Raw genomic sequence first — 72,089 nt, forward strand, 5'->3', positions numbered from 1 at the left:
GTCATACAAAGAATTTAAGTTATAATAGTGAACCTAGTCAAATGAAAATTATTTATTAAATTGAATTGAAATGGTATATTAATTTAAAGAGCAATGTTTATCTGTGATATTGTTATTTTGTATTCTATGTAAAGTCAGATTCTATCATCATCAGTATTATTATTTAAAACGTTTGAATTTCATGTGTAGAATAATTTTTGAACAGTATTACATTATTTAATAGTGAGAGTTTGATTGTGTAACGTAAATGGGGGTAACAGAGTGCTCGGTCGAAGGCTAGGGTTGATAAAGGGTCATGAGGATAGACTCCCATTAAATTCATAAATATTAAATATTAAATAAAAAATTATCAAATAATCGACTCAGCAGTCGATTGGCCCCGTTGCACTGATCAGCAAGGAGTGATGTAGATCACAAACCTACATAATAGTCCCTGTTTGATTAAATTGTAAACTGGCCAGTTTGATAATTACGAACATCTTTGGGGAGTCTGGTGATCCAAAACAAATAAATAAAATCATCAAGGCTAGGTTTTCCCGAGACTTTGCAGTTTTAAAAAAATGAACAAACCGCCAATTTGAACATTCAATCTTGCAATCAACTCTCTCACTCTCTTTTTCAAAATATTGTTAAATTGTGCACACAAAAGGTTATCACATTGTATAAATTTTATTAATTATTGTATCACAGCTCATTTGCAATTATCATCTCATTATACAGTATTTTTACAAATCACCATCTTTTCATTATCCTGTGTTTCAGCTGTTAGTATCATTAGTATAAAACTGGTAAAGCAAAGAGGTAAATGGCTTAACTGAAAGAGGTATACAAAGTATTCACAATGAGTGTTGATGATCACATTTTGTAAATATATTTTGACAGTGCAATTTTTACAAGCTCAGTTCATAATATTTAATATTAAATTGGTGAATTCATGAGCAATCGGCTTAACCGAATCCAGTGTATATAAACATCTTGAAGTCATACTTTTGATAAATATTTCCTGAACAAACAGTTTCACAAATATTTTCAATCAATATTTCAATATTATTGTTTGCAATTTTACAGTTTTACAGAGTATCAATTCATATCACAATCTTTCATCAGAACAGCACATTTTAATTCATGGAGTGTTCAAATAGACACATCTATTAGTTTTAAGAAGTGTTAGAATTAAGCTGAAGAAGGTGTGAAGGAGGACAACATATCAGACCTCTCACGGTCCATAAATCGGACTTCTGGGATATTTAATTACAGGGCCCACACTTAACATCTTTATTTCCACTGCGCAGCTCTGTGATTGTAATGTCCTCAGTAGTCTGATTAAATAAATTAAATTTCATTAAAACCCCACCAGGGGGCAACTTTTTGTTGTACTCACACCTGTATGAAATACCTAAATTGTATTACATATAGGTGTGAGGTGATTTTATTTGATGAAATGAAGTAACAAGTAAAGAGTCTTTTTTTTTATTTTTCTTTACAAATTTGTGAATCAATTCCGCCCTCAGACGAACCTCACTTCTTCCTACCTCATCATGGTGTTTTTAAAGGAGACAAGCTAAGAGTGGTTTTTAACAGTTCGGTCCCAACTTCTACTGGAATCTCGCTTAACAGCTTACAACACCAAGGCCCAAAACTGCATAACGATCCCACTGATATAATTTTTCGCTTTCGACAACATAAATATGTCTTCACATGTGACATAAAACAAATGTTTAGGCAGATATTAATTCATGAAGATGATAGAAAATTTCAATTGATTTACTGGAGAAAAGAGCCCTCTCATCCGATCAAAGTGTATCAGTTAACCACGGTTACATACGGCATGAGTTCAAGTCCATATTTAGCCAATCGTGTTATCCAACAGCTAATGGCCGATGAAGGTGATAACCATCCGCTAGCAGCCAAAGCTCTGCAAGATCAAATCTATGTTGATGACGCTTTGTTAGGTTGTGACACTTTAAATGAAGCCCTTGACTTACAGCAAGATGTTATCGATTTACTACTCAAAGGAGGATTTCAGCTACGAAAATGGTCTTCTAATAATGAAAAACTTCTTGAAAATGTTCCGCTGGATCATCGTGAAACTCCCCTCATGCTTCGAAGCACTGATCAACCTTGTCACAGTGTCCTTGGCTTAAAATGGATACCACAAACAGACAAATTTTCTTATGCTATACCCAAACCCTTAGGAGTACATACAAAGAGAGCACTTCTTTCTTTTATTGCTCAGATTTATGACCCCATGGGGCTAATTTGTCCGCTGGTTTTTTGGGCAAAGGCATTAATGCAGCACATTTGGTGTTTAGGGTTAGAATGGGATACTCAGCTTCCTGAGACACTTTCTGAGAAATGGTCTCAATTTATCAGTGAGCTCTCAGAAATTGACAATCTAAAAATACCTCGCTACCTTCCCATGGTAAACGCCAGTAATATACAATTACACGGCTTTTCAGACGCTAGTGAATCAGGCTATGCTTCATGTGTCTTTTTAAGGTTAGAAGATTCTGATCACAATGTTTCAACTCATTTGTTGATTGCAAAATCAAAGGTAGCTCCGCTTAAACGCACTACAATACCTAGGCTTACAATACCTACTATGCGGCGCTCATTTACTTGCCAAGTTGCTTCACTATTGCATCAATAAGTTTGATAAACAGTACCATATTACAGCTATCAATGCGTGGTCAGATTCTATGATTGCTCTGTCATGGATCCACACCCCATCTTACAAGCTAAAACTATTTGTAGCAAATAGAGTAGCTCAGATACAAGAGCTTACTCCTTCATGCATATGGAGACACGTTTCCTCAGCAGAGAACCCTGCTGATTGCGCCTCTCGTGGCCTAACACCATCCGCTTTAATGAATCATGAGCTCTGGTGGTCAGGACCTAAGTGGCTTAAATGGGACTCAATTACATGGCCACAAACTAAACTTTCCCCAGATCCTGAAGAATCTCTTAATGAACTGAAATCAGAGACATTCAAACTCATAACATCAACCGATGACTCTAAACTACATTTTTTAAGTAAATATTCCTCATGGTCTAAACTTGTAAACGTTATGGCTTATGTTCTTCGTTTTATTAAATGTCTAAAGCTAAAGGCAAAAATAACCACTCATTTAACCAAACAGGAATTTGAAAGTGCAACAAATCGCATATGTTGGTGTGTGCAAAAGGAATGCTTTGCAAATGAGATCAAATCGCTTCAAGCTAAGAAAACATGTTCTACCCAAATACAACGGCTTGCACCTTTCTTAGATGAAGAAGGAATCATACGAGTTGGTGGAAGACTGAAAAATTCACCACTTAAGTACAGTGCAAAACATCCCATTTTGCTTCCCAAGAACCATTTTGTAGTCCACCTGCTGATTGATTTCTTTCATAAAATATATCTACATGCAGGACCACAACTCCTTCAAGCAATGTTAATGCAAAACTACTGGATATTGTCTCAGAGAAGTGTTATACGCTCCAGAATATTTAAATGTATTCGATGTTTCAAAGCTAAGCCTAAAATGACAGCACCTTTAATGGGCGACTTACCTGCTGGACGTGTTACGGCTACTCGTTGTTTCAATGTTTCCGCTATGGATTATGCTGGACCTTTTACAGTAAAGGTTCACATCTTACGTCGACTGCAGCCAATTAAAGTCTATCTCTGTTTATTTATATGCTTTGCCACAAAGGCTGTACATTTGGAGATGGTCACAGATCTTTCAGCAGATGCATTCATTGCTTCCTTAACTAGGTTTACTGCCAGACGAGGCACTATATCAGATTTATATTCAGATTGTGCCACCAATTTCATTGGAACAGCCTCAACGCTTAAAAAATGCTTCCAAGACCTAATGATAAAACCTGAAACACAACGGTTTGCCCAGAACAACAAAATAACTTTCCATTTCATACCACCTCGAGCTCCACACCAAGGAGGCTTGTGGGAGCGGGCAATAAAAAGTGCCAAATACCACTTGAAGAGAGTCATAGGTACACAAATCCTTACCTATGAAGAGTTTCTAACACTGATTGCTCGTGTTGAGTCAATGTTAAATTCAAGGCCTATTACACCACTCTCTGCAGACCCATCTGACCTTGAAGCATTAACTCCAGGACACTTCCTGACAGGAGGACCTCTGACGTCTCTTATAGAACCTCATCTCACGGATATCTCTGTAAATCGCCTGAAACGGTGGAAACTTGTGCACGCATTTGCTCAACACATATGGAACAGATGGCATAGAGAGTATCTGCAGACCCTCCAAGAACGATCTAAGTGGATTACTCCAGAAGAAAACCTCAAGATCGGAGACTTAGTAATCATTCATGAAGACAATACTCCACCTCTTGCTTGGATGCTTGGTCGAATCATCTCAGCCTCTCCTGGTCAAGATGGCACTGTAAGAGTCGTTCAAATCAAGACATCTACAAAAACCTTAACACGACCTGTAGTTAAGGTTTCCCGCCTTCCTATAAACTAACCTAACATAACTCTGGCTACCAACCCCCTTCCTTATTTTTATTCCTCATATTTCAATCATGCATGGTTCTTGTTTTTCTGTTGAACCGGATCGGTTCAAGGGGGCCGGTATGTCAAATATATATACTGTTTTGTTCTAAGTATTCTTATATTAATTTTTAATTTTAATGCACTCTAATAATATGTAACTGATTTCACCACAATCTCCATTTAAATACCATTTCAAATAGTTAAATGTTTTCCTCATAGAGTGCATCAGTATCTTCAAACCCCAATGGTTTCAAGACTAGCTCTCTGATTGGTCACTGATATGTATCACATGACCAACTCCTTCCTTCAGTAGAGTAGTGGCACACTCTTGGGCAAGTCCTGTTGCTATGAGGACTTAACATGCCTTTTCTCCTACATTTTCAAACACCATAAACCTCTTTACCAACATAAATATTTACCGCTGGCTTATAACTTATTATAAAGACAATTGAAGTGTTTTTTAACATCATATAGTGTGAAAAAGTGAACTTATCAACATTATAGCATTTCAGGATTCATCAAAGGGGGCCCCCAGTCTACGCATCAGTTTAATAACAAAAGGTTAGTGTATCCAATTCAAAATTACTATAATACAGTCCACATTGCTTTCTAATTAACATAAATTCCCCACAATAGGGCTGTCTCGCAAGAAATACAAACACTAACATTTTCTGTCAAAGAGTAAGATCCATTGTCTTTGAAATATACTCTTCGACACCTATTAACTTACTCCATGATTGTGAACACTTGCGTTTAATTGTAATACCGTACATATTGAATTCCTGCCACATGCCACTTCACTAGGCTTACTGTGTTATGTGTGACAACTAATATCTCAATCCAATGTTTATTGAACAGAAACTGAAAATGTTAACAGGAAATTAAGTTTTCAAACAGCTAAATATTTTCCTGTAACTACTACTTTCTAAAGTAAAAATTCAAAACTAATCTCAGCACGTATTTTTGGCACTGTGTTCTCCATGGTCTTTTAAAATTTAAGACTGACTTTTTTTTAAGAGGTTGGCGGCCTCTTTTACCCTTGCATTTGCCCGTCCACATAGACTACCTGCCTGTGCGTGGAGCGTATCCAGCAAAGCAAGGGATGAGCCGGTACAGTACGGAGGTGAACTGTACTGAAAAAATGTTTACGCCACACTACATTATTTTGACGAACTTCCCACGCAAGTATTTAGTCCAGAAAACAGCTGTTTGCCGCCAGCTTATTCAAATGGGGTTTCATTGCGTACTACTGTGCTGCAATGAGTTTTACCGGACACCAATCAGCTGATTGTACTGTATTTAGTATGTAGGTGGCAATGAGGAGTTATAAACAAAAACATAACCTCTCAATGACTAGTGATTTTTAGTCCTTAGTTGGTGGAAATATTAGGATTTGTACAGATTTAGTAGTATGGCGTAAACTATCGTACGTCACTCGTCCAAAATGTGTGTACCGGACTCGTATGGTAATCCCGTACTCGACTTCGTCTCGCACGGGAACGACCACACTTGTCCGGTAAACACTTATTTTCAGGACTAGTAACGTAATATACTATTACGGCAGTAACCAGGATCCGAACTCAGGACATCGCTGCCTTGGGCCCGAAGTCTGTGACGCTACCAACTGAGCCACCGACTCACCAAACATTAAACATAGAACTGTTGATGTTTGATGGAGACAATGATCGGAGAATGACAAAGTTCTATGATCAAAACCTGTCATTCAAACTGGAAGAATTTTGTAGGACCTACGATTCAAGTTCTCATAACCGTGAGATAAATCTACAATATCACTCTCAACAATAGATGTCATGCTGCGTGGATTTACTATGCAAATGGTTGTAGACTGGTGATCTCTTCCTCGCTCTCTTCCGCAGTACTCAGCTTCTCAAAGCCTTGATGTTGTCCGAGGAGGTGACCAATCATGAATCCCTCAGCTGGACTACGACCCAGCATCCAGCGCCGACCGCTGCAGTGTCCGCAACCTAAGACATAATTGACATGTAACTGAGCACCTAGTAAATGTTTTTTGTTATACTGCAGCAAAAACAGCCATTATTAATACATTTGTAGCTGGTCTAAAGTATCTCTTGTACTCCATAGGGACTCTTTTAGTCAGCTCTTACACAGTCAGTTGTAAACTTCAATTATAAGCAAACGATAACAAATTTAGTTCATCATATGGGCCAAAAGTTTATTTTCAATCCTCACTCATTTTCTGACCTCGGCTTTGCCTCGTTCGTGAAACTTGAGCTCAGGTAGAAAAAAAGTCACTAACTTTACGCCCTAATGATGAAATATACTTTTTCACTCTGTTACAGCGAATTCCCCAAGTAGTTATTTCTTCAGTTAAAAATAATTTTGCAAAATCACTCAAAACTACAGCAACAAGGCTGTTCTATAAACAAAATAACACTTCCGTTTGGGAAAATTTACTTAGATATAAAATGAGATGGATTTTGACAGTAACTAATGTTATGCAAGTCATCTTTCATAATTTTTCTACCATAAAATAAAAAAATAAATAACAAATACTTACTCGTGTAACGGAAAAAAAGATGAATGAAGAAATAAGTGGAACTGAAATCAAACTCTAAAATCAAACAAAACATAACAGAATATTTTAAGAGAAAAAATAATTGTCTTTAGAGTGTGTTCGTTCTGGAACTCAATGTTAGGTTCTCTAAAATGCCAGTACAATTTGCAGTATCTATTTGTATAGGTAGGAAAACCTAACCACAATTTATGACAACTTTATATTTATAGGTTGTACCAACAATTTTCTTACTATTTACATTTTCTATGGATTATACAAATATACTTATCTACTTTTTGGAAATAGATATTGTTTTAAATTTCCCATAATAAATGGAAGGTTTTTTGTTTGTTTATAATCACCGGCTGTTTTGAATTTTTAAGTCAGCAGTCAAAGAAAACAAGAATTCAACTACGCCAACCCAACAACAAAGTACAGGCTTAGCAGGGTAGTCAAGATTCTTTAACTTCCCATCCATGCTTAAACAAGTCGATCTGTTGATTATGAGCTTGAATATATGTAAAATACTATGAATATATGTTGACTGATTTCACTACAAAAAGGACCCTGATCAGCCATAAATGACCGATCGGTAGTTCAAAGGTTAAGCAAAATTAAGAACTATATCAATGCGCTATTGTATTCTTCAAATTTGTATTACTGATACAGTACTTGCTTGAATAAGTTAATGAAACAGACATTTATTTTTTTAACTATTCAGTAAAACTATCCTTTTAAAACTTATAAACAAATAGTTATGACACATTTAGTACATTCTTGTATATACTTAATTAATAATGTGTAGCATTAGATATTGAGAATGCTTTAAATGTTCATTTCACAACTTTAGTATTATCACCATTTATACACAATTGAAAAAAAAAACAAATTTTACAAGTTTCAGTGTCTCCAAGTGTTTTTTTTTGTTTTATCTTTTAGTTTAGTTGTAGTAAAGTTATTTGTTTAACCTATAAAAAAATTAAAATTCAATAGCAAAACTCATTATGGAGAGTAAAAATGGTAGTGAAAACTGCATGCAGGGAAAAATCAAAACAATAAAAAATAGAATGAGTTTTTTTTATTACAAAATATATCTGCGCAAACAATTTCAAGTCCAAAATGTGAAAATAACACAATACATGTGAATGAGTTAACAAACGTAAAATGTGTGAGATCAAAATTATACAAACCCCTGATGTCTTTACTAAAATAAAAGTCTCATTAGCTAGATGAATTATAATAGTTACTTTAAATCTTGGCAAAAATACTCTCTGTTAGTTCTATAAGTTATAACTTAAGCTTTCCTGAATGGGTAAGAGACCATCATGGCATGGAAACGAAAACACTATAAACAATAATAATAATATTTTACTGCTGTTACTGTCATCATTTTCAAGCAAAGAAGGTTGGAGTTGAGATGAAAGAGGTATGTTTTATCTTTCTTCCTATATTAAACCTTCCTGGGTTGTCAGTGACAGTGAAATATTTAACAAACTGTGTAACTTATTGCATTTGTTTAGCCCCTGGATCACGTTATATACAAACAAAAAGGTTAAATATATCAGTTGTAGGCCTACTGTATAATAATATGTTTTTGTAAGGCAACTAAAATTTTAGCATTAAGGTTAGTTTTCAGTGTAACCAAGTAGTCATAAAAAACCTCTTCCAATTATTGGAGTTAGTAATAGTCGTCATTAACTCTAACTTACACGAACATCAAAACAGATACATTTAACAAAGACTCATCTAAAGGTCATTGGCTTCACAGATTTGCCCAATGACAAATTATTATCTTTCGAATCAAATTAAATTTATAATACAACAATAGTAGTACAGTAATGGATGGCGGTACCAGAGTGAGGAGACAACACAAGTGGGAGACAGCTGATACTTCCCGCTCCAGTAATGACACATGTTTAATCATGACTCACATGCTGTCGGCTACACCATGCGTCTTATTACAATTTATAAGTTGAACCTATTACAATTTGTCAAAATTTTTCTTAGATGTCCCCAAGCTTGTGTTCATGTAAGTGTTGATGAAAACTTTTCATAACTCCAGAGATGAAAATGTTTTTCCAACTACTTGGGTAGCGTAAAATGAACCTTCAGGTTTGATGCCTTTGTCACCAGAAAAAAACTGGATCATTCAACAGCTTAGCATTATGAAGAGATTCTTGGTTTCTAGCCTGAATGGGGCTCTTTCCCTTTCAGATAAGCCTAGTCTTAACAAAAATCGCTCAGACCTTGTCATTCGTTCGTTCATCAGACCATCATTCATTGTAACATGTTACTTAGTTTGAGGAAATATTATTTTAGAATGGATTATAAATTAAAGCTCAATATTTATCTAAGCCACAAAGATCTAGATGATCGGAGGTTTGCTGTAAAATATTGAACAAAACCAAAATATCAAACAGCCTAGTGAATAGTAAAGTATAATACAACTAACAATAAAATACATTTGTAACAGGCAAAACAAAAATAACCAACTAAAACAACAATAAAACATTGATACTATGAACTAAGTTTTGTTAGTGAGTATCTTTCTGATTTGAATAGAATACTTTTATTTTGTTACAACAAATGAAGATATCATTTTTGTTCTTGCTAAACCGGTATTGCAATTTGCAATGATCACAAGATGTATTCAGATTTATACAACTCCAAATCTGGATATAACTTCAATTCTAAAATTTACCAGATCTTCAAGTTTTGATTTTTAAATGTCTTAACCTAGACAACATTAGATCTGCTTAGTCTTTTCATCTGGCTTGTTTTGAACTTTTACTTTTGAGTCCTACCCTATGACCATTAGACCCGTATAATAATAATACAAAAAGTGATTTTCAAAATAGAAACGTACACTCTATTCAGATTAGTACCTTATTGGATTGAAAAAAGCTTACCATTGTGGTGTTTGATTACAATTATGAAAAGAAAATATAAAACAGTTAAATATACATTGCTGATTTAGAAAAATCAGAAATTTTAATTTACAAAATGGTTTCAGTCTTTGGTAATAACCTAGTGACTAATTAATTATATTAGCATAGGTAGTATTCCAGTTGGTTTTTCATACATGATTAATATTTTTTATAGTACCTTTAGCAAAACTAACTTTATGAACGGTATTAATCGAAGTAAATTAATACTGTTATTGACATTATGTTTATTGTAGTTAATTAATTACAGTACTTGAGTCTTGGTTAGAAATATTCTCCTTCACAATCTAGAGTTGACAAATTATGGTTTTCTACTTGAACCTATTTTTCTATAGACTAATATTTTATTTCGACGAGTAAAATAATTGTGATCAAAACAGTTAAGTACCAAGAAAATACTGCACAGAGCCTTATATTAAATTTATCTTATGTTATAGTTATGGAAAGATTAACAATATGATTTGATTTTTTTTTATGTTAACCCATTGGGGAAGGCATTAATGCGCTGCCTGCAGTGCCCTCTGTAGACAATTAATTTTACCGAATTTGTAGACTTTTACTCTAAGAATTGTTATACACAGAAAACCGTAGGTAATAAATTAATAATCCTTTGCCAGTTTGTTCGCAGTAAAATTGTCTGCAAAAAAGTGGTAATTAGATACACAAAATGAAAAAAAATATTAAGATTACAAAATTAAAATTTTTTAAACAATTATTTTTAAAGTAAACTTGATTTAAACATTTTTAGATTAATCCATACACCAAATGACACTACTGTTATTAAGTTCAATTGATTCCCTACATATAAAAATCACAAGTTGTTTACTTTTATAAGTAATACTAACAACATAGAAAAAAAATGTTTGTTGTACCTTAACGCAGCTGACTTAGGGGGAAAGCTGGATTCTATGGCAACACAAACTTGTTTGTTATTCGCAAAAATAAATGATTAACACAAAACAATAAGCAAGGTATTTATAAACATAGTAAAAGTAAAAAGAAACAAAAAGGGAGAAAAAAAAAACTAATGGCGCTGTGTAGCGGTGACACTAGCGGCGCTCGTAATTCACTTGCCTGGCCTGCAGTGGCCGTACGAGTAACGCTCGTAAGTCGGCGCCAATGGGTTAAGTACTATAATCTACTCTCATAAGACTGATATGTTCTACATGTGTTAACACCATATCCACTCAATAGGACCATAACTTAATAAATGCTCGTTATCACTGTAAAATGTGGGCAAGTAATGAAATCACAAAATATCTGGTTTACATGCCAGTAGTGCTGTAGTTGATTTGGTGTATCCATTAAAAATGGATGTATGGGGTTGTACTAAACTGTAATGTATTTAAGATTTTTATTTTATTTCCTTCTAGACATTCACAAGCTTGCAGCTACCTAATTCTGAAATAACTATACAAAATACTGAATAATAGAAACGAATCTATATCCTACAGTACTAATATTATACATGAGAAAGTTTAGATGTATGGATGTATGTATGTTTGTGACAAGTAAACACAAAAAATACTGGCCGGATTGGGCTGAAATTTGGTGTGATGATAGCTCACATTCCCAATTAACATATAGACATATTTTTTTCTCAAAAATCCTTTCGGACTCCGCCCCAGTGGCTCTAGAGTTTCCCATGTTAACCTTATGAGAATTCATATTTAAAGGGAATTTAGGAATTTGCCAGCTGTTCCTACTACACAAGTTTATTCCATGATATTCAATAGCATTAAAAGGTTATAAGGTTTACCAACAGGGTGCAGCACTATTAATTCTTTTTACATTTATGACAATAGCTAATTTGAACCAAGCAGCAACAAAGCTGTGAGAACTTAACTTTTTTCTTTTTTCTATTGTTTAGGTGCAGTGGTACAACATTATGGCTATGGGAGATGTGCTATATACTGTAATAGTTTACCGTGAATTATAGTAAACAAACTTTTCTTAAAACGAGTTCTCTCCCATTGCAAACGCAAAGCACGAGTATAACTGCAATAAGCATACTTATACGCCAACCCCGTTCGAAGGACGGGTACTCTGCTAGTAATATATAAAGCCAAAAGTACCCATGAACTTTTGAGAAAACTACAAGTCACACCCCCATAAACCATATACTTAAAATGTTTGTCATGACAAGAAACCTTGCGCAAAACTATCTATTATTTCATAAATTGCCCTTTAAGGTCATAATTCCTTCGTAAAGGGAACTTTCCATATACAGTACCTAATGTTAAAAATACCTCAGCTGTACTTATTTGTTTATATTACTGTACTAGCTGTACCCGCGGGCTTCGCCCCGTTTAACTTCATAAGTATTCGCATGGCTCATTCACGTCCTGGTTGAAGTTCGTTCGCTACGCTCACTCACCTTTAGGTTGGAGCTCGTTCGCTGCGCTCACTTGCCTTCAGGTTAGCTCGTTCGCTACGCTAACTCGCCTCCAGGTTGAAGTTCGTTCGCTACGCTCACTCACCTTTTGGTTGGAAATTAGCTGTTGTCATAAATAAAAAAAAAAAATAGTGCTGCACCCTGTTGGTAATTCTTGTAACTTTTATGCTATTGAACATCATAGAAAATAACCAACTTGTTTAATTGAAACAGCTGTTAAGATTCATTAATTCCTTTTAAATATGAAAAATCATAAGATTAACATGGGGAACTACAGAGCCACTGGGGCGGAGCCCGAGAGGGTTTTTGAGATAAGAATATGCTTTAATGTTAATCGGGAATGTGAGCTATCATCATGCCAAATTTCAGCCCAATCCGTCCAGTAGTTTATGCGTGATTGAGCAACACACACACAAACACACACACAAACATACACACAAACATACACACAAACTCACAAACTTTCAGATTTATAATATTAGTAAGATAAGATTCTGTTTTGTTTATTTCAGCTTAACTTAACCAATAAATAATTTTACTAATAGTTATGAAGTCAAACCGGGTAAAGCCCGTGGGTAACAGCTATACTGTTTAAATATACATCTAAATTGGAATGAGATAATCTTGTTAGCTTTCCATAGGAAATACCTACATATGACAACTCATATATCTAAACAACGGTTACAGCCTAGATACTAATTTGTACAAAATACATAGTAGACAAATCTAGTTGTTATCATATGGGAATTCAGTATAAATTGTGTTTCAGAACTTATCTGTTTGATATGGTGTGAAATAAAAACCAAACTGTCAATGGTTTGAAAACAAAAAAAATAATGTAGACTAAAAGAAACTACTTTTCTTAAAATTTGAATGTGCCATACAGATAAAAATGTAATAAATTAATATTTAACTAAATGGTTATGTCGGGTAAGGTGAGTCTAAAACTAAAAATAGCATGGAAACTATTGTAGATAAAACTATTTTACATACATACGTACATTTTACGTACATAAAACTATTTTGCTTTAAAATGATATTATCGAGAAGAACGTCAATGATTAGTATTTAATATTTAGCTATCATATCAGGTAAAATGTAAAATACGGTCTAAAACTTTTCATGTCAGCAACCTGAGTAGTTCTTGCAGTAAAGAATGGACAACGGTTGAGACAGAACAGAGCGTAACTTAAACATAATCAGCTTAACACATTGACCATGAGATGAGGCAAGCAGTCGTGATGGAATACACCAAGATTTGTAAGTATAAGGCCGACAAGTTGCAGCTATGTTTCTGAAATTTTGTTACCGTATACCGTTGAGTTGAATTTGCTTCCAGAATGGCAGCGCAATGCCACACAGAGTACAAGTAAAAAAAATTCTTAAATAAATTCTACACATTTCCGTTTCTTGTTGTCATTTATGTACTCAACGGACATGTGACCTCAGTCTTGCTCGAACCACCATGTTATGTAGAAGTGTCCATTGTGTTCATCTTAAACTTGTTATGGCTTCCTTTTAGGATTTTTCTTACTTATTTACTTATTTTAACAGTTCTCTGTACAGAGTTTCTTGTTGTTTTTCTTGTTTCAACTACCAGCTTTGACTGGGTTTGTGTAGGTACTAATTTTGTAACGTTTTAGGCGCTTTCTCACCTGAGAACTGGATCAGATTCCAGAAAACGTTGTGAAACTTGATTACAACTGTGATGGAAAATGTCCACAATAATCCCTCGCACGACTTAATACTTTCCTTGTAACAGTTTTACATGAAAAATAAAACCACACGACATACAACATCAGGCACAGAAACAAAGTTTTGGAAACATAGTCGCAGCTAACAAAGATCTAAAGTGTTCAGCGCTTTACGCGTCCTCTTCGTCGACCAGCCGGCTACTTTCGAGTCGAAAACTCTGTTCTGCCAAGGACATACCTCTCCTACGAGCCCGGGAGTAGACGAGTGCTGCCGTCACGATGGCCGCTCCAAACAAAATGGCAGCACATGTCACAAGAACAGCTGGCAACACTGTGCCTTGGGTGCTACGTAGACCTACGGAAAAAAAGATATTGCAACAAATTATTTACTTTTAAACTACCGTACTACATTCATTGTTACAATAGTTGAGAAAGAATACAATACAAGCTAACACATTCGCTAAGAGGTGGAAAGTTGAAGTAACAAAAGACATGAGAGTGTTGAGAGCTGATGAAGAAAGGAGAGCTGAAACAAGTGGGAGACAGTTCGCCTCAATGTTGTTGTTCTTGTGTATAAATCGCCATGGTAGTATGTAAGTTAGGAGTATGTTTTTGCATCGGCAATAACTATTCCCTGTTTTTAACATTATATAAAATATTTATGAAGCATGAAAATAATACTTTAGTAAGAGTCAACTCAAAGATGATGTAATCAATCACCCCAATAATCGAAAACAAACGCTCTTGTGTGTATCATGTGTTTACTATGAAAAGCTGTATTAAATACAAATTGTTCGTCTGTTTAAGTAAACAAAATCTTTTCTTTGTAAGAAATACATTAGGATTTTGATAGCCTGTGGGGCAAAGTCTGAGGCCTTTATTACAGGAATTGGTGAAAGGGGGCGTCTACACAAAAAATACTTTATTTTGACACATCCTTTGTAAATGTCCGTTCATTATTAACAGAGGAGTAGCTCTGTAACACAATGGGCACTGTCAAATTAGGATCGTTTAGAGTAATGCTTATGTTTTATTTATAAATAATTTGTGATTCGTGATATTGTGCGAATATTTGGTAATTTACTATTTTCTTTTGTTTAGGTGCAGTGTTTTGTTTAGGTGCAGTGAAGAACATTATTATGGCCACGGTAGATGTTTTATACTATAGCATACCGTAAATTAAAAGAACCAAATTTTCACAAACAGTGGCCTCACCCATTGCAAAAACAAAGCACGAGTACAACTGCAATACACATTTTATACTTATACGCCAATCTCGTACAAAGAACGGATACTCTGCTAGTTTAAAAAAAAAATACTTTTTTCGTTATAATTTAATGTATTATACTGTGTTCCCGACTGGATATAATCCACGAGATCGTATCAAACTTATAAAACCATGTACCTGATTGGGCACACAAGTACAATAGAGTCTCTTCTTTCTTGGCCAAAACTTAATAATAAGTGTTAAGTGCAGTCACACTCTATAAAACAATTAGTTTATCTAATTGTGTCCACACCATTCTTTGGTAATTTACTAGGTATATGCATTATGCAAAGTGATGCGTACACATGTTTTTTAAAAAGGCACTCATATACAGCGCAAAATGTCACAAATGTGTAAATCTTACTAATATTATAAATCTGAATGTTTGTGAGTTTGTGTGTTTGTTTGTTGCTCAATCACGTATAAACTACTGGACGGATTGGGCTGAAATTTGGCATGATGATAGCTTACATTCCCGATTAACATTTAGGCATATTCTTATCTCAAAAATCCTTTCGGGCTCCGCCCCAGTGACTCTGTAGTTGCCCATGTTATGAGTATTCTAAATGTCTAAAGAATCGCTATAAAAAGTTACCAGGTTGCTGAAATGATAGTTTTGAGAACTCTTTGTGGAAAAAAGTATTAAATACTAGCATTTCACTTACATTCTTAACACTAGCGAAATGCCTGTAGAGAAACATTCAAAAGAAGGACAGTAATATTGTTCTTACTTAACGATTGCGGCGAAACAGGAGCTATCATTTCTGGCTGGGGTTTGGGCATCTCTGTAGTTTTTGAGACGGGCTCAAGAGTTCCATCTGTAATCAAAATCAATGGTAACTACCATTTCATACAATTTTAATAAACTGTATCAGCAATCTGACACATACCTTCTCACATTAGCTTGTCAACAACTCTTTTCATGAACAAGCAGTGGGAGCAACTTTAGTATGTTATTGGTAAAATCACAAAAGTTGCAACAACTTTTGTTGACGACATATGGTACGTAAACCTATTTCATATGTGATGAATTAATTCTGGAGGCAATGCTGTATAAAACAGAATATTGTGGTTTGATAGAAAAAATTTGGACTGTGATATCACCGTAAATAAAGTGATGGAAGACTGACTTAAGCCAACTGATGGACAGTTGACTTAGGAATTGCGGATGCCAACTAAAACTGCAATTTTATATTTTGTGTTACCTTTGACCTTTACTGTATTGGCTTAGGCTTTGTGCATTCAGACCAGGCATTGATGATTGATTTAAATCCCTTTATAAGTATTTTTTGTATTCTGAATTACTCTGCAACAATTAGGTAGGGTTCCTTATCTGTTGGAACCTGGAATGGAGTGGCGCCCTTAAAACAAAATTGTATATATCGTTGCTGCTCAACTGGCTAGAGTAAAAAGTGGAACAATATTGATATCTCGTTTAACGTTTGAGAACCCAGTGGCATAACTAACACCAATGCAACCAATGCGGTGCATTGGGGCGCAGGACTTAGGGGGCAAAAAAAAAAAAAAAACGATTTTCTGGTATTATTTTAGCAAAAAATTATGTTGAAGCAAAACTCTGTAGCTTACCAAAAATAAACGTAAAAAATATTTGTGGTACTATTCAGTTACAGTCACAACAAAATGTTGGTGTCTCTTTTGTTTACTATTATCGTGATCGTGCCACGGTGCATATCTGCATTTATCGCGTTCTTATCACAAGAATTGACTGCTCTTGTTTATTTATCATTGTTAGCTACAATGATAGACGGATAAAATCTTCAGTATTATTTTAGCAACCACGACCACAAATCCCTTTCAGTCCTTTTTGTACGATCAATTGTGTTATTTCTTTTATAACAATACAAAACAAATTTTGTCGGTGTAACATTTTGTCAGTTGAAATTAGTGGACCGTTTATTTGTACGTTTTAGTGGATTTCATTATGATATACTGAACAAAATGGATGGAAATAAAAGACCTAGTTGTGCCGAGTTCCGAAAAAGGAAAAACAAGGAGATGAAACAATGAAATAAACTACCAAAGATTGACATATTTGTTTTTAACGGGATTTTGCTGAAACTTTTAAAAGTCTTCAACTTTTAAAAGAGCTGTAGGCAGCTCTTTGACTGTAAGAATGCATTATCTAGTAAAATGAATCAAATTTTGAGAAACGGAACATGAACATTATGTTGTAGATTGTGATATCATTTATACTGTATAGGACAATGAATAAATATCAAATGTAAGTAGTCTATGTTTTATCTAGTGATGGGCGGATCCAAGAAAATGTCGGTACCGGATCCGGATCTTGAAAAATTTGGATCCGGATCTTCGGATCTTCGGATCCGGATCCAGATACACACTGTCATAAGGGCGGGTTAAAAAAAACGTAATTAACAGAATGCCAATTTAAATCATACTTTTATTATTTTTTATCACGTAGCTTCGGGTGAGATTAAAATACTAACGGGATATTTTTGAGACAAAATTATAGGCCGTTAGCTTATCATCCAGGTACAAAACTAAAAACTAGAGGTGTGAAGATATCCGAAAAATCGGGTCGGATTCAGTTCGGAAAGATACATGCCATTGCCATATATGTTATTTATTTGTATCAAGAGACAAACACTGAAACATGGCCTTGCCATATAAGTTATTTGCACCAAGAGACAAACACTAAGACATGACCTTGCCTTATAAGTTATTTGAATTAAGAGACAAACACTGAGACATGGCCTTGCCATATAAGTTATTTGCATCAAAAGACAAACACTGAGTCATAACCTTGCCATACAAGTTATTTGCATCAAAAGACAAACACTGAGACATGGCCTTGCCATATAAGTTATTTGCATCAAGAGGCAAACACTGAGACATGGCCTTGCCATACAAGTTATTTGCATCTAGATACAAATATCGAGACATGGCCTTGCCATATAAGTTGTTTGCATCAAGAGACAAACACTCGGGGAAAAAACGGTCTTGTACATGGATACACACAGCTTTGTGTTAGTAAAAAAATCTGGAAAAATCGGGGTTGTATTAATAGTTGGTAAAAAATCGAGGTTGTAGAGTGATACATACAGCTGTGTGTTTAGTAATCAAATCGGTGTTGTACAGTGATACAGACAGCTTTGTGTTTAGTAAACAAATCGGGGTTGTACAGTGATACAGACAGCTTTGTGCTAGTTTTTTTTTTTTTTTTTTTTGTCCTAGGACGCTAGGCATGAGCCTGGGATTGTTTTTCACATTAGTTCAGGCTAGACCTAGGGGTCGCGGCATTATCACTTAGATAAAATCCATTGGTGACTTGGCGGGGATCGAACCCGGGACCTCATGGACCGAAGTCCCGCGCTCTAGCCACTACGCCAGCTCGCTCCCCACTAGTAAAAATATACGGGGTTGTAGAGTGATACAGACAGCTTTGTGCTAGTAAACAAATCGGGGTTGTACAGTGATACAGACAGCTTTGTGTTAGTAAAAAAATCGGTGTTGTACAGTGATACAGACAGCTTTTTGTGTTAGTAAAAAATCGGGGTTGTAGAGTGATATGGACAGCTTTGTGCTAGTAAACAAATCGGTGTTGTAGAGTGATACAGAGAGCTTTGTGTTTAGTAAACAAATCGGGGTTGTACAGTGATACAGACAGCTTTGTGCTAGTAAAAACATTCGGGGTTGTACAGTGATACAGACAGCTTGTGTTAGTAAACAAATCGGGGTTGTACAATGATACAGACAGCTTTGTGCTAGTAAAAACATTCGGGGTTGTGAATGATACAGACAGCCAGACAGCTTTTTGCGTTAGTAAAAAATCGGGGTTGTGCAGTGATACAGACAGCTTTGTGTTAGTAATCAAATCGGTGTTGTACAGTGATACAGACATCTTTTTGTCTTAGTAAAAAATCGGGGTTGTACAGTGATACAGACATCTTTGTGTTAGTTAAAAAAATCGGGTTTGTACAGTGATACAGACAGCTTTGTATTTAGTAAACAAATCGGGGTTGTACAGTGATACAGACAGCTTTGTGCTAGTAAAAACATTCGGGGTTGTAGAGTGATACAGACTGCTTTGTGTTAGTAAAAAAATCGGTGTTGTACAGTGATACAGACAGCTTTGTGTTTAGTAATCAAATCGGTGTTGTACAGTGATACAGACAGCTTTGTGTTGGTAAAAACTCGGGGTTGCACAGTGATACAGACATCTTTTTGTCTTAGTAAAAAATCGGGGTTGTACAGTGATACAGACAGCTTTGTGTTAGTTAAAAAAATCGGTGTTGTACACTGATACAGACAACTTTGTGTTGGTAAAAAATCGGGGTTGTACAGTGATACAGCCAGCTTTTTGTGTTAGTAAAAAATCGGGGTTGTACAGTGATACAGACAGCTTTGTGTTGGTAAAAACTCGGGGTTGCACAGTGATACAGACAGCTTTTTGTGTTAGTAAAAAATCGGGGTTGTACAGTGATACAGACAGCTTTGTGTTAGTAAAAAAATCGGGGTTGTACAGTGATACAGACAGCTTTGTGTTAGTAAAAAATCGGGGTTGTACAGTGATACAGACATCTTTGTGTTAGTTAAAAAAATCGGTGTTGTACACTGATACAGACAACTTTGTGTTGGTAAAAAATCGGGGTTGTACAGTGATACAGCCAGCTTTTTGTGTTAGTAAAAAATCGGGGTTGTACAGTGATACAGACAGCTTTGTGTTGGTAAAAACTGGGGTTGCACAGTGATACAGACAGCTTTTTGTCTTAGTAAAAAATCGGGGTTGTACAGTGATACAGACAGCTTTGTGTTAGTAAAAAAATCGGTGTTGTACAGTGATACAGACAGCTTTGTGCTAGGAAAAAATCGGGAAAAAATTTGAAAAAATCGGATCCATCAAAACCGGATCCAGCCCAAGATCCGGAATTTTTTGGATCCGATCCGGTGCCGGTTCTAGCTCGGATCCGGTGGATCCAGTAGTCCGATATCCGGATCTGACCATCACTAGTTTTATCGCCCAAAAAAGTACATTATTAATTACAAGTTTGTAATGTGATCCTTACTTCAGTTATGGTAATGGTGGTTGATAATGTTTAACTTTCAATTAACTTTTGGAATAATAATTTTGTTAATATTTAACTTTAAAATTACTGTGTACATAATAAATTATATTTCTTCATGTAATCTTTCTCGAATTGGATATAGATTGTACAATGTCGTATGTAGTGAAATAGTATCCAGGAAGTGTGGAAGTACGGAGAAATGTTGTTGGTTTTGTTGGAGGTTATTGGGGGGTAGAGGCGCACGGGGAATACTTGCACTTGGGCGCAGTCAGACTAGTTACACCACTGTGGCGACCCCGCCCATCTCTCTGAGTCATTGCAGGGGAGGCTGCAAACCGAGATTTGTTTTACTGTGGAAGCCTACCATCAAAATTATACTCACTGTGTGTATACTTGTGAACCAAGTTAGGGCCGATCTCTCCAACAAACACAGAGTTTCCGTCGGCCGACACAGCCATGTCGTGCGGCATCCTCAGGTCCTGACCTAGCTCAGCTATCAGTCGCAGGTTTGATGCAGACAGAACAAATCCCTTGGCAGGCACTCCGCCGTACTTCCTCTCTGCGCCGTTCACGATGAAAAACAACCCTCCTGGAAAAAGGCAGTTTTAGGTTGTTAGCTCAGTTAGAAGTAGTATGTGGCAGATGAGATAGCAGCGTTATCACAAGGATGAAGTTGAGATAGTAGCGTTATCACAAGGATGAAGTTGAGATAGTAGCGTTATCACAAGGATGAAGTTGAGATAGTAGCGTTATCACAAGGCTGAAGTTGAGATAGCAGCGTTATCACAAGGATGAAGTTGAGATAGCAGCGTTATCACAAGGATGAGGGCAAAGCCACCAATGTGGATTGTTAAGCATCACTTTGTTTGAGTTTTGTTTTTACCTTGTGATTATTTTAACCACGTTCATCTTGATCAAAGTTAGCCAAAGAATGGAACTAGTGTCTTAAATATTTCAATGTCATTTGTAAGACACTAGTTCAATATTAGTCCTAAGATTGAAATTGTAATGAAAGCTGGAATCTCTCAAACCAATAAAAGTTGTTTTTGCATAAATTTTTTAATAATGTGTTTGACTGAGTTATGTAGGTATATAATATGTAGGTGTATTAGTTTTAAGTTTTTTGAACCACAACCGTGTTTCTCCATTCATCCACTACTGCTGGATTGTTAAGATGTTTTATACAAAACAAAAATTTAAACTCATGTAATTATTTCTCCTATTGGCAGCACAACTATAATAGTCGCGGTAGGTGGTTTCTGTAGTGGCAGTGACTATAATAGCCGCGTTTTGTAAGGTTTTGGTTAAATCCAAATAAATCCTTAAAAACCATTGTAAAATGGAATTTTAAACCTGTAGAAAGATAAGATTCTAAACTTGCAATTTGTTACATAGATCAACTTTATCTCATAATCAGATCACTGTAATTAAGCTCTAATAAAGTGAACAAAAATTTCAGTTGCAAGTTAGTTGCACCATGTACGTGTCACAAAACTGCCAAACATGGTTTAAAAAAATATATATAACAAGGGATATTTTTTTTGTCTACAAAGAAACAAGTGGTACCATGCAATAAGTAAGAATTTTCCTATATTATGGTGCACAAATAATTTTGATATAATTACATATGATCTCACAACAACAAAAACAAATCAAGCAATTTTTACGTGTTCGTAAAGTGGCAGAGCGACTATAATAGTCAAAGTCGTAAAACACGTTTTATTCACTGAAATTTATCTCATTCTATAGTCAATGAAATTCTGTGCATTGTGGTATTTAATTTTTTTAGATTGCACCACTGGTGTTGAAGCTATCAGCTGTTATTTTTGAGAATATTTGTCTGACTAACTAACCTCAATCTCTGCTGACCAACAACTAAGTCGAGTTTTGGTGTGATTTTACTTTATCAGTTTAGACCGTGATTATAAGTTGTAAATGTGTAAATATTAATTTTGATATTATTTATTGTGCCTTGACTGAAATGTGACATTATTTTAGAAACTTAAGACACTACTTTTAGCCGGTTTTTGTGAACTTTATTGACTGTTTACCAACAACGAATATTGCGGGTGTGACCTTATCACTTTGAATCAAATTTATTAGTTGTAAATTAAATTTGTACATATTTAGTTCGTAAACTGTTTCTTGTGGACAGACTTACTAAATTTGAGGTTTGGGACACTACATTTAGCCAGTTTTTGAAACATTGGGCCATAATGAACAAACTATTTGATTGCCACATGAAAAAGGCACAGCAGCATTTTATATCAAACACTATACAATATTTATTTATTTATATTTGCCTTTATAACTATATATATATTCATGTGGGGGAATAAATTTACTTTCATTTTATATAGCCTAGTTGGTATGTGGATTTTATGTGTTTGAAAAATAATGAACACGTGTGAATAACAAAATGAATTTCTAGAAAAATATTCTTACTTCATTTGATCTCAAATTTATTGCCTTTACAAAAATGTGTACTTTTACAACATTTCTTGATAACACATTTATTTGGGTTTTGTTTGAAATTTGTAGTGCAAAATTGTGAAACTTGGCATTTTAATGTTTTTGGGTCATAGGTAACTTTGTGATAAATGGTAATTGAAACTTTTTACATTTCATTGTAAGGAAATAAATTCCAAACATTTTGTATAGCCTATGTTGAATTTTACATGCAAAATTTTTGGTTAATGCAGCAAAGTTTTACTTTAATATTTCATAATTCAAAAAACAATTTTTAAAACTTTTCTACCTAATGTCAATATTTACTGTTCTAAATATTCATTCTGTTGCCATTTTCAAATTCTTCATTTCATTACAAACAATTTAAGTATACTGATAGGTTTGCTCTGTTGTTTTACATGAATTTTCAAAAATATAACTGCAAAATTGCCAAAAATGCCTTGCCACTACCTACAGAGTTTGCAAATTGCCAGTAGGAGGCAGTGTAGGAGGCTCAACCAGGACGTGATTGAGCCATGCGAACGAGCATTTGAAATAAAACCACAGTAGGACAGGACGACGTCTGTCGGGCCAGCTAGTTATAAATAAAATGTTGTGTCTCTTGTGTCAGAATAGGCTCTTTCCCAATAAAATAAGACTACTACTATAAAAACGTCCTTTTACGGTTATTTTTTACTTTAAGTCAAAATTACCTTGAGCTGGAGTGTATGCAACACTATAGACAAGAGATCCAATCTGCGGAGAAGATATTTGATACATAAATGTGCCGTTGTTTGAACTAAAGCACAGAACTCGTCCATTTTCTCTGTCTGCGATACAGACAAGATTCTTGTCCGGAGCTAGCGTAAGAGCATGAGGGATCTGGAACTCGTATGGTCCTGGAGTGTTGTAGCCTGCAAGAGAAAACATACTTCATCCATGACAGTTTTTAATACAATAAATAACAAATTACAAGGTATCTTTTTGTTCTAGATGAACAGAAATTAGAATCAGAAATCATAAATCTTTATTCACCATTGATCATATTACATAAAAATAAAAATAGGCTTTGTCTTACAATATAGGTAGGCTAAATCTATCATAATACTGAGGAAAAGAAAATCTACATATATAACAATCATAAACCTATATAATACTACTGACATAACAACAACATTTCTTGGTCAATTCTATCTACAAATTAATCTAGGATCACAGGACAGTCTAAAAACTCAGTTAAACAATAAAACGGATTTTTTAATAGCCAATCGTGAATTTCCTCTTGAAAACATTGACTGGTGCAGTTCTAGCATATGAAGGAAGTTTATTAAAAATTGAATGCAGTTGATTTTGTGAGATGACCCAGTTTTGGCTAATCTGTGCATTGGGATATCAAGTCTCACCTTCCCTCTTGTGTTGTGGTTGTGTATGCTCTCTCTTGTGACAAATTATTGTAAGTTCATTTTGATGTGCATTAATGAGCAAAGAATGTACAAATTTACAACAGTGAGTATTTTAAGTTTAATAAATAATGGACGACAGTGCTCCACAAGGCTCGCCCTACCCATATTGCGAATTACTTTCTTTTGAATCAATAAAATATCATTTGTTTGTGAGGAATGGCCCCATAAGAGGAGACCGTAGGTTATGTGTGATTCCAGAAGACCAAAATACGCCATTCTAAGGTACTCACCAGAAACAAAATCACTTAGTTTCCAGATACGATAACAAACCCTGGATATTTTTTTACATACATGTTCTATATGGGATCCCCAGTTTAATTTTGAATCAATATATATCCCCAAAAGTTTTACGGTTTTATTTTCTAAATCTTTGTTTAAACTTAAAGTAATAGTTTGAGTTTTAGTTTCATTACAAAACAGTTTATTGGCTGAGAACCAGGCAACTGCATTACTAAGGGAAGACTCTGCCAGGGTGTTTAAAATTTAAATTTTTCTATGTCTACAGAGTATTGTTGTGTCATCTGCATAGCAAATAACAGAGTTTGACACAACATTTACTGACAGGTCATTAATTGCAATGATAAAGAAAAATGGTCCTAGAACTGAGCCTTGCGGAACACCTATCCCTACATCTCTCAAAACTGAATTAGCCTATTGTTTTTGACTGACACAAACTGCTTCCGATTGGTCAAGTAAGATTCAATTAATTTCAAAGGTTCACCATTAATTCCATAAAATTTTAGTTTCATTAGAAAAATTTCAAATGGAATGCAGTCAAATAATTTGCTTTAGATCACAAAGAGAGAGCATGACAGAATTTTTGATTTCGAAGGCGTCTAAGGTTTCATTTACAATTTTCAGAACTGCAGTTGTTGTATTTTTGCCCTGAATCCAAATTGGCTACTTGTAATAAGATCATGACTTTCAAAATATTGATTTAGTTGATCATAAATTAAGGATTCTAATATTTTGTAAAAAATTGGGACAATTGATATTGGACGATAATTTCGTGGCAAATGTTTTCACCATTTTTGAAAACTAGAATTACTTTTGAGATTTGTAGTGATTCAAGAAAATAACCAGATTCTAAGCATTTATTGTACATGAACGCAAGAGGTTTACATATAAGATGAATGGTTTTCTTGACAATGTAGTTGTCCAATAACCAATAACAGTCCATGCTTTTGAAGTTTGAAAATTTGGAAACCATGGCAACTATTTGTTCAGGTGTTATTTTACTCCATTGAAAAGTAGATTGGCACTTTGTTTGAGCACTTGTTGAACAACACAAAAACTAACAAACCAACTGGGCTGAAATGTTACCTAAAAATATTATGAACCTTACCAACACTAATATTTTTATGGTATTTTAAAATTCCAAATAACGTACTTCATTTTAATCAAAATCTTAAAAAACAAATGTTGGCAGGATAATTCTTAATTAACTATATACACTTAAAATAAGAAAATACTAGAAAAAATACCGAGGTTGATCACACAGTTTTTTTAATAGAAAAATCTAAACCTTTTTGATTGAAATACAATTAGTATCTATTGGGCTACATAACGCATTTCCCTTACCATATGACACGGTAGAATGCCCAATCTCCATAAGTTTCTCGCCGGCCTTGTTGAACTTGATTAGTCGAGAGTTGCAGTAACCGTCGGCCACAAAGAAATCCCCTGAGTCCAGCACAGCTGTGGACGTAGGCTTGCAGAACCTAACCGCACTGTTGCCGGGAATAAACGGCTTTCCCAAAGCCAACAGTGGAGACTTCTGGTTGAGAGTTAGCGGAGGAAATTTGAACACTTGGTGCAGAGCAACGTCTGTCAGCCACAGGTTATCTTCCTTGTCAACTGTGATACCGTGGGGAAGGTAAAACCTGAAAACGAGAGATTGAAAAGTAAAGTCTGATGTAACAGGTCTGTACCGGTGCAAAATTAATGTTGGGTAATATCCCTAGTAGCACAAATATATATTAAATACATATGAATAAATATATTTAAAATCTTTTTTATACATCTCAAGTGTGTATTACTGTCAATTTTATATAATATTTTAAATATATTAAATATATAAAAAATATGTTTTTGAATCTATTAAATATTTAAAAAATATGTTCCAATAATATATTTTAGTGAATAATATTTTAATAAAAAATGTATTTAATATCACTTCCAAACATCCCATGGGGCCTAAACATAAAAACACAAAATAATAAAGATTTAGTATGAAAAGCACAATTATCAGTTGAGTAAATTGATTAAATAGTTCACAAAAACAAATTTTGAAAAAATTACTGGATAAAATTTTTTTGGCCCAGATGGGTCTCGAACCTGGGTCCATCTCCTTATGAGCCTCTTACCTTACCTTTGAGCTATTTATGACTGTTGATAGAATAAGTTTTCAAATGATGAAAGAGTTAGTTGCAATGGTTGCAATACTTGAAATATTTTTGATACCGGTACTACAGTATAATATGATTCTGTTAATCTGTTTTGGCATCAAGTAGTTGAGTTAAATAGTGCTGCAGTGAATAGTGAGTAGTCTCCACAAATACAAATACAGTAAACTACAAAAACTAATTGAAATACTATGACAAATATTATGTAATTTATGGCATATGTAAATCAAATAATTATTTTTAGAACGTCATATACAACCGTAATTAGTTTCTTAAAAGGTCGCCAGTCACTAGCACCCTTTTCTAGCCAATCATTCGATATTTCTATGATCACATTCATTGTCACATATTGCAATTAAAAAAATCAAACCAATCAACACTTTTTTTTGGTTTGACCCACATGTAGCTGTTGAACATGTATACTGCCTCTTAACCATATGCGTAATTTTTTTCTTTACGTGCATGATAGAGTGACACCATTCAGAGTTTGTATTATTATTTACTTAATTTTAACGCTTTCACAATAGCAATTATCATACAAAAAATGCATGTATAAACTGATAGACACTAAAAAAAACAAAAAGATGCCCATTAATTATTTGCTAATTATAATAGATTATAGGCTATATATTCTACAAATATATTATTATTTTATTATTAAAAATATCTGACTTGTTTCAAAATATATTTATAAATACTTTAAATATATAATATAGTTTCAAAAATATTTTATATATATATATTTAAAATATTCTCAACACATAATTTTTTTTAATATTTAATAGGAAAAATATACATATAAAATATGTATATTATGGATTCAATACTTATTTTATCAATATATATTATGAATCTATTTTATATATTCAAAACTTATATTTAGTTTATATTTTGCATTACTTTTTGGTAATATTTAAAATATATATTTGAATATATCAAACTTTTATTAAAGATATATTATTTATATATTTTATTCGAGGTTCTGGCAAATACAACTTTAAATATATAAAATATTTATATAATACATATTTGTGCTACTAAGGATATTAACTGAATCAGAATCAAAATCCTTTATTTATATTGTATGTACGTAAATGAAAAGTGGAAAATGTCAATGTCAGACAACTATTTATTTTTACATTTTAATTTCACTTTACAGAAAAGTAGGAATTGCATACAGTTGTATTGTTTATTTTTTCCCAGCAGAGCACCTCAACATTTTTTAGTCTTTTTTACATTGAAAAAAACTCTTTAAATTAATAATAACTCTTTTGCAGCTGATGATTCTTAACTAGTTTTTAAAAATTATTTTGGTTTATTTTATTTTTGCATTTCCAACTAAGATGTTTAGTTCTGTTGTTTCTTTCCTTTGTAAGGGCACAAAAACGCTTCTTGGTTGGTTTTTTGACAGTTAAAAAAGTTTATATTTTAGTAAACAGGATTGAACTTTACTCAAATTTTCATTTCAGGCAAGTCCAATTTCTATTTGCAGAACACGTAATGAGCACTTGTAAGGCAGCTTATTCAGTATTAGGTGTCATTCATAGATCTTGCAGCTTTTTAAGAAATTTAAACTCAGTAAAATATTATTTTGTTCATTGGTGCACTCAAGATTAGAATATGCATCATTTGTATGGTATCCTCATCAGCTTTATCTTGTAGACATGATTGAGGCGATTCAAAAAAGATCTTTAAGATTTTAAAACATTTGGTCACTATACATTTAACATTTCATACCACCAGCTTTTGACCATGTTTGATATGACTAGTCTCAGTGACAGAAGGAAGTTGGCCGCCTTATCTTATCTCCATAAATTGGTGAGCGGAGTTCTGGACGATAATGACTTGCTGGGACAAATCAATTTCCACGCTCCATGACACAATTCACGCAGCACTCTTGTACCCCTTGTTACTCTCGTACCAATCTTGGATTCAATTCCCCACTAAATATAATGTCTCGCACTTGTAATGCCTATAGGCACAGAAAACATACTACTATAACCCAGAATGCCAACTGCATGGTAAAAACCATGCAGTTGGCATTCTGGGTTATAGTAGGCCTAGTATGTTTTCTGTGCTATCAGTTTGATATATTTTACTTATCACTAAAAATGTTAAATGTCTGTTTGTCAAATGAATTCAAAATTTCTTATCAACCTTAAGTAATAATTTGTCTAAATATCACCTATTTATTTGTTATATTATATTTATTGCATATTTATTACATTTGATTCATGACCATCAGTATTATTTTAGTTAGTATAAATTCTCTTGTTACTGTATATTTAAATTTTATATTGTCATTCCTATTTATATTTTATATTCTTATATTTATATTTTGAGTGAAACTGTTATATGACTGCCACCATAGAAGACGGAAATTTTTCCCTTGATGTATTTATTTCTATCTTGTAACACTCTTGTTAACGTTCTTTTTACATGATTAATAATGCTACAGAGTAATTGGCATGTGCTGTTTTGTAGCATTGGAAAATAAAATAAATAAATAAATAAAGTCCAAGATTTTGGTAATTTTTAACTTAATTAATTAGGTTTTAATCGTCTGCGTACAACAATAACTGCCATTTCTAGTACTATGCACGAAGCATAGTATTCTAGTAAATGCCTATTTTTCATAAATACCGGGGTATTTATGACTATATACAGCTACATAGAAGATTTAATTTAGCTTGTTTTCACTAAACAGTATTGGAATGTATTTACTATATATATTTTATATTAGTTTTTAAATCTATTATATCTATTGAGACATCCATATTTGAAACTAAAAGCCCATAGGCTATATCAATTGTAATAATGAGTATAAAACCATTTAGTATATTGTTGACAGTAATACTGTTCTTACATGGTCCAAGCATTAAAAACTAGTGCACCTGTTGCTCGAATTCGAGCAATTGCAAAATATTAAAGGCGTTTTTTTAACAAACAGTCACAATTTCCGTTGACTTAAAAGAGTCAACTCAAAGATAATGTAATCAATCACTCCACTCCAGTTGTCGAAACTGGAAACAAACTCACTCTGAAAATGAACGCTCACTCCACTCCATCTATCAAAACTGAAAACGAACTCACTCTGAAAACGAACACTCTTGTGTGTATCATGTGTTTACCATGAACAGCTGTAATTAGTAGGTACAATTTATTCGTCTGTTTAAATAAACAAACACTTTTCTTCATAAGAAATACAATGGGATTTTGATGGCCTGTGGGGCAAAGCCCGAAGACTTTTATTACAGGAATTTGTGAAAGGGGACGTCTACACAAAAAATACTTAATTTTGACACCTCGTTTGTAAAAATCTGACCATTATTAACGGAGGAGTAGTGTTTCGTAGAAATCGTCTTCACGTATTAGGATATTTCTGTATTAGACGTACAGTGACTATTCACTATCCTCTTTCATAATATTTAATCTTTGACTATTGATACAACTAGACATCCCCATGTTAAAATCCATGTCACCAGTTTTTTAATCAAAGTCATTGTAGTTGATGTGAGCCATTGACAGATCGCGTTGATGTAATTTACTGATTTCTGTGAAATAAGGTAGAAAATAAAATTTTAGACACTAGCTCATTCTTTGACTGACTCACACAACTATGTTCTTTTGATGGAATGTCTAGGCCTACTTAGTATCCAATAGTCAATGATTTAATCCAAGTACATTCACTTGCTACAAAATTATATCACGAGTGGATAAGTTAATAAAAAAAATGTAATGGGTATTTTATTTTGTATTTAAGATAGTATAGGATAGCCTATGTACTCATTTGTAAACAGGAACCAGCTGTCCCCGATCATTTTTCTTTAAATAAATTGTCCTGACTGATGAAACAGCTGATCTTTGTCTGTGACAAAACTGCACAGATCAACTCATACCAGTAATGCACTGCACTATGTCCAAGTGCAAGTGTCAAGACGTCGAAAATATAATTCTTGAGCTGTCTCATGATGTCCAATTTAAAATATCTGACTGTTGTTGGAGTAACTGCAAGAAACATAGTCTATCTACAAGCTCTGGACGTCATGAGATTGGTCGTCATGAAACAGCGCACTTTACACTCTTAAAAAAGTAGCAGTTGCACCAGTTCCAAAGCCGCTGCCAGTTGCACAACGTCCAATAGCTCAGCGCTGTCCCATGATGTCCAAAGCGCCAGAACTGTGAAAACTGTTTTACCGACTATAGTGCATACTAACCTAACCTAGTTCCGTATGCAGGAACTCTGGACGTTGTGGGATAGCGGTGAGCTATTAGACGTAGTGCAACTGGCAGCGGCTTTGGACGTGGTGCAACTGCTACGTATGTTGCATTACTATTGTTACAGCTCCAAGTAACTCACTCTTTTATACTGTGGTCATGTTGGGTCAAGCTACTATTGTCGACAGATTGGAAATTGCCTTAAAATTAGCAATGGGTCTGACATTTCTCTTAAAGTTAGTAGAAAAAGAAAAAATAGACCTAGTTTTGACAAAAACATAAAGAACTTAAGCTGAGTGATTTAAAAAATGAATAGTAAAATTAGAAAAATATCTATATTTTTAAATGTATAGGCAAGGAAAATAAATGAAATAATAAAACTTACATATGCTCGCCCCATTGTTGTAATAAAGCCCCAGTTTCTGGATGAAACACTAATACTGTAGATGAAGCGATAGGTCCATTGTCCTGCAACAATTGAAATTAAATTCACAAATGCAATTTTTGTTACTTTTCACATTTAACTCAAAACAAATAAATTGTTAGGAGATATCGGTTAGAAAGATTTGCTGATTTTGCCAGATATTTTATTGCACGGTATTTCTTTGGTAGGCCTATATATATGTATTTTGGTTTTGGTTCGGCATTTTGGGATGTAGTTTCAAATTCAGACAAGTGTTTTATTTCCCTTTTCATTTTCTAATCATAGTGTTGATTGTGGTGGAACTGTATTAATTGTTTTTGACATGGTTTTTACTGAGCAAAGCTCTTACTACACTCCTGCTTTTAATTGTTTTCTAAGTATTCCTCCTGAATGTCTGAAGTGATCCGCATGACATTTAGCACAGCCATGGTGACAAACAATGGGAAAATCAAGATATAAATATGATATGGTACAAATCGAGCAAAAGGGCTTTTGGCATATTTTATGTTTTGTAGGGGAACGGTCCAAACCCTGGTCTTGTTACTATATCTAACATTCAACATTTTTTTGGGAAAGCATCATTAATTCATAGCCCTATAACAAATGACATCTGGGTCTGGAAACGATCTCGCTTGGGATCGAATCAGCAAACTTCAGATTTGAAGGTGAGCACTATAACCACTAGGCTACCCAGGCAATCCTTTACAACATGAAAAAAAAACTCTTATAATAACGAATGCAAGAGTATCAGATCGTTTAGCACATAAAAAAACACTTGCAGCTCCTGCATAGCTTTTCCATACCTTTTCCTGGAAACGGTTGAGTCGGTCAAACGTCAGAGCGCCCCAGACCCGGTCAGCTCGGTGGAAGACTACTACTTCTCCCCGGGAGTTGACGCTCACTCCGCCCACCTGTCCCAGCTGAATGTCTGAAGCTTGCGGCCACTTGGTGTCCAGTAGCCATTCTGTCAACACAAGTACAATCTGTAGAACTAGAGATGGGGGACAACCAGCGGAAAACCACTGATTCAATTGATTGTTGTTAAATAACGGATTCAGTCGGTTGTGATTATTTTAATTAGTTGAACAGTTTAACGAGTGAAACTAGTCATTCGAGTTTGTTTGACTGAATTATTTAGTCTAAACAAAAATAAGTTTTTTGAAGGTTAAACAACTGTTTTCAGTTGGTTGGCTCGTGAGGCTATGAACTTTCCTCTTATGACAGGAGTCCTTGTAACAGCAGATTCAATTAATAGTACAACCCTCCCTTGTCCTTTGGTAGTTGATGTGTTGTTGACAATTAATTGACGGCTCGATTATAGTTTGCATGTAGATTACAAAATCTTACAGTTATATTCAGTTGACAAGAATAATTTGGTCAGTTATATGTTTTTTTAACGTAGTCAACCTACAGTAGACTACAGCACAGTAAACTTACAGTAGACTATAGTCCTCGTCACCCTAAGTTGAGGCAGCCAAAGGCCGCACTAGATATACGCCGTGCAGCCTTGGGCTACCTCAACTTAGGGTGGCGAGGACTGAAGTAAGTAATGTAGGCCTAATGAGAGAATAATTAAATAACTTACGTCATCAATCCATAAATTGCTGTGGAGTACGCGTTTCAACCATCAGGTCATCCTCAGCTCCACTGTCACTAGGTTGAATTTGCCACCTAGTGACAGTGGAGCTGAGGATGACCTGATGGTTGAAACGCGTACTCCACAGCAATTTATGGATTGATGACGTAAGTTATTTAATTATTTGATTACTCAATCCGTTGTGCTACAATCTCAACTAATGAGAGAATTTTATGAGTACAGTCCTGCAGTGAACCTGCGATATATTATCGGACTAAATATTAATATATGAATTATAATTTGGTTCAATATTAATTGCAAATTTAATTTCACCGTAATGATATAAATAATAAATACCCCCGCCGCAGCAAACATTTAATGGCAGATCTAAGCGAATTTCTATTTGCCTGAAATTATTTTCAAATAGGCCTAATCTATTTAAAAAACATTAGGTTTAACGAGTACCTAGGTTTGCTGCTACAAGGGAACTAATAAAGTGTGTTTTAAGTAAAATAATTATAGCTTAGTATAAAATCAATAAATTTGCCAAGTTTGATCAAAATATATCCATAAACAAGCAAACTACAACACTTTACAATAGTCTCTATAAGAATAACTTGTGAATTTTAAATTTACAATTTTTTTGAGTTTTCTCCGGAACCAATAAGCGTACAAAAACACTTTGATATACTGAATTATTTGTTTTTTAAGCTCATTAAGAAGGTCTAGAGAGAAATTGGGAAATTTTTTTTGAGGGTCAAAAATTAGAAAAACCAATTTTTACCCCACAAAACCCTGTTCCCATGGTCTGATCATGCTGGTTCGCGAACTCATTCAAGTTTATCCCGCTTTACACCTCCATACCTTCAAACCAAATTTCATCAAAATCGGACAAAAATGACTCAAGCTATCGTGTTCACGGACACACACACACACACACATATATCTACAAAATCAATAAATAAAACCATCGGCTTAACGATTTTCAAAATTATATATTTTTCCAAGACAAGATTTAAATTTAGTTGAACTTTAAACATATGATTCTATTTATTTTATTTGTTTACATATTTAGATTTAATTGGACGAAACGAAGTGAAGTTCTCATACTCAACTAAAAAATTTTAATGTGACTGTGACCATGACCTAAGAGTCTAAATGCATTAAGTCATTAAAAATATTAAAAACAGGGTACTATGGTTTATTTTTTATTAATATTAATCACAGTAGCCCTATATGTGAACAATATCCAATACAACACACACAAATATATATATATAAATATATATATATATATATATACATATTTAAAAATTTGAACAAATGGTGTTTTTGGCGTCTGGGGACATCAAAATGAAAAAGTAAATCGGTCCCGGGCCTAAGTCTTACCGTGCCACCTACGGTAATAGCTACTTCCCTATCACATTAATAAAATTGTTTCTTTTTCATCTTTGGTTTTATCCTAAATTTTTACGACTAAAAATGGAAGAAACTGTACATTTTCGAACCCTAGGCGATAATCATAGGAATAAAGTTTCCTTAAAGTTCATAAAATATATTTTGTTTTTGTTAGTTTCATGAACACTTAAAACCTTAGTCTGTGTATAGCTTGGAGATATTATAATATTAAAATACCCCCGCCGCAGCAAACCTGCAGACTTAGCGAATTTCCATTTGCCTGATTGGATTTAAACTAAAATGTCTCCTTAAAAATATCACATTTATTCCCTATTTAAACAGAATTAGTTTAATGAGTACTTAGGTTTGCTGCAACAGGGAGGGTAAAAAAGTTTTTTTATGTAAAATATTAAAAGGTACTGCGGTTTAGTAAGAAATTAATGTATTTTCCAAATTTGATCAAAATATGTCCATAAACAAGCAAACTACAACAGTTGACTTATTCTCCATAAGAATAACATGGGAATTTTAAAATTACAATTTTTTTGAATTTTCTCCGTAACAATTAGGCGCATAATAACGCTTCAATATACTAAATTATTTGTTTTTTTAAGCTCTACAAAATGGTTTGAAAAGAAATTGTGAAATTTTGTGTTTTTAGGGTCAAAAATGGGAAAAACCTATTTTTACCCCATAAAACCCCCCATAAACCCCCGTTCCCATAGTCCGATCATGCTGGTTCGCGAACTCATTCAAGTTTATCCCGCCTTACACCTTCAAACCAAATTTTATCAAAATCGGACAAAAATTACTCAAGTTATCGTGCGGATGGACACATATATATATATATATATCTCTATATATAGATATATAAAAATTTGAACGAATGGTGTTTTTGGCCTCTGGGGACATCAAAATGAAAAAGTAAATCGGTCCCGGGCTTAGGTCTTACCATGAGACCTACGGTAATAGCTACTTCCCTATAGGGAAATTCGCTAATAGAAATGTAAAAATAGGCTTAGGGCTTAAAGTGATTAACATCAATAAAAACGTAAACAGAACATAAAATTAAGTTACTCTATTCAATGTTTACGTTGAGAAAAAGTTTTTGAAGTGAGACCTTATATCGATTTATTAAACCAATATAAATATGACAGGTTGTCTGCGAAACTGCACCCATTTTAAAGCCATGGACAGGGCCGCAGCTACACACTTTTCTTGGGAGGGAGGGGGAGGCAAGTCCTAAATCTGCCGCCCTTTGCAACTGTGAATTTTTCTAAGTGCCAATGGCAGTTTACTGCGTCTTAACACGAGGCACAAAAGCTTTTTAAGAAATTGAGCCAAAGGTTTAATGATAACAATTTTACATTACGTTATTAAAAATTTAATAATTTTTAAAATTGGTAGGATTATTATGTAAAATCTTAGACCTGTAAGTACAATTTTTAGAAGAACAAAAAAAAACAAATTCTTTAATATTTGGTTATTAAATTACCGTGAACATACAGCTATCAGTACATGAAGTTCCTCAATGATTTTGAAAAAAATAATTAAATTTGATTTTTAGCAGCAAACATCTAGATGCCAGATAATGGAACTTTTTGTTGCTCTTACATGTTTAATTTAGATTGCTGAGTCTTTGGTTGTGTTGTATAATGATCAGTGGCGGATCCAGCAAGGAACGCATGGGGAAAAGAAATGCAAAAGAATTGCCTGCGACCACGGCAGAATTGTTAACACCTGCCACAATTACGGGTACATCGTTCATACCACCTGCAATCGCGGCTGAATCGTGATTCGTTTTTTTAACTTCTCCCCCGCTATCACAGGGACATGACGTCACCCACAATCGTAAAAAAAAATCGTCTACGACTTTTGCCATCACGGGGACATCGTTATTATAAACTGGAAATAACAATTTCATCTACCGCTACTACAGGGACATCATTATCGGTACTCGCAAAGGATGACGATTCATTAATTTATAAAACCTTTTGTTTTTTTTTATATCACCACAAACACCAAAACTCGTCGTCACCAGTGACCACAGCAAAATTATTGTATGTTAAGCAATAAACAAAAACCAACATTTTTACCCATCCTCAGTCTTGGGTTGAATAAAAACCAGTGAACCGACACCCATCCTTAAAAAATATAGGGCTACCAAATGAACAAGAAAACAATCAACTGACAATATGTAAAAGTAATTGGTTGTCTCATCACTATGTAGATCTGCTGTGTATCTTGTAAACTCATCCATCAGGTTAAAATAGTATATAGGTCTACAGTGTACTGTAGAATTTTAATAAACTACAACCAAAGGCACCACAAAGTATCTATGCTGTAGGCCTACATTGTAAATTAGGCCTAGCCTATTAGCATAGACAAGTAGAATATATATAGACTGTGAAAGGAAGGTTCCGCTAAGAGTGCCGTGTAGTTACGGCGCACACCGCTTCAGGCAAGGAGCTGCATGCTACTAGTAGACGCTGCAGTGGTGTGCACCGTAACTACACATTACTCCTAGCGGTGGACACCGGAACTTATGCTAACGGCAGCACAGCTGTCAGTCTATAATTTATTATATTTGTTTATGCTACTAGGTAAGATTAGGTTACCTTCATTTTTCGGTGGACCATTCAATAGCGGGGTATTCTGAAACTGGGTTGATCTTTCATTTCTACTTTCTAGGAATATATTCTTGAAAAGAAATGCATCTGGTTGACTAGAATCCTATAAACAAATTTAAAAAACAGTAAGCACTTAATGATGTTTTTGAAACAATAAGTATGCATGAACAATAATCACTTTTGTGGCGTACATGATAGGCATATGTTTTTATAAAATAAAATCAGCCTATGTATCCTTTTTAGTTTTATCTCAAACCTATAAGAGTTTTCACTGATTCAAGGATGGAAGTTTGTGGTTTATTGACTAGGTTTTAGGTATATTAGCCTAATGCTATTTAAATTCCAATTGGAAAACCATTACATTACTTTAAGATACATTGAGTAGCACACATTCCAACACCTCACATGAACCACCTAGCAAGATGAACTTATCTATTAACTAATGATTAGTTACATTCAAATGATGGTACAAAAATTGTGTTTAAGTTACTGTATGATATGAATTATAATAAAATATAAATATAAGTTACTTCAACAGAAAAATATAGTGTGTAGCAAATAACGACAACTAATAGCATTGATAAACTCTGTAAAAATGCAATAACAATAACAAATCATAAATTGTTTGAATAGTTAACAAGAATAATTGATAATAGCCTACTTAACATTACAACATTATAAGATATGTAACAAAATATAGGTTACCTAACTATCGTCAGTGGCGGATCTAGAACAGTCACAAGGGGGGGGGGGGCAAACCAGGGGGTCTGGGGTACCCTCAAGAAAAATTTTTGTAAACTAAGTCTCCAAAATGGCAGTTTCATACCATTTCTTTGTCCAAAGTTAGTGTGACAAATTATTTTACACAATGTGTATGCACTACTGTTTTACATGCAGTAAAAAAAATATAGGCCTATATATATGTATGCCCGAGGGGGGGCGGTCGCCCCCTCTGGATCCGCCACTGCTATCGGTGTTAGGTTGCAGCAGGAGCTCATCAGTTGAATGACCTTCTTTACTGTAACTCAGTTTTATCTTGCCTGTGACAGAACTGTCAGCAAAAAGGCAATGCAATGTGAGACTTTGCTTACAAATTTCTGGAGTCTATTCGAGGTGCTGTTTGCTTCATAGTTGGCGCGTCTTCCAAATAGCTCCGTAGATCTTGTTCCAGCCCGACATCGGAAACATTTTTATCCAACAGCTCCGGATAGTCAACAACACCATTCACCAGCTTGTGCAGAAACGCTACTCCAATAACTTTTCTTCTGGTTTTTAAGTTTATCTTTGAAGATTTAATAACTGCTCAAGGGATCTACATAGGTCCGGAACCCTTCTGAAGGCAACCCCCATCAGACAGCCAAGGAGATAAACCTATTCTGAATGACTTGAAGCTCCCGAACCAGAGTTATTTGACGTGGAGTCCATACCACACAGTGTACTCAAGCAAAGGACGTATAAGAGCACAATACAGTGTCTGAAGAGAGTGGAGGTTATCATAGTCTCTTAGCACAGATGTTTTAGATGTGGATATTGGATCTCATATCCTGAGCAAGCATTACTCAAAGGTCACGTGTGCTCTTACATGGAGTCAGCGGAATGTTATCTAGCGTCTAATCGAATATAATGGGAGCTTTAGTTTTATAAAATGTAATACAGTTGTATTTTTTTACATAGGCTAGAGTGACACTTTGGCACCATTCCTCAGTATTATTTCAGCATAACTTAGATAAATTTAAAATTTATAAGCATAAAATATTAAAATTACTGAGAAACAGTTTTTCTAAATGTATTTTTATAGGCTAACTTATCCATTCCATATGGTAGGGTCCAACTGCAGAAAATGTAAGATATTACTGAAGGATATTAACGAAAGTGGCAAAAGGCAAGTGTAATCTAACCACAACGAACTTAAATAGGCCTACGTAAATGTTTGGACAAACCTACCTGATTTAAATCTGCTGTGACACGAAAACAAATAAATGGGCATAATGTAATCACTGTTAAATGTGACTTAATGAACATCATTTTGAATGATAATTTGAATTTCACTAATGTAATACCAATATCATAAAAATACTGAAAACTACAGTTTTAAAGCCACAACAAATTATTTTACAAAACGCATTATGTCAGTGACAGTGACAGCTACGCGTTTTAAGATTTAGCAGCCGACATCCCTGAACCTGATGAAGTGACAGACAAACAACAAAAAATAAGGAATCAACCAGTGGGCGATTAGAGAAACAGTAGACTAACGTTGCACGGTTGCACTAAAGATTAACCCACGGGACGGTCGTAAAGCATTGATTATAGATCGATATCTGAATCAATCTTTATTGTCTGTTAACATTTTAAAATAATGTAATAGACAGAGTCAATGGTTGTAGGCCTACACAATAATATAAGTTATGAACTTCAAAACAGTTACCTATTAGCATTGACTATATATACCTATACAGGGTGTTTTTTTTTAAACTTGCATCTTTATTTATGTAAAAACCGCAATAGATAGAAATATGCAGATTGCGGGAATCATCTATTGACGTAGGGGGCCCAACTTTTTTTTTAATTCAACGTTACATTCACATTCCTTCCTTTCCCCCCCTTCCCCCAACTTATTTTTTTTAAATAGCAAGTTACCCCTTGTGACATATCAAATAAAAGAGCATGAAAAAAGAAAATGTTTTAATGTTTGTTGATGAAAAAAAATTGAAAATCGGTTCATAAATTTTCGAGATATATCCCTCCCCTCTCCCCGGAACTTAATTTTTTTTATCGCAAGGTACCCCTTGTGACATATCAAATGAAAGAGCATGAAAAAAAAAATTTTTGGTGAAATTTATTTTTTATTTGATATGTCACAAGGGGGGTACCTTGCTATTTTAAAAAAAGTTATGGGTAGGGGAAAAGGGGGGGGGATTATCTCACAAATTCATGAGCCGATTTTCAATTTTTTTCACCAACCATTTTCTTTTTTCATGCTTTTTCATTTGATATGTCACAAGGGGTACCTTGCTATTAAAAAAAATTAAGTTCCGGGTGGGGAGGGGGGGAATATTCACAAGTTTATGAACCGATTTTCAATTTTTTTTCATCAAACATTTTCTTTTTTTATGCTCTTTCATTTGATATGTCACAAGGGGTACCTTGCTATTTAAAAAAAATAAGTTGGGGGCAGGGGGGGAAGGGGGGAATGTGAATGTAACATTGAATTAAAAAAAAAAAATTGTGCCCCCTACGTCAATAGATGATTCCTGCAAACTGGATATTTCTATCTATTGCGTTTTTTACATAAATAAGGATGCAAGTTAAAAAAAAACACCCTGTATATAGTTAATGCTATTAGTAATACACATTTTAGGACAAAGAAAATGATAACAAGTTTACAAATTGGAGTGATAACAATAAGTTACAGAGAAAGACAGAATCAAAAGCCAAGGTTTTATTTTATTTTTTGATGTACCGTAACAAAGGGTTTTTTTTATCAATTAATTGTATAAGTTATACAATAGTATAACGTAGGCCTACGTACAAGTACAATTGCATTAATTTTTGTAATCTATGGAAAATTATGTAATTGTTGTTACTGTCGGAATCTAAAATTAAATAAGAGTTTAGGATGTAAAATTTCCTAAACACGAGGCTTGGTACAACATGAATTAACATCAAAATCGTATAAGCCTTGGTTGTGTTAAGTACTGGCCTTGTAGTTAGTATCCCGGATTTCGTTGTGAAAGCGTCTGAGTTTCTCACATAGAAATGCCACTGGTGTATACAATAACAACAATTGTTTTCTCACGAGTGTAGGGAGTATTCTCTTACCATAAAACTAGAAAACTCCTATAAACATATTATATGTAAAATCATTAGATGTTCCGAGCTATTCTTCTTTTCCACATTTTTTCCTCTGTCGCTTATCTTTGGAATCGGTTAGCAGACTGTTCTCTCTTTGTTTCTTTACAGCTACAGCTGATTTTTACATTTAAATTCTGTCGGCACGGCACGTGTTTGTTTATTTTGAATGTTTTCTAACCTAAAAATCTATTATCTTTGGGTTAAAACTTAATATTATTTTGAGTTAAAAGTTAACAGAACAGAACTATGGTTTTGGAAGGCAGAATGGATGGTTCTTCATCTCAAATCCAGTATGGAAGCAATTTGTCTTCCCATAATCCTTGTTACTTCAGCAGTTATGGCGATCTAAAGGTAGGATAAACCTTAATAATTTACAATGTAGAAGTATAGGCCTACGAAGGATAAGCTTTTGCTTCACTTCGTTGATTTATTACCGTTATCAGAGCTCTAGCCTTTATTACCTAAATGCAACTAAGTACTAAGTTATAGGCCTATGGCTGCACTTTACATTGTTCTTATGAGGGATATATGCTTGGAGAAGGTACTGGCTGCACTCAAGTTTACTTCTACACTCATTCGAATGAAAAATATCGATATATATAGACTATTTGATGTATCGATTATATCAATCGACTTAACCAACTTGACCAAACTTGATATATCGAATGAAATAATCAATTCGATATTAGCTTACAGTAGAACCTTTATAACAAGACTCTCATGGGGATTGTATAGAATAAGATATAATTGTGTTATCAAGGTCGACTTCTTATCGAGGTTTGATTAGGGTTAGCCTAAAATAATTTTAAGGGGATTTGAAAATGACACTTGTTATCAAGGGTGACTTGTTATCCAGGGTCTTCTGATCAAGGTTCCACTGTATTCATTTGAATGAGTGTAGGACGTAAACTTAAGTGCAGCCAAGGTACTTGATAGTTGACCTTTAGCCTGTTTCTAATCATGATGAAAAATGATTGGGTATTATTTGATTGAGAATTTCCCTTTTACAGTTTGAGTACAGTAGAACCCCTCATATCCGGCCACCACGGGACCAAGTCCCTGACCGGATAACTATTTGGCCGGATAAACCAACCTACAATGAAAATGACAATTCATACCTAATAATAATAGGTAATCAATATACCTATGCATTCAAAAGTATCATTTAATTCTGTTCTGGGATAATTTTTAGAAAAATAAACATGTTTGTAAAAAGAAAAAAAAATAGTAGGTTAAAGTCTTTAAGTAATGAATGTACAAATATTACGATTCCAGGTAACAAAACCTATTAAATGGAGGTAAAAATGACAATAAATTGTACTTAAAGATCATTAGGACTTAAATGGTACATGCATTTCTACTCAACATTCTTAACCATTTTATGAAATACAAAAATTAATGTACTCGTACTGTACTGTACTAACCCCACTTTGGAAATAATCAACCAACTGATAAAAGGTTAGGCCTCCTAGCTCAACTGAGTATAGTGACTCAGCAAAAAAATGTATAAACAAACAGATAAATAATGAGAACAATTTATTTTATGACTTCATCAGTCACAAAGACTAGTGCTTGCATCTAAACGTCTGTAAGCTGTGAGAAAAAAATTTTGATATTGGCTTCCTGGAAGGGGCCGGATAAACAGAGGACCGGTAAAACCAAGGCCGGATATGAGGGGTTCTACTGTACCTATGTTTCTCATACTGTATGTATGATTTATTTAGCCTACTAGTGAAATATATTACCTTAGAGGGAATCAAGGGGTAAACCTCTCCAGCTCGATAATTTGTGGACCCAGAGATTGTCGAGTTAGGCTATCCAGAACATTGCAATTTTTAATAGGTTTTTAATAAAATGAATTACACACAAAAAATAACAACAAAATAAATATCGTTGTGTAGGCCTTTATAAATATTGTTGAATGTTCGTCAATGCGACCACACTTAGCGGACATCGAATGTTCGCTGGTGAACAGTGACATGTTAGCAAATATTGTTCAGCGGACGTTGTTTGTTTTAGCATCATTTCAACATCGTTCATTAAAATGTCTGTTCATCAGTGGGATCAGAGTCGGAGGGAGGCACAATAGCTGGGGGGTAAGATCCAGGTCATACATCTTCTAGAGACATTCGTGGGAGCATATGTATCCGGTCAAAGAATTTTTTTTTAAAGAGGTTAGCGGACTCTTTTAACCTTGCATTTGCCCGTCCACATAGACTACAGATCTATGCGTCAAACATATCTAGCAAAGCAAGGAGTGAGCCGGTACAGTACAAAGGTGAACTGTACTGATAAAATGATTGTGGCAGTAACCAGGATCCGAATCCACGACATCGCTGCCTTGGGCCTAAAGTCCGTCACGCTACCAACTGAGCCACCGACTCACCAAGGAGAATGACCAAGAATAATCTGCTGTCAGGGGATTATGATTCCAGGGGAGTACAATCCCCCCTACCTTCCATTAGATCTAAATCTGAATTATTATCTGAATAACAGCGAAAAAATTGCAGAGGTGTTGATTTGGTCAACATTTAAGGTTCCATGAGACACTGAGATCACCCCATCCTGTAAATAGTTAAGCACAAATAGGCCTAGATAGTTGAGGCCTACCTATATCTGAGAGTGAGAAAGTATGTGTCATGCCGTTTAGTATTGATAAAAGATTGATTTTAACTTGAAATTTGTTTGATTGCAGGTACATGAATTAATGTTGAAGGACAAGACGAGAACAGAATTTTACAAAAATGTAATATTCTCAAATAAAGAAGTGTTTCAAGACAAAATCGTCATGGATGTGGGAACTGGAACAGGTACAAAACTTTCCCAAACAAAAAATTATAAAAAAAACCATACAGACATTTAGTTAGGTTTTATAATTAAAGGAAGTTGTTTTCAGTTCAAATAATTTTAAACATAAAATTGTAACCCTTTTAAACTTTTAGGCAAATAAGTTATGCCTATTTTTTATTACCGTATTATATTTCTACATCTTACCTTCACAAAAATCTTCTTTTTGAACAAGTTATGCTTGTGCTAAACAAAATACCAGATGGACCACCTATGTGGTACGGATAAGAATAATCTAACAAACTGTCTGTTTTGAGATTCAACTCTAAAAAAAATACCAATTCCGTCAACTTCCATTCAGACTTTTCAACATTTATAAATAACTAGCTGTACCCGCTGGCTTTGCCCCGTTTAACTTCATAAGTGAGCTCGTTCGCATGGCTCAATCACGTCCTGGTTGAAGTTCGTTCGCTACGCTCACTCACTTTTAGGTTGGAGCTGTTCGCTGCGCTCACTTGCCTTCAGGTTAGCTCGTTCGCTACGCTAACTCGCCTCCAGGTTGAAGTTCGTTCGCTACGCTCACTCACCTTTTGGTTGCAAATTAGCTGTTGTCATAGATGTAAAAGAAATAATAGTGCTGCACCCTGTTGTTAATCCTTGTAACTTAAATGCTGTTGAACATCATAGAACAGAACCAACTTGTTTAATTGAAACAGCTGTTGTTAAGATTCATTAATCTTACTTCTTACTATAATAATATTATAAATGTGAAAGTTTAGATGTATGGATGTATGGATGGATGTATGTTTGTGACAAGTGAACGCAAAAAATACTGGTCGGATCGGGCTGAAATTCGGCATGATGATAGCTCATATTCCCGATTAACATATAGGCATATTTTTATCCCAAAAATCCTTCCGGGCTCCGCCCCAGTGGCTCTGGAGTTTCCCATGTTAAACTTATGAGAAATGGAATTAATGAATCTTAACAGCTGTTTCAATTAAACAAGTTGGTTCTGTTCTATGATGTTCAATAGCATTAAAGTTACAAGGATTACCAACAGGGTGCAGCACTATTATTTCTTTTACATTTATGACAACAGCTAATTTGCAACCAAAAGGTGAGTGAGCGCAGCGAACGAACTTCAACCTGGAGGCGAGTGAGCGTAGCGAACGAGCTAACCTGAAGGAAAGTGAGCGCAGCGAACGAGCTCCAACCTAAAGGTGAGTGAGCGTAGCGAACGAGCTCCAATCTAAAGGTGAGTGAGCGTAGCGAACGAACTTCAACCAGGACGTGATTGAGCCATGCAAACGAGATCATCTTGAAAATTAAGAAGTTAAACGGGGCAAAGCCCGCGGGTTACAGCTAGTTCCATATAAATATGAGTACTCATATGGTTAACATGGGAAACTCCAGAGCCACTGGGGCGGAGCCCGAGAGTCCGATCAGAATAAAAACAACTTAGTTTGCCTATTTAATGCCTAAAGAATCAGTGTACCAAATTTCAGCCTCCTAGGTAAATGGGAAGTGGGAGAATTAGTGATGAGTGAGTGAGTGAGTGAGTGAGTGAGTCAGTCAGTCAGTGAGGGCTTTGCCTTTTATATATATAGATTGTGGGGCTTTCCCATCAGGCTCTGCCACAGATTCTTGAGTTTTACAGCAGATCTGATTCAGGCAGGATTCAAACCTTCAATCTACAGTGCCGTCTCATAGCAAGACAAACAATGCTCGGACACTGATCAAACCTATAGTGGTCTATTGTACTAACAACATTGGTCAGCAAAAATCACTACCATAGCCTAGTAGTTCTATTATATTATATTTGACTCCCAGTCTGCAGCAGGTGTCTCTTTACAAGGTGACTGTTGTTACAGGTATCCTGTCTATATTTTGTGCTCAGGCTGGCGCAAAGAAGGTGTATGCGATTGAGAGAAGTGAAATAGCTAAATTAGCTACAGATATTGTTAAGGAGAATAATCTCTCCAATGTAATTGAGGTAAGTCAAATATACAGTGTGGTTGTCCCAGAAGTAGTCCCAGAATGGTGTAATATATTTTTTACCAATATAGATAAAGTAATGAGACTTGGCATATCAATAGCAGCCATGACTACCGTACTGTTTTCAGCTATTATCACTTTTTTATCCCTTAAAGGGAACATCCCATAAGGAGTTAGACAAAATTCTTAGAATCTTACAGTTTACAATTTACTATTAGTAGTGGTGTTATTACTTTGTCAGTTTTAGCGAATTTCTCTATAGGGAAGTAACTATTACCGTTTGTCTCATAGTAAGACCCAGGCTCGGGACCGATTTACTTTTTCATTTTGATGTTCCCAGAGGCCAAAAACACCATTCGTTCAAATTTTTATATACGTATATATAGATAAATATATATATACTAGCAGAGTACCCGTCCTTCATACAGGATTGGCATATAAGTATAAAATGCTTAGTACAGTTGTACTCAAGCTTTGCGTTTGCAATGGGGGAGGGGGGACACACACAGTATAATAAAATTTGCTTCTTCAAATTTACGGTACACTATAGTATTACACATCTACAGCCATAATGTTCTACTACCTCACCCAAACAACAGAAAAAAATAAATTAATAAAAATTCACAAATTATTTGTGAAATTTAAAACATAAACATAACTGTAAACAGACAGTTCTCATTGCGTATCAAAGTTTTTTGTTGTTGCTTGGTTCAAATTAGCTGTTTTCATAAATGAAAAAAAAAATAATAGTGCTGCACGCTGTTGGTAAATCTTATAACTTTTAATGCTTTTGCAAATCATAGAACCAACCTTTTTAGTTGAAACAGCTGGCTAAATTCTTTAATTCCATTTAAATATGAGTACTCATAAGGTTAACATGGGAAACTCCAGAGCCACTGGGGCGGAGCGCGAGAGGATTTTTGAGATAAGAAATGCCTATATGCAGTGGCGGTTCTAGGACCTTGCCAAAGGGGGGGGGGGGGTGGGCTTGGGGAGTGTGGAGCACTCCCCAATAACGTAGGGGGTCCGGAGGTCCTCCCCCGGGAAAATTTGGAATTTTCAAAGCCGTTTAGTGACTTTCTAAAGCCATTTTTAACACTTAAAATCGTGCCCAATTGTCCATAAACTCCCATTTCACCTGTTGTTTGTCATGAACAAATAGACATTTAAAAAATTAAACTATAACGATTACATTAATGAATTTCTAAACACACTGTATCCTCCTAAAAGCCGTTGGGTGACTTTCTACAGCCAGTATTAACGTCTAGAACTGTGTGCAAAACCTCCCATTTCCCCATTTATTTGTCATGACTAAGTAGACATTTTTAAAACTAACTATGACGATTGCATTCATAAATCTCAAAACATATTGTAGGCCATATTGTAGGACATATTGTGAGGCCATATCCTCCTAAGATCTGTTTACTGACTTTCTAAAGCCATTTAATGTCCATATATGTGTCCAACAGTCCAAAAACCTCCCATTTCACCTGTTATTTGTCTTTGTCATGAGCAAGTAGACATATTAAAAATCAAACTATGACGAACTTGCATTCATGAATTTCAAAACATAGGCCTACTGTAGACTACGAAACCATATCTCCTAAATACTGTTTGGTGACTTTAAAAGCCATTCTAATGGCTAGAACTGTGCCCAATTGTCCTAAAACATTCTATTTCACCTTTTACATGTCATGCAAGCAAGTAGATACGTTTTTAACCTTTACGTTTTTCTCCGTTTCATATATCTGTCATAATATGTATAGTATCGAATTCAGTAATAGCATTCACTATATAAACTTAAACACTAGTGTTTATTTAGTCGATGGTAATAGGCTACTAGGGGCTACCGCTGATTGATGCCTGAATAAAGTTAGTGGCTAGCAGACAATTTGACAACTAACTATTTAGGAAATCAGCTGTTTCTCCGTCCTCGCTCGCGTGCTCAGTGCTCGCCTTTGCCCTACCATGTCAACAGCTGACTGCTGTAAAAATTGGATGATGCGTACAACTTCCCAGCGTAATATTGTTTTATTCGTTGTGCTTTGTCCACAAAGTTTATCTATGTGGAACTTAATACTACTCCTCCCATCGCTTATTAAGTTTAATAAAAACTACATTGATGTCTGTTTTATGACATTGCGTGTTTTAAGGAAAAAAATGTACGTTTGAATCTATTTTTCCAGGGTCCAAGGGGGGGCTTTAGCCCCTGTAGCCCCCCCCCCTTGGAACCGCCACGCTGCCTATATGTTAATTGGGAATGTGATATAGCCCCAAATTTTCAAATGTAAACACCTATCATGTGACCCCTCATTTTAAAGGGTTTATCAAAAGAAATTGAATGGCGCAAACCAGAGGTCAATATCGCACCCCTAATCAAAATGGCAGCCATTTTAATTATTTAAGATGAGCAAGCAAGATAAAGTCTGGACACCCCCAGTTGACTTAAACAATTTTATATTTTAATACTGACCAAAAGGTGAATTCTCTTTTTTTTATAAAGGTATGCCGAGTTTAGTTTTCCTAACCTGTTAAAAAGTTAAGAGGGGATATTTAAAAATGACTGCCATTTTGATTAGGGGTGCGATATTGACCTCTAATTTGTACCATTTGGTTTGTCTTTAGAAACCCTTTAAAATGAGGGGTCACATGATAGGTGTTTACATTTGAAAATTTGGGGCTGCCCCCAAAAAACCTAATTTTTTCATGGGGGGAGAGGGGGGACATAGGGTTTAATGTAGAAAATAGTTCTCGTTCAAAAAAAAAAAAAAAAACAGTGTAGACCTAATTAGTAAGATAAGTAATGTAAGACTGGAAGATAAATACTTCCTAGCATCACTTGACATAGTAAATTTATATACTAATGTGCCAATAAATGAAACACTTGCTATACTGAAGGATAGGTAACTTATTAAAATAACTCTTCATTAAATAAGATAGCTTTTGACGAGCTGATACAACTCACTGAAGTAGTTCTAAGACAAAATTACTTTCAATTTGAAAAAGAAATATTTTTGCAAAAAGAAGGACTGACTATGGGATCACCCTTCTTGTATTTTGGCAGAAATATATTTGAATAACTTAGAGAACAAACAAATTGGTTTGACAAAAACCGCCTAAAAGAGAAGACAGTTTTTTATCATCGTTACGTGGTTGACACCATTGTCCTTTTTAATGGCACCAAAAGACAGTTGGGAATGTTATGCATGTACTTAAACAGACTACACAGGAACATTAAGTTTACACGAGGTTGAAAACAACAAGTCATTAAATTTTCAGGCCTATTTACTTTATCCCTAATTCAAACTTCTTCATAAATGGTCTTGAGGGGTGACTTCCTGTTAGTGTTGGGCTGGACTGACCTGACTGTAACCTTGCCAAAAGACTTTCAGGCAGCTGGAAGTTTGGATGCCTGGCCAAAAAGAGCGGTGTATGCCACTCAGCAGCAGCACGGTGTAAGGCTGGAGTTGGTGGTAGGCGGGTAGCCTTCTGGTGGTGGCCGTGCTGGCATAGCCCTCCGTTAACTAAGTGACAGGCAGTCAGGGTGGGTCCAACATCAGCCCAGGAGAGATGGTGGAGGTGGATGGCTAGTCCCATAGTTGCAGATCTTCATCGAGTTGTTGACTCCGTGGATGAAACTCTCCTAACACAAGTTCACAGACAATGTCCGGCAGTAGCGGCAGTCTGCCAATCGTGCAACAAAAAAACCTGTGCTGTTGAGCGTTGAGCACGTACAAACGGCACACAATGAAGCAACTTAAGTAATTTAATGATTTTAAACATGTTTATATTGGTTTTTAAAATTATTTCCTCTGTTATTCCATTACGAAGCTGGCTTAGGTCAGCTAATTGAGACTACTAAAATATCACCTGTATCTGTAGTCGAAGACTGCACACTTTTGTAACATCAGTACACTTAAACTGTATGTTTTAGGTAATACAAGAGCAAGTGGAAAACGTAGTTTTACCCTGTAAAGTAGACGTGATGATCTCGGAGTGGATGGGATTCTACCTTCTTCACGAGGGAATGCTAGACAGCATACTGGCTGCGAGAGACAAGCATCTGAAGGAAGGAGGTCTAATGTTCCCTTACAAAGGCATCATTTACTCCGCTCCATGTCAACTCCCTGAGTACTTTGAACTTTGGGACAAGTTTCACGGAGTCAAGATGTCGACTCTCGGCCAAGCTTTGCGGAAAGGATGTCAAGGCGAGCCACAAATCACCCGCGTTGCTGCTTCCGATCTTCTATCCGAAGGCAAGGAAGTAGCGATTCTAGATTTCAACAGGACAAGTTGCGAGGAGCTCAATAAAATCTCGGTAAGACAGTTTGTTGCAGTCAACAAACAAGGAAATTATCAGGGAGTTTGTTTGTGGTTCACAGTGGAGTTTCCGTCAGTGAATGGGAAGGAGGGGATGGTTTTATCCACTTCTCCGTTAAGTGAGCCGACTCACTGGAAACAAACTGTGATCGTTTTACCAGTTCATGTTGAAGTGGAAGAGAAAGATCCGGTCGCTTGGGAGTTGGTTTTAGAAAGGAACCAAATGAATCACAGAATGTACAATATCCACCTGACCATGCTTGATCCCGAGACGGAGACGCATCCAATGCCTTGCGACTGCAGCTTCATGAAGTGTAAAGTGATCAAAGCCTTTCTAGAACAGCAGAACAACGAGGAAGATATGGATGAGATCATTGATTGTACGACTACGGATGATAATGATTAAATTAGTGGAAACTATTTTGTTGTTTTAATACCTGTGGTTTTTGTGAATGCCAGAAAATTGGTTATGTATCTACATTTGGTAAATTTGTAGCTGCCATTGTGTAACTAATAAGATTGACTCTATTAATGAAACTGGTGTTTTCAGCTGTTTATGGAATAAAATTCAAATACCACTCAAGTCAGTAAACAGCAGGCTGAGCTAGAAAAACACCATCTTTTTGCCTATAAACCATAAATATGATACATAGTCAATGGTAAAATTCGGCTGTTATTATTCAGTTCTCAATTTCAATTGAACCAAACAATTGCATGTATCGATTGTTTCAATCAGTCGAGCTTATTGTTGCATTCCTGTCGATTGTTCGATACATCGATAGTATAATTTATAACACAATAACACTTTTATAACACAATCATAAAAGACGAAAGGATCGAGTCACTTACTATACAGATACATTAGCAAAACTAAAAACAATTTGGAAGTCGTTTTGAAAGGTTATCTCTACTTAAAAAGTATTTTAGTTTTCTAACTTACTTAGTTTGCTTGAATATACAATAAGACAAAAAAATAAAGTTTATCACACGGGCATAAAGTGTGTCTTTTCAACACTTGTTCATTTTGCCCATACTGAAACTTGAACTCAGGTTGAAAACAGTTACTTTACCTTCCAGTGACAAAATAATTATACTATTTTATCCCTTGGTGATAAAAACTTAAAATAATTTAAGTCCTTTCATCAATGTAGATTTATAAATAACAAAACAACTAAATACATCTTTCGTCACAACTTTGTATTGAGTCCAAATATTTATAGACTTAAACATTTTAATCAGAATATGATGTAAGAATAATAATTAGAACATTTTTGAACAAACCGTGAACTATTTTAAGCTCATTATAGCTACCTCGATATACAAATGGTTTGTTTGGCAATTTCAGTTCCAGGGATGATACAACTCATAAAAGGAAACAATATCATAAGTTCAATGTAAAGATTTTATCCAAAACAAATTAATAACAAATTCAATTTCTCAAATTCTTAGTATGTTCCCCAGTTGGGTCATATTTAGCACCAATTTCCTTCCATAGTTCAGGTTTCTTCTCCATCATGAATTTGATTGCTTTAATTCCACCTTTCTTTTGTTTCTCCGTACACTTAGCACAGTGAGTCTGTATGGCTTCGGGTAGTATACCTGTAAAATTCATGAAATATAAATATGTCAGTTAAAACATAAAGATCGAGCTATAACCTTTGACTATTGTTATCATAAAACATATAATATGGAAGTAGATTACGAAACAAACTTAAAAAGACCCCTGTACTCCCTAGAAGACACCCAAAAAATAGGACAACAAAGGAACTTAAGTAATTTAATGATTTAAATAACTTCTTGATCAGCTTCGTACGTGTTATTAAATTATCTGAAAGTACAAAAACACGTCAAATAACACTTGTAATACTATATTAACACATAAAAACCGCCGACTTGGAAGGCAGTCCTAGGGTTAATTATTTTGCACACATAATGTGTTGTTTTGAAACATATCTATTCATTTTTGTGTCCTGAAAATGTTGGTCGTCATCAGAAGTTATCACATTTTAGTTCGGGGAATGGTAAATGGGCCAGTAATATAAAATAAAATCAAACGTTTAAACCTCTTCGTGAGACATTCTGTATATTAACACTTCGTTTGACATATATTAACAGATGGTTTATATTAACAGATAGTAAGTGGTGATCGATTACCACTTACCATCTTTTATATGTATTATATGTATTTACCTAACCCGTTATGTTAAACTTCCCTATCCCAAGCGTGATGTATACAACTTCTTTACTTCACGAGTGATGTAAAGTTGAAAAAAACTCACTTGGTGAGGTAATGAAACCCATTTAAATAACATTGTGTGCTTAACTTAAAAAATATACCTCTATGGAGCCAACGACGTTTAGCGCTAGAAATCAGCTGTGCGCTTCAATTTTATTGTTATGCTTAAAGAATGATCCTAACCTAGCTTTTGTTTGTAAAAGAACGTTACTGTTAGAAGATGAGTGAAATGGATAATGAAAAATATTGTACGTAACCCCCATATATTTTCGGGTCAGGTAAAATATTGTAGGTACGTTACACGTTATGCAAGAGCGTGTTTAAATTACTTAGGTGAATTATGCAACTCCCTTTCGCTCGTTGCACAACATTCACCTGCGTGATGTAAAAACGCTCTTACTACACTTGTAAGGTAAATAGCTATTACCGTCTTGTGAGTAAACAGTATAAGTGTTAAACCAAACCCCAGTAGGATACCAATGCCAAAGGAGTACTGCAATAACATCTGAATCAAACATATAGACAAACAGGTAGTGTTGTATCGGGTATGTATGAGTGTGATTCATACCCAGGCGGTCGTGTAATGAAATAAAATCAGATAATGAAAGAGCCTAGTGTATATTCAATGAACAAGAAATAACTATTCGGCAGATTTAACAGTTTTTGCTCCTTAGTCTTTAGTTCTGTGTAAATTTTTGTGTTTTATACGTTTGAGCACTTTTTGGGGCTCTATTTACATAAACTGTAATGCTATTTGTGTTCTTTCACATACAATATGAGGGTGAGAAAGCTTCGCCTAATGTTAGAGGTACTACGTACATCGGACCACCATAATATTAAAGTATGATTGTAAGTTTAAAATTGATAAACTGAATACAGTGTTCTGCATATGTATATCGTAGAAAAGTGTATCAAAAGAGCGGATTAAAATTGTTAGCAGATGTTTTGTTGTATCACATTTTATAGTAACAAACAAAATAATTATAAATAAAAAAATTTAAAAATTCTACGTGTTAAAACACACTATAAAGTATAAATTATTTTCTACTTTTTAGTGCATTTAAAAATGTGGCATTTAAAAAAAGTGTTTTTATTAATAACTGTTTTCTACTTTTTAGTCAGTAATGTTTAAATATGTTAAATATATTTTATATGGCCTGTTAATACATAAACAAAACCTTATTATCCGTAATCAGATGTTTTATATTTACTTTGAAATGCTTGTTTTATATTTAAAACAAACAAATCTTTGCACAAAACTTTGCACAAAACTTTATGACAACTACAAAAAACTACAACAAAATTATGACAATTTTTAAAATTCATAAAATATAATGGCGGCCATTAAAAATATTGTTTCTTAAATAACTCAAAACATGTTGATTTTACAAAGACTTTACAGGAATAAATTTTCCAAGATTTCCCAAGTTTATTTCCAAGTTTATGGGGTAAATATTGGTTTTTCAAATATTTACTCTCAAAACACAAAATTTTTCAATTTCTCTCTAGACGTTTTAAAAAAGCTTTAAAAAAAAACAAATAATTTAGTATATCAAAGTGTTTTTTGTACGGTTATTGGTAATGGAGAAAATTAAAAAAAGGTAAATTTAAATTCCCATGTTATTCTTATGGAGAATATTTTAAAATGTTGTAGTTTGCTTGTTTATTGAGATTTTGATCAAACTTGGCAAATATATTTATTTTGTACTAAGCTATTAATATTTTACAAAAAATACACTTTATTAGTTTCCTTGTAGCAGCAAACCTAGGTACTCGTTAGACCTAATGTTATTTAAATAGATTTAATTGAAAATCAATTCAGACAAATGGAAATTCGTTTAGTCGGCAGGTTTGCTGAGGCGGGGGTATTTTATCAACTATCTATTTTTAAACACTGAGTGTTCACTTAAAAGTGAGTGTAAAAAGTTAGAGGAACTGTGACTACATTGAATAAACAATAACATAAATTATTCTCTAAATTAATTATGTTACAGGGTGTACCAGGTTTGGGCGAACCCACGATGTTATTATAGTTAATTTCTTTTTAATTTTGTTAACACTTCTGTGTATAATGTCTACATTGAACCAGAAATAAATGCTGTAAAAAAAAAAAAATCTTCAGACATCAATAAAATCAGCTGATTAGTTTGTAAACAAGTACGTTGACTTTCACCACAGCTGATATAAAAAGATTGAGTGTTTTGTGTAGTGTATATTTTAAAGACAATAAAATTTTTAAGCCATCCTAAAGATAGATGAAATTGATTAAAAAAGACTTTTGGGGTTATGTAAAATTGTATTAGGCCTATAAAAAAAATCTAAATTCACTTAAAAATATCTTGCAAAGCATCTCAGTTAATATTCGTCATATCTTAAAAACTAAGGTGTCACCAATTTGTAATTAAATTGCCTTAAAAAAAGTTTTTGTAAATAAACGGGTTTTGAGTAATTTAAGAAACAATAATTTAAATGGCCGCCATTTTGTTCAATGAATTTTAAAAATTTTCATAATTTTGTTGTAGCTTTGTATAGTTTTCATAAATGTTTGTGCAAAGTTTCAATTTCGTATATTGAACCACTTTTTAGAAAACAATAAGTGAAAAAACAAAATGGCAGCTGTGTGAGTAACTAAGGACTTCCAGACAATTTAAATATGATACTGAATTTGGATATGTTTCTTACCCAGGAATAAACCCTTAATATCCGACTGGAATTTTGAAACGCCCTGTGTACCGGTATAAAAATTATATAATAAAATGCCTTATTTAGAAAAAAAAGCTAACTAGTGTGTATTCCAACCCCTCCCCGACAAAAGACAAAAACGAAAAACAGGTAGGTAACTACATGAAGCAACTATAAACTGTGCACCTAAACTGCTTAGTTTAACCAGTTCCAATTCCTTACTTAGCTGTACAAAATATTTACACATGTGGGAAGCCCATATTTTATGGGACCATATTAATTAAGTTTTACTGTGATATATTTTTATACAATGGAAATCACAATTTTGATTTTAACACCGGTGGCATAAAGTGAGTTTTAAATAACCTTTGTCGAATGGTTTTAGCAAAAAAAATATGAATATGATGGAGAGAGTTTTTGTTAAGTATAGGGGAAAACCTCTTTACATTTTACATTCACTTGTAATTGATTATTGCTGTTGGCTTGTGAAGTACCTAGTTTTAATTACAAACTACTATATCACCTACTATATCGGCTACCTATAGTGAAAAACTGGCCAGTGGCCTGATAAAATCCCTGAATTCCTATTTACTTACGTTTTAACGCCGCCGCGTCCGGAGTGCATTTCCCGCGTCCTACTAAACAATCGACGTAGGCCTTTAATAGTCGATCGTTGGAGAGAATGCCATCTAGATCTATGTTGTCCCAAGTAGAAACATAAGTGTCGGCTGCTGCCGCCGCTGCCACCGTGATCAGCAAGATTGTCAACACCTTCATGATCATCCACTGCCACTGCAATCGCCGCTGCCCAGCGCTGCCTCATATATACCTTTGGATTGCATGTAATTCAGAGGAATTTTTATTACGTTGTTTACGTAGAAGTCCCATTTCTTAAGACTATTGTTGCTAGATGTTATACGTGAATGTTTTACTGATGTAAGTCAATTCTTAGGAAATCTCCACTATACACTTGTTGTAATAAGTTAATTGATTGCTATTTAATCTTTCAAACGTTTTATCAGACTAGAGCTATCTAAGTATTTAACTATGTTTATAAAATATTTTTTTAGGTACCTAATAGATTTTACAATGTAACCTACTAATACAGTTTGCTTTTTTAATTATTATTGGCTCGAATGAAAAAAATCGCAATCGTAAACTGCTGTTGCTTACCTCTGGTGTTATTTATAACGAGAAAAAGCCACACTGTAAAACGCACCCTGAACTAGAATAAAATAATTCTTTGGGCATCATTGCACTCAAACATAACCGGACTTTAAACAAACACACATGGAAACCTACTGTATATTGTTGGATAATCATGCCTACCATACTCAAAGTAAATGTACATATTCATTGTAAACCTGACTGTATTTACTAATATTTAAGGCACATACCTTCACGTCCACAGTTCATAAATGTATGGTCAAACCCACTACATGCATTTTCGTACAATGTATCTTGTTTTATGTGTATTTATTTAAATGTTTTTTGACGAGTCTACAATGGACGAAACTTTCTTGAAGGATCACTTGACAATGCCTATGTATAGGCGAAACATGTAGTGGGTTTGACCATACATTTATGAACTGTGGAAGTGAAGGTATGTACCTTAAATATTAGTCTAATCAACAGTTCAGGGGCTACACAATGAATTTTAATTGACTGTATTTGTTAGCCTAAGCCACCATACTCACGACAGTTCTTATCTTATTCCTATAATTTTTAAGTTTAAAAGTTCCTTAAAGCTGTTTTTGAGAGTTATCTTTTAAGATTAAACAGTGGAAATTTTAAGATAATCATACACTTTACTATTTTTGTTACTAAGGCAGCGATGGAATAACAAAATTATATATCGTACGAATTTTATTGTAGAAAGATCTACAATACATAGGGGCGTCATTTGGGGAGGGGGGCATTTGCCCCCCATGGATCCTGGGCTAGAGAAAAAAATATGCTGTACTAGCCAATATACAAATATTTTCTCCTGTAAAATCCTAAAAAGCACAGTAGACAAAAATCTGTATATTCTTGTACAGTAATGTGAAACAAAAATTATAATTGTTTTATTGTCTTAGATAGCACATTTTGAGTTTACATAACTTAGTAGTTTTGTTATTCATTTACTCCTCTGTTTGGTGCTGTACGACAAACCACTTACTTCTAGTTTATATATATACGTAAAAATTCAGATTTTTTAGAAGCATTGCTTTGTCATTTACTTTTATGAATTACTAGCTGGCCCGACAGACGTCGTCCTGTCCTATTGTGGTTTTATGTCACATGCTCGTTCATTTTCAAGATGAGCTCGTTCGCATGGCTCAATCACGTCCTGGTTAAAGTTCGTTCGCTACGCTCACTCACCTTTAGGTTGGAGCTCGTTCGCTGCGCTCACTTGCCTTCAGGTTAGCTCGTTTGCTACACTAACTCGCCTCCAGGTTTAGGTTCGTTCGCTACGCTCACTCACCTTTTGGTTGCAAATTAGCTGTTGTCATAAATTGAAAAAATAATAGTGCTGCACCCTGTTGGTAAACCTATTAACTTTTTAATGCTATTGAACATCATAGAATTAAATTCTTTAGTTGAACCAGCTGTTAAGAATCTTTAATTCCATTCAAATATGAGTACTCATAAGGTTAACATGGGAAACTCCAGAGCCACTGGGGCGGAGCCCTTTTGACGGATCTGCACCAAACTTCACACAAATCATCCTTGAAGTTTCATTACAATCTGTCTAGAGGTTTCGGAGTCCATAAAGGACAAACATACATACAAACAAACATACATTGGATTTTATATAGATTCAAGCATTAAAATTATACATGTGCATACATTTTATGTAATTTATTTGGAACATTGTAGACTACCAATTTAATGTAGTTAAATAGAACCTTTTGTACTTTTGTGTCAAATTATTTTATTGGTGATTAAATTTGATTTGCTTTTAAGTTCTTAAATACTTGTATTTTATTTAAAAACCAAAATAAACTGTTGTAAACTATAGGCTATGAACAACCGTATTTATTGCTAAATGTTGTACAAGAGAAATTGGTCATGAATCTTATAACAAACATAATATTAATACACCATGGAACTATTGATCACGTTTCTTAGATGACTAACTTACCAACAAAAAATCATTGTGTTTCAGTCTGTTGTCAATAATTCTTAGTTTCATTAACTTTCTGCCTAAATTTAAATAAATTTTACTCATTTTTAGCGAATTTCCCTATAGAGAAGTAGCTATTACCGTAGGTGGCACGGTAAGACCTAGACCCGGGACCGATTTACTTTTTCATTTTGATGTCCCCAGAGGCCAAAAACACCATTCGTTCAAATTTTTATATATGTATATATATATATACAGACATATATATATATATATATACGTCCGTGAACGCGATAACTTGAGTAATTTTTGTCCGATTTTGACGAAATTTGGTCTAAGGGTGTAAAGCGGGATAAACTTAAATGAGTTCGCGAACCAGCATGATCGGACCATGGGAACGGGGTTTTACGGGGGGTTTTATGGGGTAAAAATTAGTTTTTCTCACTTTTGACCCTCAAAACACAAAATTTCCCAATTTCTCTTTAGACCTTTTTAAAGAGCTTAAAAAAACAATTAATTTAGTATTTAAAAGTATTTTTGTTCGGTTAATAGTAACGGAGAAAATTAAAAAAATGTTAAATTTAAAATTCCCATGTTATTCTTATGGAGAATATTGTCAAATGTTGTAGAGTGCTTGCTTATGGATATATTTTGTATTTTGATCAAATTTATTTATTTTGTACTAAGCTATCAATATTTTACAAAAAAACAGACTTTATTAGTTTCCTTGTAGCAGCAAACCTAGGTACTCGTTAAACCTAATGTTATTAAAATATATTTAATTGAAAATCAATTAAGACAAATGGAAATTCGCTTAGTCGGCAGGTTTGCTGCGGCGGGGGTATTTATATTTGAAGTGCTTTTGACAACTAAAATAAGCTTAAACCCCTCTTTTTTTGTTTCAAAAATGCAAAATTTTCCGGGGTAGGAATCCCGGACCCCCCTTGGTTCCTGGGGGGTATTCCATACCCCCCATTCCCCCCGGTGTTTGCCCCCCCCCCAAAGAATTGGTGAAATGACGCCACTGAACAGGTGAAGTTTTCCTAACCTAAGAGACTTACATTATTACATTTAAGTGGACCTACCTGATCCACAGGCTAATGGCTATGGATCTGTGAATCTGTGGCTGAGGACTAATGGCTATCTATCAAAATAGGCTACATTTATGATTTTTAGAGGATCTGAAGTACACGCTTAAATAAAAAGACCAGATATGCCTTACAAGAATGATTTAGATTTTCAAGAAATAGGTATATTGTCGGTTAGAGAATAATATCAATTTAGTTTAAATATAGTACTAAGAAAGTTATGTATCTCTTCTCTCCTTTATGAATACTTGACATCTACAGTAAAACTTCGATAGATATTGAAATTGTATTATATTTTGGTATAATCAACGACAGTGGAATTTTACGTTCTCTGGGTACACTTTGTTCTAGTTAGTTTCAAGCTGGTGCCTTTGACCACAGAAAACAGTAGGTTTTCTGTGCTTTGACTATCAATACAACTTCAGTATCAAATAGTCAATGGTGGTGCTTTTGTAAGTAGTTGTTAATGTTTCTTCAATCAGTTACAAAAACACAGAATGTTTTGATTTGCTCTATTTACACTTTGTATATATTACCATAGATAAAACATACTCCCGACTTTATAAAAACATAAATAAAACATACACTGAGACACAGCTAATCCTCTAATATTAGCCATGTCTGTTTGTGGGTTCGTTTGTGATTTTTGTCTTTTAATCCAGCTGGAGGATTTAGACTAAAGTACGTAAACGTAAATAATAATTTATACAAACATTTTTCAATCATCTGTTTTTAATATTTAAGTTTCAGTGGAATCCCAATTTCTTATTACTCTGGGGATGTAAAATGAACAACGGGTTTCAATGGAGCAAAACGCTGTACGAATAGCACCTTAACTTAAATAAGATCATCTATGTATATCTTCGTTTTATTGTACAGTATGCTTGTACATTACCGCACAGAATTGTTATTATTTCAGAAATTAAATGTTTATAATTTTTTATTGACATCACTTTTCGTAAATTATAACGTTTGTCTGTTTATAATATTGTTTAAAATATTCAACCCAATCAACCACAACCGAGCAAGTCTGGGCCCCTGATACTAAGGGTGATCCGAAAATAAATTTTATAATACCAAGTTTCGCAAGAAATTTTTTTCGATAATCAATATTGTGTGTAACTGGTTTCTACAGCTCATTAAACCATTAAAGGATCCACATATTATTCTTTTGTGCATCCTCAACCAAAGTTTTGTGTGGATCAAAAGCACTGATCAAGTAACTAATAAATGTAGTTACACTAGGGGCCACGAGAGTCTATGGAGTTGGTGGCAGCCAATAACAAGACTGGATTAGTGCGACGTTGCAACATCATCCGTTCACTACTTTTCGACACTAATTAAAATATACTAAACAATATTTTCAAATAAGCTAGTATTATTAGATTTGGCAACACCGCGCTGTCCTCATTGTCTCCTTCAAAGTCACGGGGTAAATAGGCTCCTCCCCCAACTGCAGACTCTCGTGCAGAAAAGTAACACTCATTTAAGCAAATTCTCTGTTGGAACTGGGTTTTTGACCCCTTTATAATTATTTACCGTACTACTACATTCATAATAGTTTAAACGAATAGATTTGTTTTATATCAGCTTTTTAGCAGCATACAAGTTTTTCAATAAGATTAATAAAAATTCCCACTACATGAGTACTCTCCAATTTAAGAAGAACTATCTGATCAACCAGTACAAGATAAAGGAAGAAATCTTCAGCCAAAAAGACAAACATATCAACATTTTTCCATTTAATGATTCAAAACAAGGATGGACGTGCAATAAGTTAAACAAGATGGCGGTGGAGAGAAGAAGAAGTGACTAAGACTTGAGGAAGGCCTCGAGGTCCTTGCTGTGGGTTCTCTTGGGGTCGTACTTGTTGACGACTGCTGTCCATTCGTTGGGGTACTTCTGTCTCATGGCCAGGATGGTCTTCTTCAGGTTGGCTCTCATCTTGGGGGAACAGTTGGCGCAAGCGGTAGAGATCACTTCAGGCAGGATCTCTGCAGAAATAAAAACTTTAGTTCACTGGACAAATAATATGGATGTTCAGCAATGAGACATTTTCGAATGTAGTTCATCTTACGTAGCAAAACAACATACGTTTTGATAAGTTTATCTAAACATTATCTAAAAACAACGAACGTCTAAAGGAGATTTATATATAGGGGTCAGAACCATAAATTAAAATTTAAATGCAAGGATAAAATATTCAAGGGTTTTTGTTTAATCCACGGCATTATCCATTCACAATATTTAGCTGGTTTGAGGGCAAGTCCCCACAAAAATTCCCATGTGGTTTTGATTAAAATCAATGTGTTATGGTCTTTATAATCCTAAACAAAATAGTGCAACCCCCCATTTCTGTAACAGTTTACGGCTCAAAAGTTATTGCAGCTTTTGTGATTTTTTCCTACAAAATTATCATAGTTACTCCCACCGCTTACTCATGATAAAGGTTGATGACAAGCTTATGGGAGAAAGTATGTGTCAGATTGCTTATACGGTTTATTTTTGTATTCAATCTATGTTGCTTATTCAGCTGTTGAGCTATTATTTTAAAGGTAAGAGTCAAGTGGAAGGGTAGATTTCTTCCCCTAAATCACCTAAATATTGTGAACGAAGTAGAGTTATGGTGACCAAAAGTAAAAGCAATATAAATACTTATTGACGTGTTTTATGTGTGATGTAATATCAACATTTTCCTATCGAAAATAAAGCTTTTCAACTGTGCACTACTGATAGAATTTTTTTATTTAGATTGTAAGTGCGTTTCCTCTTCTTACTCTTGTAACAAAGTGTGAATATAAATAGATACATAATGCGTCTCGTTTCAAATCTCAAATCAATAATTAATTCATCAATAAGAACACACGATCTTACAAACACAACAGTTACTTTACTACTGTAATGTACATAATTTACATAATATCACTTTAACTTGTCTATTTTTTCTGTTAAGCGTATAGCAAGATTGTGGACAAGAAAGATATTGATATGTAAATAATCTGGCCAGGAAGCAGCAAAAACTGAAGTGGAAGTGAACCGGCCAGTTTCCTACAACAGCAACGGTGGACAACCTTGGATTTATATGCATATCAAGTCGATTATAATGGTTTCTCAGGGCTACTTATCATCAAACTGGGTAGATTTGGCTCATCAACTTTTGAGTTTGTTTCAGTTTTACAAAACCGTGGGATGAATACAATATGTTTTGATATTGTAGAAACAATAATTTTTCAAAACAAGTTACTTTTATTTGTTGTTGGTGATTATCGATGATAATGCTTAAGTTAGTGTGTGAAGTTTCAAGCTGCCTTACAATAAATACGTGTTTTTCAATTAAATTGAAATATAATCTAAGACACAGACCAACAAAGGTGTTATATTTTTTTTCGATAACAAATTTAAAATACTCCCTTACTATGGTAATTAAAATTATTGTAAACAGCCAAAGAGAGTTAAAAAATGTAACGTATAATTATGACCGGACTGTTGGGGGCATTGATGTATTTTAACAATAAAATATTAACTTTTCAAATCATTAAAAATTTAAACAACTTACTAAATTGGAGTTAAAATTTTTTTGAAATTTCCCTTGAATTTAATTTTATAATATTACTAGCTGTAACCCGCGGGCTTTGCCCCGTTTAACTTCTTAATTTTCAAGATTATCTCGTTCGCATGGCTCAATCACGTCCTGGTTGAAGTTTGTTCGCTACGCTCACTCACCTTTAGGTTGGAGCTCGTTCGCTACGCTCACTCACCTTTAGGTTAGAGCTCGTTCGCTGCGCTCACTTGCCTTCAGGTTAGCTCGTTCGCTACGCTAACTCGCCTCCAGGTTGAAGTTCGTTCGCTACGCTCACTCACCTTTTGGTTGCAAATTAGCTGTTGTCATAAATGTAAAAGAAATAATAGTGCTGCACCCTATTGGTAATCCTTGTAACTTTAATGCTATTGGACATCATAGAATAGAACCAACTTGTTTAGTTGAAACAGTTGTTAAGAATCAATAATTCCATTTCTCATAAGGTTAACATGGGAAACTCCAGAGCCACTGGGGCGGAGCCCAAAAGGATTTTTGAAATAAGAATATGCCTATATGTTAATCGGGAATGTGAGCTATCATCATGCCAAATTTCAGCCCAATCCGACCAGTATTTTTTGCGTTCACTTGTCACAAACATACATCCATACATCCAAACTTTCTCATTTATAATATGAGTAGGATTAGTAGGATTTTTACAGCTATAGTAAAAATTAGGTTGTACCTAATATTGCAGTTAAATAACATGCTAGCTTTTTTTTCTCACAGCTTTAAAAATATTTACTACCTTTATTTGTAGTAGATAAATAGATGACAAACTAGCTGTAATTATTCATTTTGCGTTGCCTATCAGCCAATAGTCAAAGCTGTAAATTTACTTTCCTACATTTTAGTTAAACTAATAACAGTTTAAAAGTGTTCAATAAAATTTAAAATTCTTCCTTTACAAAGCCTAAATGAAGTACTCGTATCATGAGAGTCATCTTCACTCTTTCACTAAATAGAGCTACAGACTAGACTAACTTCTAATGTAGAATTTATAACATAAAAATTATTAGTATTTTTTTATTGAACACAAAGCTCATCGGTAACGACTTGAACTACCAGCCAAACATTGACTCCTTTACTCCTTCACTCCCTTATTCCCAGTCACCATTGGCTTGTCTATGAGTTTAAACTGTATCGGAACTGCTTTTAGATCGTCTTACGAGATATATGGTAAAAAGCAATAGACAAAAAAATATAAATTAAAATGGTTAAGGGTACAAATTGGGGAAAATCACTCAGACGTTAATCCAAATGTCATAGTAATCTGCAACGTATACAATTATCATCTACGACAGAAACTACTTATGTGTGATGCAAGTGCAAAGAACCGTCATGAAGCTATAAATCAACACAGGGAGTAAAGGTCAACATGATAGCACAGATGATAATTGCTGAGAGGAATGAGAAGTTTAAGTGTAACAGAGAAGATTCGATTTGACGAATTGTGGACAACTGTTTGCGAGGCCAGAAACGTTCTCGGATTCCGGGTGGTAGCACAGACGAGGTAACAATTGTACAACTATATAATTATACGTGACTTATGCCGTACCGGTGAGTTCACTGCCTTTATTTCACCGGTGGCAGGAATTTTAGTTGTTAAGGGAAAAATGGAAGAGAAATCTCAACAGTAAAAAAATGTACTCACTCTTAAGGTCCTTCCCCTCCGAGGTGCACGGGCCTTTGTCAGTGACACACTTGACGTAGTTGCTCAGCACCCGGGGGTTGGCGAGGATCTTGTCCACATCTACAGAGTCCAGACGACTGTTGAGCTGTTTGGGGGCGGCGGGCCCGGGGGCGGCGACCGTGAGGGCGGCACAAGCTAACAGCAACACTACGTACATGATTGCTGGACAGTGGACACTGTATACAGTACAGCGGGGACAGAGGGGCTATATAGCTCTAGTCCAGCCAGCCTTGTCGTAGCCTTGGCCTACAGCATTTGGCTTCCTTCCGATCGGCTTCCTCCATGGAAAATGTGTAAAAAAGTTTCGATTTGCAATGGCTTGAAGTTGGTAGGTTTGTTTTTCAAAGATTAGTAGCAATTATTCTTAATATTTTTAGTTTTTGTTCCTAGATGAAAATGTGTAAAAAGTGCATAGTTTCAATTGTTTACCTGCGGTTGTGATAAGTTATATATCGATGGTTGTGATTAGAGAGGAATTTTGTACAGTATTTAAAATTTAGGACAGTTAATTTTAATTCGTACAATTTTGTCACACTTGGTATGATGTTGCTAGAAGTCAAGCATAATTTAGGTTTTATGGTTGGTTTGTAATTACAGTCATTCCTCCGTGAAAAATATTTAACAGTAATGAGGCTTTATTCTAAATGAATATTAGCTATTCTGTGAGAAGTTAAATAGGGATGTTTTTCAATGTTATTGGTCATATCCAGTACGATGTTGCTGAAATTCAAGCTAAATTTAAGTTTTAAAATATCGGTTTGTTTCATAAGCCATTTGTAATTCTTAAAATGTGGAATGGTTCAAAATTCTCTTATATTTGATTTTGTGAGGTTTGTATTCTATGATTTGGACAAAATTTAATTGTAAGCGGGAATAGGTCATAGGATGTTTTATTAGAGGTTAATAACGATTATTTTGGAACCTTAGTTTGTTATTATACTCTTTGATTCCTGTATGGCTAACTTTCAAAAGTCCATATTTTTTAAACAAGAAAAAACATATAGTTTTCATGAGTGGTTACTGAGATTTTAAAATTTTAAGACCGAAAAACAGTTTATTTTAATCTTGAAGAATTAGTCTGTCGTTTTATTTGGTATAGTGTTTATATCAAGCGTAATAATAGGCAGGTTTTATTTACAATAGTTTTAAATTCGGATAGACAGTAATAAATAAATAGTAAACTCTAAAACACACTGTACTATTAGAGGTCGGAAACTTACTTAAAACTGTTAGCTGATCCACGAAGATGACAATTCTATAAGGGAGTACGTTCAATATTTTAGTACATTTCTAATTTGGAATCATCCTATTTAATGTTGGTTCGGTTCTACCAATTAATAGTTGAACAGTGAAATTAGAGCGTTTTATGGCCAACTACTTCACAAAGTGACCCCTTCTTGCACAAATAACGCATTCAAACAGATTCAAACAACCGTAATTTTGTGGCTTGGTCTCTTGATGGTTCACATCACTTGTGATAGCACTCATTAAATGAACAATCACTTGAAATTGCTTACACCATTAGAGTTTAAGTGCATAGTTAGGCGAGCGGCGCCCGGGCTTTGTACAGGCCCCGATTAAAGACTGTTTGTTTTTGGCAATTTATCAAACAGGTTTGTATGACTGAATATTACTATGGTTGTCCGAGTTATGCTTATTAAAGTACCCTTGATAATTTTGAGTCGTTAGCTGCGGTAGTTAAACGATCAAACTTGTAATGTGCATGCTGCCTTGTGGTTATTTTACACCTGTAATCGTATTACTTAAGGCTCGTAATGAACCGGTACAAATAGCCACACTTTGGATTTTTCTATGGTTTTTGTGCATTGAATGGCCTGATAAAGTGATTCATTTAGGTTATTATCAGTAAGATAGTTTTGGAAAATGAATAATTCGCTTTCCCTTGATGCGAAGTCCCCCTTTAGCGAATTAAATACATTGTGTTTGAGTTAAGTAAAAATATAACGCTCATTTCATCTTATTTCATTTTTTTTATTCAATGGTTAATTCTAACCCAAATTCTAAAGTTAATAATTAAATGTTTTATGATACGGCAGAACTTTAAAGTTTCGTAGTGATATTATAACGTGAGTTTATTATGGTACCCTACGTTTTAGTTCTTGTTCCGAGTCAGTTAAATTGCCTTTTATCTAAGTCATAGTAGCATAAATGGTTCTGTGGACATATTCGTTTCACAAGTTGAGTGTATCTAAATAAATTTTTGAGTGAAAAATGAAAAAAAAAATATTTATTTTGTATTTTATATTGTATTTTTATATACATTGCTTATCATGTTTAATGTAAACTACTGTATTCAATTTCTATTCTATTGTAAAGCAAAACACAAACAACTTAAATAATACAAGTATTGAATTGTTTAAAACGTTGGAAAATAAATTGTTTACATCAAATACAAAACAATTTCCTTGTGATTTTGTGAGCACTTAAAATACAATTATTGATTTAGTTTGCATAAAATCTCATTGCTTCTTAATAAAATATTTTCATAACCCATCAAATCCAATAATCCAATGAATTGTATTCGGCGTGAAATGTGGGATTAGGCGGGTTCTGCCTATAAAGTTAGGTTGGCCAATAGTTAAATCCAAGGTAAATGTTTAAGGTTCCTGCTATCTGGAGCAGATCAAACCGATGATTCACGGACTCCTCAAATAATAACAGCTCGAGAACAGTTGATTTACCTTGTAGTGAGGTGATTCGGTGCGATTCTTGGTAGATTTGTAACTGTGCACTGAAATGTGTGTATTTAAGTAAAACCTTTACTTAAAATTCAGCTTTTTCTTAATTTACCGAGAGAATAATATTTAAAAATTCTAATAGAGATTCTTATACTCTAATACTTATTTTAGTTATAATAGTATCATAAAAGTATTACAATGAATTTTCAAATAAATAAATTCGCAAAACGAAACAAAATTCACCTGGGTTAGGTTTATTAACACCACTCGTCGTATCCACACACTATCATAACAAAGTATAAATTGCATAAAGTTTTGTTTTATAACCAGTGATTGAAAATGTACACTTAACGATAAAAAAACAACAAAAAACCAAAAATAAATTAACGGGTTACCCTACATTAATTTTAAAACAAATTATTTCAGTTAGAATATAAAACATTACAACACTGTTTTCTTACTTTGAATTTGCCTATTTCAGAAGAATAAACACAATGGTTTAAAAAAAAATCTTTAAATTAAATTCATTTGGACAAATTTAAATGACGAGAAATCCTGAAACTTGTTGGTGAATAACTTTGGGCCTTTCAAAATAAATCACATTTCAGAGAGATCATGATCTAGATTCTAGAGTAATAAAATGTCTCGTTTGCTGTAAAGATCTGATTAAAATGAGTTGTATGACTGCTTTGATTAAAAGGGACTAGGAAATCATTTTCATCTACTTTAACCACAAAGTGAGTAGTATAGTGTTAGTCTACAAGTAAGGGTTCCACGACCAAAATTAACAAATATATTGTGATAATTGCATTGGGGTAAAACAATGTCAGTAATTTAACAGTAATAATACTTCACAATAATTACCTTGACGCTTTACTTTAAGATCACAATATTGTAATACTGTCAATTTTAGTGTCCTTCTCTAAAAGTCAAACAATCATGTTAAAACTTTGGTATAATACCTGTATAGGATCATTGTTCACGAAATATATGTTTGAATATCCATGTGAATATTGTTGAAGAATTGACCTAATATGCTTCGATACAAACAGATTGCACTAGGAAGGGTGACCATTCAAAAACACTACGTTTTACCAACTACATAATTATAACTCTTCATAATTATAATTCTTCCACATAACTATTAACATAACTCTAATTAGATTGACTAATTTCAACAAAAGTGGAAACTATAGGTTAAACCTTGCACATCAAACATTCTCATTACTTACAACAATTCCCTTCGCTCATTTCCGGGAGTCTTCGTTAGTTTTTTAATAAAACAAACTCTAGAACGTTTTGTGACTACGTGTTGGTTTATTTAAGTCCTCTACGGAGCAAGTAGGTCTTTAATAAAAATACGAGCATTCAGATATTAAATTCCGGTCTATTCCACGAACGTCTTGGAACTCGATACCTGTCTCGTTCATCTGTTTAAGGAAAATGTTCTAAATTTTATAACAAAAAATTGTGTTTTCCCCTCTTTAATGTGTTTTCAAAATTGAATAATTTAAAAGTGAATTTTCTAAGAATCATCAATTTATAGTTAAAGGTATTATTAATTGCTCATGGTAATAAAACCCATTGATGATTGAAATTATATAAGTGTACATATTATGAAAAATTCACAATATTTGATTAGTTTTATTATGGATAGCTGTGATTTAATTTTAGTAAAGTTTAATTTAAGCACCATTATATTTATTGAGATGTATGCTTTTTGTTTGTGAATAAAAAAATACACATATTAAACACGGTGTTAAATCTTTGACTGTATGGATACCACCGTGTAGTAGACATTGCATCTTAAAACTGTACTCGATTTTAGATTAGGAATTAAGAGGGTTCAATTCAAGATGGTGGCTAAACAGGCTAATATTTCTAATGCCTCTACGGTACTAGCTCTCAACAATCTAAAACTATAGTTCGGCCGCTTAGAAAGCGACCTCCTCCAGCATTGGTTTAGCATTAGCGCGCAGGTCGTTTTCTAAGCGGCTGAACTATAATTTGTATCCAATCATTCAACTATGTTTGTGTTACAAAAATAACTACAGCTGGATTAGATAATGTGGCGTTTACGCAAAAGGAAATAATAATAAAAGTTATTTCAGGAAAGGCGAAAAAGGTAAATGAGTACAAAGATAGAAAATAATTTAATAAATACACATTAAAGTTATATAGCGTTTGGAGACTTTGGCTTAGACTTGACCATCTTGGACCACTTCTTGGGGTATTTGTGTTTGAGCATTTGAGCGCAGCGTTCAAACACCTCTCGCAACTTTATATCACACTTGGAACAGCTTGAAGACATCAGTTCAGGAAGAAGCTCTGTGAACAAAATATATAAAATACATAAGTATAAACAGGGTATCTATTATTCATTCATATAATGAAAATCCTAAACTGTTTCGTGAGTTATGATTTGTTGCTTACTTGATTGGGTAAATAAAATGTTGATTTTTTTCAGACTAGACCCTATGGATTACAGTTGTATGCTATGCAAAGTAACTTCATGATCAGCATTGTACGTGTTATTAAATTTACGGAAAGTAAATAAAAGATAGTCTTATAACACTTAAAACATACATTTATTTTATTTTAGAACATTTGGATGGATACAATTGAGAAAAGATTGATTGAGTATGGCAATGATTTTTTCCTCAACAAAGCTCGGTTCTTACTTAAGTTTGAAATAAGAATAAGTAATATAACTTTGTCGTGTGCACAATTTATTAAATAAATTAAAACATCTTAGTATTTTCAAAAAAAAATAAAATAAATGGAAACCCTACTTATTATATATAATGATTTGAATAAAAACTGTACATAATTTGCCTCTATTAGAGTTGTAAATACAAATTTTATTCAAATAGAAAATGACTTATAAAAGGATAAATATAATGCAAAGTAAGTTTAGTTGTGAAGTATCGTGAATTCTTCTTATATTTTTTACTATAATATGCGACAATGGATTAAAGAAATGGGTAGGTGCAAAGTTGTTCAACTATAATTTAGTGTTATTATGGACAAAACACTATACAAAAACTTCTATCAATTACACAGTACAGAAATATTATATTCAATTACCAATATATACATTTTATTTGATAGTTTAATAAGCTTCACAGAAATATCAAACAACGCAACATTAAGTAGAACTCGTATAGGAATTGGATATAGCATTATATTTAACGGCTTGGAAGTAACATAGGCATACAGTATCCATACTGTATATAGATAAGGTTACAGATAAGGTTGCTTCCTGGTCGTTTCGCATGGCTTCAGTTCTTGTATGAACCATTGAAGCACAAAAAGGTCAAAGAAACTACTTCCAGTTTTTCCTGACTAAATGTTCTATAGATACATGCAATAGCATAAATTCTACGGTAGATTTAAATAACCGCATTATTCTATTTTGCGTCCTCGTACCGTTGCGGAGAATGGTTGGGCAACTAGTAATTTATATGGCATTAAAACTACCTAAACAGCCAATGACATCAATATTAAAATAGAAAAAGCTACGTTAAATAATGGTATATTTGTTTAATTACTAACCATAGAGTAGTTTAGATCGAAATGAGAGGGGGTTTTTAAACTTTAAAGCCTCGTTAAATAATACACGGTTCTTCGAAATCCTTAATTTCATCATTACAATTATTTTCTCATTCACAATCCAGCAATCACGGATCAATCATGCTATTGTCTGTGCAATCAAGGACACGACAATCATAGACCTCGGCATTGTCATCACATTCCAACCCTACTTCCGTATTATTTCCCTAAATCTTCTCCAAATGACATGGTTTGCCATTCGGACCATTGTTTATAAGCAACGCAGCAATGTTTGGAAAATCAAATTAGGTTGAGAGGTCTTTTCAAGGTCTTCGTTGATGATATTGACTTTGAAAAACGTAAGTAGACTTCTCATCCTGTTGTAACATCTGAAGCTGTTGTGCGATGAGCTTCATGTTTTAGAATTTTGAGTGCACTGATTTTAAAAGCTTTCATATTATTTCGGAGTAATTTTCACGTGTTGTGCTTCGCACTTTATAATTACCAAAGGACAGGCGGTTTACAAATAGTTTGCCTTATTCAGTTTTGCTAAAATTGTTTTACAGTTTGCTTAACAAGAAAAAAAAAGAGTACACAACAAAGCTTTCTCTTGAGAAATAGCCTTGGTTTCACATAATCCATAAAGATGACAAATCTATAAAATACTTTTTATAGATTTGTCATCTATTTGGATAAAAACCTACTGGTTTTTATCCATACAGAAAGAAAATAAAAGAAACTTATAACAACTTTTAAGTTTAAGTCTTATAACACTTTAACACATATACAAGTGTATATTACTGTATATTATGTTACTGTGTATTTACGCTTATACTGTTACTCACAAGGCAGTAAATATACAAAAAAAGATGGTAAGTGGTGATCGATTTCGATTGGACACTCCAATCATCAGTGTTATAAGCCATTCTTTTATTTAATTTCCGTAAATTTAATAACACGTACAATGCTGATCAAGAAGTTATTTTGTTTATATCCATGTCAAAAACCCCCCTGAGTAGTATACCTTCAATATGAAGAGCCATATACTGCTGCCAATTGATTATTCTATTGCATACACCAGCCTTTTACTAAGTCACACTGAAAGTTCAACGTATTAAAATATAGTATAATGCATTTAATATAAAATGCCATAGCATCATTCGATAATAGAGATATCTAATGATCCCATCCCTTGTTAAAGCTCATTCCTCTATGAACAAAAAAACTGTAAATAAAAATGGTTGCAGTTCCTGTATGGATAGGATTTACTCCTTAAAAAGTCAAGGAAGCTGTGGCAAACTATAAAAAACCAATTGGATTTATATACATTAAAACGCATATTTGAAAGGGCTGTCAAAACATCTCTTGATTTGTTAGATTTTTTACTGCACATTTAGAAAAACTTATCTTCAATAATAATCAAACCCAGATATATAACTTCATTGAAAAATAGTTGTGTTGTTGTGGAAACCCAACACTAAACTAAACTTCTGTTGACATTTCTTGAAACTTAATTTATTATCAAATAAA

General features: G+C 34.2%; 4 protein-coding genes across 4 annotated transcripts; 1 reads left to right on the forward strand and 3 right to left on the reverse strand.

Moving 5' to 3' along the window:
* Positions 1-6,079: 6,079 nt before the first annotated feature.
* Positions 6,080-39,130, reverse strand: LOC128997024 (peptidyl-alpha-hydroxyglycine alpha-amidating lyase 1). Its single transcript, XM_054422602.1, has 10 exons — positions 38,908-39,130; positions 36,952-37,066; positions 32,163-32,323; positions 31,321-31,403; positions 25,894-26,195; positions 23,563-23,763; positions 20,784-20,990; positions 16,085-16,171; positions 14,325-14,441; positions 6,080-6,501 (listed from the first exon to the last, which is right to left on the reverse strand). Exons 1-10 carry the CDS (start codon positions 38,986-38,988, stop codon positions 6,344-6,346), a joined length of 1,512 nt encoding a protein of 503 aa, XP_054278577.1. The 5' UTR covers positions 38,989-39,130; the 3' UTR covers positions 6,080-6,343.
* Positions 39,131-40,954: 1,824 nt separating this feature from the next.
* LOC128997247 (protein arginine N-methyltransferase 6) lies at positions 40,955-50,357 on the forward strand. Its single transcript, XM_054422859.1, has 4 exons — positions 40,955-41,169; positions 43,514-43,628; positions 45,480-45,601; positions 49,538-50,357. The coding sequence occupies exons 1-4, from the start codon at positions 41,065-41,067 to the stop codon at positions 50,327-50,329; spliced, it is 1,134 nt and encodes a 377-aa protein (XP_054278834.1). The 5' UTR covers positions 40,955-41,064; the 3' UTR covers positions 50,330-50,357.
* Positions 50,358-51,307: 950 nt separating this feature from the next.
* LOC128997249 (ejaculatory bulb-specific protein 3-like) lies at positions 51,308-55,654 on the reverse strand. The gene is made up of 2 exons (XM_054422861.1): positions 55,438-55,654; positions 51,308-51,522 (listed from the first exon to the last, which is right to left on the reverse strand). The coding sequence occupies exons 1-2, from the start codon at positions 55,622-55,624 to the stop codon at positions 51,353-51,355; spliced, it is 357 nt and encodes a 118-aa protein (XP_054278836.1). The 5' UTR covers positions 55,625-55,654; the 3' UTR covers positions 51,308-51,352.
* Positions 55,655-60,763: 5,109 nt separating this feature from the next.
* On the reverse strand, positions 60,764-64,477 carry LOC128997248 (ejaculatory bulb-specific protein 3-like). The gene is made up of 2 exons (XM_054422860.1): positions 64,270-64,477; positions 60,764-61,032 (listed from the first exon to the last, which is right to left on the reverse strand). The coding sequence occupies exons 1-2, from the start codon at positions 64,463-64,465 to the stop codon at positions 60,851-60,853; spliced, it is 378 nt and encodes a 125-aa protein (XP_054278835.1). The 5' UTR covers positions 64,466-64,477; the 3' UTR covers positions 60,764-60,850.
* Positions 64,478-72,089: the final 7,612 nt, after the last annotated feature.

Source organism: Macrosteles quadrilineatus, unplaced genomic scaffold (genome assembly GCF_028750875.1).
Source record: "Macrosteles quadrilineatus isolate MER2022 unplaced genomic scaffold, UCM_ALF_1.0 Scaffold_6__1_contigs__length_79288215, whole genome shotgun sequence".
Classification (NCBI taxonomy): domain Eukaryota; kingdom Metazoa; phylum Arthropoda; class Insecta; order Hemiptera; family Cicadellidae; genus Macrosteles; species Macrosteles quadrilineatus.

Excerpts from the sequence above, each read along its gene's own strand:
- LOC128997024 (XM_054422602.1), bottom strand. The coding sequence starts at position 38,988 with ATGATGTTCATTAAGTCACATTTAACAGTGATTACATTATGCCCATTT. Across the intron at positions 37,067-38,907 it reads TCACAGCAGATTTAAATCAG|GATTCTAGTCAACCAGATGC; the intron begins GTAGGTTTGTCC and ends ATTTGTTTATAG. Across the intron at positions 26,196-31,320 it reads CAACAATGGGGCGAGCATAT|GTTTTACCTTCCCCACGGTA; the intron begins GTAAGTTTTATT and ends TCTCGTTTTCAG.
- LOC128997247 (XM_054422859.1), top strand. The coding sequence starts at position 41,065 with ATGGTTTTGGAAGGCAGAATGGATGGTTCTTCATCTCAAATCCAGTAT. Across the intron at positions 41,170-43,513 it reads GCAGTTATGGCGATCTAAAG|GTACATGAATTAATGTTGAA; the intron begins GTAGGATAAACC and ends GTTTGATTGCAG. Across the intron at positions 45,602-49,537 it reads ATCTCTCCAATGTAATTGAG|GTAATACAAGAGCAAGTGGA; the intron begins GTAAGTCAAATA and ends TGTATGTTTTAG.
- LOC128997249 (XM_054422861.1), bottom strand. The coding sequence starts at position 55,624 with ATGATCATGAAGGTGTTGACAATCTTGCTGATCACGGTGGCAGCGGCG. Across the intron at positions 51,523-55,437 it reads GGACGCGGCGGCGTTAAAAC|GTATACTACCCGAAGCCATA; the intron begins GTAAGTAAATAG and ends TGAATTTTACAG.
- LOC128997248 (XM_054422860.1), bottom strand. The coding sequence starts at position 64,465 with ATGTACGTAGTGTTGCTGTTAGCTTGTGCCGCCCTCACGGTCGCCGCC. Across the intron at positions 61,033-64,269 it reads GGAGGGGAAGGACCTTAAGA|AGATCCTGCCTGAAGTGATC; the intron begins GTGAGTACATTT and ends TTATTTCTGCAG.